The 71872-nt window shown below is 41.4% G+C and overlaps 2 protein-coding genes across 7 annotated transcripts in view; one reads left to right on the top strand and one right to left on the bottom strand.

The window, feature by feature from the left end:
• The window catches only part of Cbll1 (Cbl proto-oncogene like 1), a 12056-nt gene extending 1995 nt beyond the window's left edge, over positions 1 to 10061 (top strand). For 3 of the 6 annotated variants that reach the window (XM_051144598.1, XM_051144631.1, XM_051144640.1), the window contains exons 2-6: positions 3889 to 4056; positions 6543 to 6643; positions 6954 to 7037; positions 7902 to 7975; positions 8737 to 10061. In XM_051144598.1, coding sequence (XP_051000555.1) covers positions 3889 to 4056; positions 6543 to 6643; positions 6954 to 7037; positions 7902 to 7975; positions 8737 to 9775 — 1466 coding nt within the window. In that variant the 3' untranslated portion in view covers positions 9776 to 10061. The remainder of the gene's footprint in view (positions 1 to 3888; positions 4057 to 6542; positions 6644 to 6953; positions 7038 to 7901; positions 7976 to 8736) is intronic. The other 3 variants (XM_051144623.1, XM_051144614.1, XM_051144605.1) reach the window with 3 other exon arrangements.
• Positions 10062 to 16315: 6254 nt separating this feature from the next.
• Positions 16316 to 44027, bottom strand: Slc26a3 (solute carrier family 26 member 3). Its single transcript, XM_051144588.1, has 21 exons — positions 43913 to 44027; positions 43604 to 43822; positions 42958 to 43097; positions 40779 to 40889; positions 40377 to 40546; positions 38310 to 38474; positions 36583 to 36735; positions 35928 to 36010; positions 32634 to 32781; positions 32428 to 32541; positions 32246 to 32323; positions 29161 to 29256; positions 27618 to 27724; positions 25879 to 25948; positions 25696 to 25788; positions 24301 to 24396; positions 23640 to 23873; positions 22290 to 22344; positions 19205 to 19347; positions 19030 to 19095; positions 16316 to 16721 (listed from the first exon to the last, which is right to left on the bottom strand). The coding sequence occupies exons 2-21, from the start codon at positions 43732 to 43734 to the stop codon at positions 16698 to 16700; spliced, it is 2277 nt and encodes a 758-aa protein (XP_051000545.1). The 5' UTR covers positions 43735 to 43822; positions 43913 to 44027; the 3' UTR covers positions 16316 to 16697.
• Between the last annotated feature and the right edge of the window lie 27845 nt (positions 44028 to 71872).

Genomic DNA, 71872 nt, shown 5'->3' with positions numbered 1-71872 from the left:
AGGAGGAAGAGCTTTGCGTTTTTGTTGTTGTTTAAGAATTGCCTGAGATGCTCTCAGTTTTCAAACACTACTTAATTATGTAACTGCATGAAGATACTTGTAGGCTTGGAGATAGAATGATGGAACGGTAAACAATAGGATTGCCTCCTAGTCCTCGAGTTTGCATTCTAGCAAAGGAGGCAGCCAGGTTGATTTCTTTTCTTTTCTTTTTTCTTAAAACCGCTTACATATTGTGGTGAGTACTTTAAGAAAACAGGTGCTCATGGAATAGGAAGTTTCAGAAAATGCCCGGGAAAGGTGTTTTGGAATGGTAGGAAGACACGGAGAAGGCCAGATGTCTGTAACCTAGTTAGCCACAAGTTGAGAAGAGCAGGAAGACATACGTTTAGAACTTTGAGAATCATGGTAAAGGGTTTTGATTTTAAGTGGCTATGAAGCAACTGAACAAAAGTAGTGTAATTTAAGAAGTAATTCCAGCTCTTCTATGGAGAATGGTGTAGGAGAGGAAGAACAGGAATAATAAATAAATAATCTAAGTGGTGGTTGCAGTGCCCCACTCAGAGGAAGGCTGGCTTTAGTGAAAGTGTAGCTCAGTGGTAGAGTACTTACCTAGCTAGCACCTGTCCTGAGTTCAATCCCCAACAACCCTGTAGGGGGAAGTGGGAGCAGGGCACAGCCAATGGCAATTGCAACAAATATTTTGGTGGAGAATCCAACAGCTGCAAAGGATTAGTTTGTGGAAGTTATATGAAAGAAAGGAGAAAACTGTGAGCTTTCCATTAGAGCATCTTGATATTGCATGTGTAAAAGAGTTACCCGAGTTTCTAAGTTATTAATAAAAGGTTGCCTGGGGAAATAAAAAGTCATTCTAACATGAAAATAATCACTAATGAGCTAGCTAGATAAAAAAAAAAAAAAAAATGAGTTTCCAGACAGCTGTCCTTTATGGTTCATGTTAGCTTTTCTAGATTTTAAATCATTTATGAGGCAGTCTCCTAGTGTTTCAGTGTTAAAAGCTGCACATTTTGAGAGGCGGGGAAAACTAAGTCAAAGACTCAAACTTTCACAAAACTAAGAAATACAATTTTAAAAACTATTTGAAACACAGAACCTTTGGCAAGTCAAAAAATGCCAGTTAGCTAGTTAATTTCCTGACTGAATAGGCATCTTGAAATAATGATTTTAATGTCAAAGGATCAAGAGGTTTTGTAAATGGAAGTATTGAAATAACTTTTGCCAGAAAAAAAAAAATATTGCAGAAAATGATTGAGTTTTGTTTTGTTTTTTAAATGGCAAACACATAGTGCTTTATTTAGTGTTTCTCTGGATTCAGAAGTGTCAGCAGTGGGCTGAGTGCCCCAGAGAGTCCAGAGGGAGCTGGGCAAACCTAAGGGCCGTGGGGCAGAGAGAGGTAGCAAAAAGAGGCGAAGCCCCTGCAGCTCCTCCAAGGTGGCCCTGTACCCCTGTTCCCAGGTCACAGAGGCATCCAGACTAGTAAAGACCCTACAAACACTTGACTCATTCTTTAGTTGTTAGAGGAGTTAGTGCTTAGGTAAAAGTGACCCAAATTTTGAAATTTTTTCATTCTTTTTTGAGAGGTGGATACAGGAAACCTGAGTCCAGGGTCTTCAGTGTCTTAGGTTCTACCACTGAGTTACATACCTGCCTTCAGTTCATTTGCTCCTTTGATTCAAGGTATATTTACATTAAGTGACCGTTCTTTTTATCCTTTATGTAATATCCAGATATTTCTACGTGCTTTGTGTTTTGTTATTATATGTGTGTGTGCAGTAAATTGTATGTTACTTTCCCCCCCTTAATTTTAAAAAGGCAACAAACAAACCTCAGAATGTTGTCTCTTGAAATCTGTGAGGGAAACAGTAGCTTTAGACACAGCAGCCTTGTAAAAGGACTAAGCTGCTCTTCAGATATTGGAGACCTGGGTTGTGCAGGTAAAGCGTGCTGTTTTCATTCACAAAGGCAGCACACTAAGAATCCTTGTTGTATCTTAAGGGCAACAGTTTGGTTGTTTCAGTTCTTTGGGAAGTTGGGAATACTTTTTGTGCAAGGGGAAAAGGTTCTCTGTCACGTTTCTATGGTAGGCACTTCTGTATAGATGAGCAAATGCAATGAAGATTGCTGAAATACATGAACACACAGACATTCCATTTTAGTGCAGCCTTGAAGACTGACCAAGTTTATTAGACGTCAAGATTGGAGCTGTCCATGTCATCCCTTTCTTGTGAAAACTTTTGAGTTTGCTGTTGTAAGAGTAGAAGGCAGACAGATGTTTAATCATTGAGACCCATTTTGAATTTTATTTTATTTTCACAAAAAGATGGGTATAAATTTAATTGACTCATATCGCTTATAGTCTTGGAAGTTAGTGCTGGCAGACTCCTTCCACGTTTGTCTCTGCTGAAGGTAACGTGCACAGTTAGGCTGTCAGTCTTTTTTTTTTTTAATTTTATTAATTTATTCATATTACATCTCGATTGTTAGCCCTTCCCCTGTTTCCTCCCATTCCTCCCTCCCTCCCACTTCCCCCCTTCTCCCCTCCCCTATGTCTGTGATTGAGGGAGACCTCCTCCCCCTATATATGCTCTTAGAATATCGAGTCTCTTCTTGGTAACTTGCTATCCTTCCTCTGAGTGCCGCCATGCCTCCCCACCCAGGGGACGTGGTCAGAAAAGGGGCACCAGAGTTCGTGTGAGAGTCAGATCTCACTCTCCACTCAGTGGTGGAGAATATCCTGTTCGTCGGCTAGGTCTTGGTAGGGGTTTGAAGCTTACTGCCTATATTCTCCTTGGCTGGTTAGGCTATCAGTCTTGATTGTAATTCTTGCAGGAACTCTGTTCATTAACTTCTGTTTCAAACATTATAATTTTAACATTACATTTGTAGTTCCTATTTTTAAGCATTTTCCTTTCTGTCTTAGGGTAAAATTGAATATATTGTATTACATATTTTTATGTACTTGAAAAAGTAAAGAAAGTTATATGAGTCAGTCCTGTGAAATAATGTACCTATTAATCATGAACAAGAATTTTTCCATAGATAAGAGTTTTAAGGACTAGAAAGTGTCAGTTGTTGAGGTCTAAGCCTAAATTACAGTCTCTCATTGCAGTGCTGGCTATTAACTAAAGATATCTGTTACCTATGTCTCTAGACATGTTATAGCACAGATAGTGACGCGTCGTGAGTTCTATTAAGTGATGCATTTTTTTTGTATATCCCTGAATACCTTTTAGAAAAAATGTTATGCTTAAGGTAATAATTACCTCTACCTCTTTAAAACTAACACATAGGCCAATAAGATGGCATGACAGGTAAAGAAAGACACCTGTTACCTGCTGAGGCCTTGAGCTCACCATCTGGGGCTCATGTGGTAGGAGGGGAGAACCAACTCCTGCACTCCCCACCCCAAACATAATACACATATATCAGATTTAGTGCTGTGCTTCCAATTTGTTATGTAAATTTACTAAGCTTACTGAATGTCTACTTTGCATGTTGATAACACATGTAAAGACAATTTTTTCTTTTCTTTATTTTTAAAAATCTATAACAATTTGAGCTTTTTTGATTTTTTTTTTTTTTTTAAGGTTCGTTTCTGTAAACTACTATGGATTTGTATGGAAATTTTTATTGTTCATTTTTTTTTAGAATGAGATCAAGGTTCTAAAAGGGTCTATGTCTCAAAAAGAAGGGTAACCTCAAATAAAGAATATTAACAATTACATTTATCAGTCTAGTGTTTAAACTCAGAACCAAGATCTTTCACTTATTGTTTGATGTTTTTTTATTTTACTTTTATACATGTTATAGAACAATTTTCAAAAAGAAAAGCAAAAGCAATTCTAATTTCTCTTTTCCCCATTCATACAGACAATGAGTTACAAGGCACTAATAGTTCTGGATCCTTGGGTGGTCTTGATGTTCGCAGAAGAATTCCTATAAAACTCATCTCCAAACAAGCGAACAAAGTTAAGCCTGCACCTCGAATCCAAAGGACTATTAGCAGGATGCCTGCAAAGGCCCCACCAGGTGATGAAGGTAACGTGTTTAAAGTTAGATGTTTAGGAGTTGTGTTGTTGAGCTAGAGAAATGGCTCAGAGGACCTGGTTTCAATTCCTAGCACTCACATGGCAGCTCATAACTATACTCGAAGATCGGACACCCTCACACAGACATACATGCAGACAAAACACCAATGCACATACAATAAATTTAAAAACAGTTTTTTCTGAGTACACCAAATAATCTATTTGATTTTATTTACTTAAACCTACTTTAAAATATTAACCTTACATACTCTTTTTTTTTGTTCCTTTTTAAGTCTCCTTTCTCCTTTTCAAAGACTTAATGAGATTGCAGAGAACGTTACATTAAAAGTAAGATTTTTTTTAACAGTCCTCTCAAAGCTGTTTTCAATGTTTCTTTTAAGAGTTTTTTTTTTTTTTTTTTTTTTTTTTTTTTTTTTTTAAAGTAAGCTGGGTGGTGATGGTGCATGCCTTTGATCCCAGAACTTTCGAGGCAGAGGCAAGTGAATCTCTTGAGTTCAAGGCCAGCCTGGTCTACACAGCAAGTTGTAGGACAGTCAGGGTTACACAGAAAAATCATGTCTAGAAAAACAACAACAGCAACCACCAAAAGGTTTAGCCAGGTGTGGTGGTACACGGCTCAAATGCCAGCCCTTAGGAAACTGAGACAAGAGGGTTATTGTTAAGGCCAGACCCTGTCTCAAAGAAATGAACAGTCTTAGGTGTTTATTCTGTAAATACGGTATCATCTATTTGACTTTTTTCTAGTTGTTTTGCTGTAACTGTTGTAGTGTAAACATTAAAATTTTTACTTGGGGCATGGCAGGATTGTTTAAGAGGTGAGGGCAATTGCCACATAAGTGGGCCACTCAAGTTCCACTCCTATAACCCATGTAAAAGAGGAAGGAGAAAACTGACTTCCAGAAGTTGTCTTCTGGTCTCCACAGCGGGCCACAGAGACACACATGGAAACCCCTCCCTCCATTTCATGCCCACAACACATCAGTGACTTTTAAAAAGACTTGATCTGTACATTTTAGAATTTATCAGATCCTGCTAAATTACTCTTCAGAAAGGGTTTGTTAGTTTATGGTCATATCTATCAATATTTTGTATTATTAACTTAAGGAATTTTTTTTGAGATAGGGTCTTTGTAACCAAGTTTGTCCTTGAGCTTCAGCAAGTCTTTCTGCCTTAGCCTCTAAGCCCTGTGATCATAGGCAGGCACCACTGTGTCTCAGGGACAGCTCCTTAGTGTGTGCTCGGATGCCTTCTCACACTATTAGCCATTTCTGGTCTCAGTTGTGTTGTCTGCTCTTGATTGCTCTCTTTCTAAAGTTGGCTTTGTTAAACATCTGTCGTTCATTTATTTTTTGAATTTATAAATAAAGTATTACTGTAAAGAATTTGAAGATTCTAGGTATTCAGTTAACTAGAACTTACTATTTCAAGTTTTAACATTCTTAAAAGGCTTCTTCTGGTTTCATGACTATAAAAAGCTTTTCCTGTCTTCAGCAAGTTGGTCTTAGGTCAAATTTGGTTCCTTTTAAAAAAAAAAAAAAGTAAAGTTACTTTTACTTTAGTTGTCCATAGCTGCTTTCCCACTATCATGGCAGAATCAACTAGATTTAGATGACTCAGCAAGCCTAAGATGTGTACTGTGTGGCTTTTTATGACAACAGCTTGTTAGCGCACACTTTGGAACGTTTATGGTTATATATTTTAAAAGAAAAAAGAAAAGTGAGATCTTGCTTTTTCATTTTTTCCCCCCAAAACAGATTACCAATACCCTAAATATTGGGTAATTTGTCTTTTCCTTTCATCATGGAAATTTTGCTCTTAACATACATTCAGGTTCTAGAAGGATCTATCTTACTCCTAAAATTTGTTCTGGTAATCTTTAGGTAGTTTAGAATAAATGATGACTATACACATCTTTAGGTTTGTTCAGTAACCCTGATGGTGGTAATTGGTGAGATGGTCTGTGGAGACTGAAGAAGACACTCCTTTATAGGTCTGTCCTTGGCTCTGCCCCTCAGGTTACGGTGTTGCTGTATGCACTGCATGCTCTTATTTGTAAAGTGCTAGAGGTTCATAAAGATCACTTTCAGGTGCCATTTAAAGCTCCAGTTTAAGAATGATGTAGCAGCTAATGTCTGTGACAAATGTGGGTTGTCCTGTAAAGTCTGTTGGAGAATGGTAAGTACAATTAAGGCCTGGTTTTGTAGAGGTAGGATTCTGAAATATAATTTACGATTTTTTTATAAGCAATCTTATAATACAGTATGTACAAAAAAGCTAAGGGAAGTTTAGTAACACCATGAATTTAATGTAGTTATTTTTTACAGTTTTAGAATAGTTTCAGAAGTTTTAATTTTCATGTTCTTAGATCTTTGAATGTCATCAGAAACATTTTTTAGCAAATAGGTCTATTTTGTCATATAAATATACTTTAAAAATAAAATTTGAAGCTGGAAAATGTAACTTTCTTTCTCTCAGAAGGATTCGATTATAATGAAGAGCAGCGGTATGACTGTAAAGGGGGCGAGCTCTTTGCAAATCAGCGAAGATTTCCAGGACACCTTTTTTGGGATTTTAAGGTATAACTAAAAATGAAAAATTAAGCATTAAGTACTTTGAGTTTTTAGAATATCTGTAACTTGTAGCACATATAAATGTACTTGCTTATTTCTACTATCTTCAAGAATAATTTGAAGTAATGTTCATTAAAACCAAGGAAAATCAATAATCACTATTTAAGAAGGAAAACAAATGGAATTATACTAATCAAGTTTTATTTCTGTTTATAGTAACAACTGTTGGGAAATTCTAACCATTTTACTGTGTGAATTGATGAGTAAAGATTTTAAATTTGCCTAAAGAGGACATTTTTAATTATCATTTCAATAGATAAACATCTTAGGTGAAAAGGATGATACACCAGTTCATTTCTGTGACAAATGTGGATTGCCTATTAAAGTCTATGGGAGAATGGTAAGTACAGTTAAGGGCTAGTTTTGTAGATAAGACATTTGTATAGAGGAAGGATTCTGAAATACAATTTATGATTTTTTAGTAACTAATTTTATAAAATTGTACAAAAAAGCTAAGGGAAGTTTAGTAACACCATGAATTTAATATAGTTATTCTTTTATTGTTTTAGAATAGTTTCAGGAGAAACATGGTAAGATAAAATATGTTTAATGTTCTTTTTCAGGAGCTTTTAACTTGCAGGGACTATTTCAACATGTGTAGGTTCCCATATCTGAAAAAAGAAGCAGGTGTTGGGGAGCAGGGGAGGTGTGGTCCTGTAATCCTAGCACTCTGAAGGTTGAGGCAGAAGGATCACAAGATGAGGGCTTGCCTTGGGTACATCAGAGTTTAAGGCAACCTCAGTTTCACGTGAGATCCTGTCTCCAAAAATAAAAAGCAAAGCATTAGCAGAAGTACATGTATTTATTTATTGGGAAAAGGAGCAAATTTTTAAAAAGCTTGTGATTAAAAATTATTGCTAGGCGATGGTGGCTCATGCCTTTAATGCCAACACCAGGGAGGCAGAGGTAGGCAATCTCTGAGTTTGAGGCCAGCCTGTTCTACAAAGCAAATTCCAAGACAGTGTATAAACAGGGCTCTGTTAGACAGACCCTGTCTCGAAAAAAACGAGTGGGTGGATGGGTGGGTGGGTGGCATGGATGGATGATGATAGATGATAGATAGTTCTTAGTTGTTACTGGTATATATCTTAAGTATTTGTTTAACTAGTTTTTGTGGTCCTTCTGACTGTAGGTGACTGTACTACTATTATTGAAATATTCTAAGTTGTTCTAGGATGCTTAACTATGGTATTTTTGCCTACAGATTCCATGCAAGCATGTTTTTTGCTATGACTGTGCTATTTTACATGAAAAAAAAGGAGATAAGATGTGCCCAGGGTAAGATATGGTCATCTTTAAATTGTCTGATAGGAGTGGCTTCTAAGCAAGCTGAGCCATCTCTCCAGCCCCTCAATGTTCTAATGTTAATATTTAAAAGTGAAGTTTAGCTTTGAAGTGTGTTCTCGTATGCACCTCACTTGTATAGTCATTAGCTGTCTAGAGAGAAGTCTGTCTTAGTTAATTGTCAGACCCAGTGCAGGAAGTACAGTTAGCAACCTGAATTAGTATAAATAGTGTATAGTACTGCTTCTAGGCATCATCCAACAGAAAGACTTTGTCCTCCTGTGCATGGAAATGTTTCTCATTGTGTAGTGAATCAGATGGCAGAAAAGCTAGAAATGTACAAAATGGCCACAAGTCAGAAGCACACTAGCTCCTGCAGGGAGAATGGGAAAGGAGACCACTGGACTTTGAATTCTGTGCTTTTAAATGACAGGTCCTTTGTTTTATCATTCCTGGATGCAAATCCAGTATAGTTAGAGAAAATTAATGAGCTCTTAAGTATTGGGAAGTAGAGGTGTCTTGACATTCTGTATGGTGGGTCTGAGATAAAAATATTCTCAGGCTAGTAGAGAAGTTGATGGTTAGTGTCTGAGACAAGTGGGGAAGATTAAATAAGGTTTGTTAACTAATTAAATACTTAGTGTTAAGTTTGCAAATGTCTTACATAACATTTTTAAAGTGAGCAAACGGCTTAAAATAAGTGTACTGTTTTGTATTGTGGTTTTGGTTAATGAGTTGTTTTTCCTGGTGTTTAGCTGTAGTGATCCTGTGCAGCGGATTGAGCAGTGCACACGAGGTTCTCTCTTCATGTGCAGCATTGTGCAAGGTTGCAAGAGAACCTACCTGTCTCAGAGAGACCTGCAAGCTCATATCAACCATCGCCATATGAGAGCTGGGAAGCCTGTCACCCGACCTTCACTTGAGAATGTTCATCCTCCTCCTATTGCCCCCCCACCAGCTGAGATCCCCGATCGTTTCATAATGCCACCAGACAAGCACCATATGAGCCATATGCCTCCAAAGCAGCACATCATGATGCCACCACCTCCTTTGCAACATGTGCCACATGAGCACTATAATCAGCCACATGAGGATATCCGTGCTCCTCCAGCAGAATTATCCATGGCTCCACCTCCTCCTCGTTCGGTCAGTCAGGAAACCTTTCGTATTTCAACAAGAAAACACAGCAATTTAATAACTGTCCCTATTCAGGATGACTCAAGCTCAGGTGCTAGAGAGCCACCACCTCCTGCCCCAGCACCTGCTCACCACCATCCTGAGTATCAGGGTCAGCCAGTGGTGTCGCACCCTCACCATATTATGCCTCCACAGCAACATTATGCACCACCCCCACCTCCGCCACCACCAATAAGCCATCCAATGCCACATCCTCCCCAGGCTGCAGGTACTCCTCACTTGGTATATAGCCAAGCCCCACCTCCACCAATGACCTCTGCTCCACCACCAATAACCCCTCCCCCTGGACATATCATTGCCCAGATGCCACCTTATATGAATCATCCTCCTCCAGGACCCCCCCCACCTCAGCATGGTGGTCCACCTGTAACTGCACCCCCTCCTCACCATTACAATCCTAACTCTTTACCCCAGTTTACAGAAGATCAAGGAACTTTGAGCCCTCCATTTACACAACCAGGAGGAATGAGTCCTGGTCTGTGGCCTGCACCAAGAGGCCCACCACCACCTCCACGAATGCAGGGCCCGCCTTCTCAGACCCCACTACCTGGACCACATCATCCAGATCAAACAAGATACAGACCGTATTACCAGTGATAATAGTGCTTTGAACTGAAGATATGACAAGGAAAAAAGATTAAATTAGTTAATCAAGCTTTGGGGAAGGAGAAAATAACCTCTTTTTGAGGTGGCTATAAAACAGTCTTGTCTCTCAAAATGGTTCTGAATCTTGACCTTAGGATTGCTTTCAAGTACTATACTGTAGTGCAGATAAGTGGCCCGGTTGAGCACAACTATATCTTAACAACTGTTACTTTGGCGTGGTAAATTGACCCAGAAGTGACTATTTGTAAAAAAAAAAAAAAAAAGAAAAAAAAAAAGAAAAGAAAAGAAAAAACAAAAAAAAAGAAAAAATTTTTTGATAAATTTTCACTGTTCCACTTTGAGAAATATTGCTCTTATTTAAACCCAATGTTTAGTTTTTGTTGTGATGCATTTTGTTAACCTGTGTAAAAGGATTAAATTTCAAGATGGTTGTAAAAATGCTATTTTTATGTGAATTTAAGTGCAGCCACGTATTTTTCTTAAATCCACATGTTTTACCACTAATTTTCCTAAGTTAAGATAAAACCCTAAAAGTAAAATTCTACTAAAATTGTTACCAGGAAGACTGTTAAATGATAGGGAATTGTTTCACATCTTAGGCACTGAAATTTCAAGGTGTAGTAATTGTATAGTGCACTCACTTGGATGCCTTTCCTGTTTGGACAGCCTCAGAAGCACCAAATGCACCAGAATTCCTATAGCTAGTTGTCTGGCGCGTCTCGAGGGGTTCTAATCATTGGAAAATGACTGGCTTTGCAGGCTCCAAGCTGATGGGATGCCATTCTCACCAATGCTTTTTTTCCTGAGTGGTTAAAATCACATGATTTGTCACACTTAAAAATCATAAGTTATTTTTTAGGATTGCTTAAATGGTGTTATTTGGGTGAAATGTGTTCTGTGTTCACCTACATATTTAGGACTGGGCTTTATTTAAATCTGCATTTCTTCATAGTCATTCGATTTTGTGCTTTAGTGCATTGTTTATGGGGTTATACATGCAACTTGAATGCTATGGAGGAATCTGACTGATGGATTAGAAAACGGTGTTTTTTTTATAACAAGCTAGCATTTACTCAGGTTTTATTGCTCTGGTGAGTTTCTCCTCGAAGTTGAAAATTTAAAACTATCATTTCTTGTTTTCTTGGTAAGCAGTCTAAAGTTGGAACATTTTGGCGTGGAAACAATAGTAAAGACAACCAGATAATTTTAAATTGGACAGAAGAAAAGTACTAAGTAGATGTGGATCTCAGTGCTGTGTAAGGTGCCTTTAGAGCCAGGGTTCGCATTACGGGGCTTGTTACGGTCAGTTAAAGATGACCACTCAGTTTATACAGATTTCTTATGTATAAGTCAGCATTCTTAGGATATTGTCATATATCCTTGGAAGTGACTAAACTCTTGTGAAGTTTTCTTCCCCTTAAAATGGTGCATAATATAAACATGGCATGTAGGATGCAGATACCACTTATTAGATAGTTTGTAGTATATAAATTAGAACATTGGTTTTTGACAAAGGGTATATTGATTACTAATTCACCATTCTGTCAGGTACAGGAGAGCATTCTCATGTTGGATGATCAGAGGCAAAATCATTTCTGAACTTAGTACAGAAGAAAATAATATAAAAAGGCCATTTCAGTCTTGGCTGGCCAAAAATAACTAATGCAATTTTTTCTTGAGCAAATGATTTTTTTTTCCCTTCACATGTAGCAGTTGAGAGTCTGGTTTGTTCATGCACTATTTCTAGTGAGAAATTGTTGTTATTAGAAGCATGGACGTGAAATAGTGTGACATGATGGGGAATGTTTCTATCCTGTTACTGTAGGTGCTTGGACTGGTGCAAACTTGATTCCTTCTCAGCCCCTGTTCAGGAGCTATTAAAATCTAAATAACCCTTGTGTCATGTACTTAGAAAATAGCCAGAGTCAGGTCAGTGCTTCTTAGCTGTTTATGAGAGGCTCCTGTACTGAGATTGACTGGGGTTGGGTATGGTGAGAAACCACTTAGCCTCTATTTTGGACCAAAAAAATTAGTATCATGAGAAAAATCTTATAGGCTTTAAAAAATAATTTCAGTTAGGTTAATAAACATGCTGGGAGACAGGTCAGATGAATGTCTTGTTATAGAATTTTAATTGTTAGACTTGAATCCATCAGTTAACTGCTTGAATGAGGGTGGGTGGGTAGACAGATAACAAGATTACTGTTACGTGTTTCTGTTCTTAAGGAAAAAGATGTGAGTCCCAGCACATTTCAGGGAATCCTTTGAAGCTATCTATGATGGACGTAAAGTCTAAATGTATGTATGTTTCATTAATTGCTCTTAAGACTACTGAGGTGGCAGTTTAATTCTTAAAAACAATAAAATGGAAGCATAAATACTATTTTGCCTAGATGAATTTTTAACCTAACGATGACACATTTGGAGACTGCAGAACTTTCCATGGCTCTACAATAAAATTAAATTTACCCTTTAAACACTTAAAACCAAAATGCTGGCTGGTGCATTTCTTTGTCTTATCTGTTCAGAGTATGTGAATACTTTTTCAGTATTTGGAGAAAGATCTGTTTCTGAGATGGTAAAGAGCTGTACTCATTTTGCCTTGTAAAACTGCTTGCTCAAAATTGTGTAAACACTAGTCATTTAATGGAAATATAAGTAGAGAAGGTTGGAGAGTGTTTTTACAGTTCTTAGATAGTGACTGTTTACTGTGTGAGACAGACAGAACTGCTTAAAGAATGCCATGCAGGTTTAGAAAAGGACCTACATTTCTCTTCCAGGTAATTCAACATCGAAAGTACATGAAAATTTTACCTAAAACAGAAACATTTCTCAGATTGTTCATCAAATTATCAGCTTGATATTAAAGGAAGTTTAATACAGTCATACTCAAAAGTGCTCTATTCTGATTGAAATAGATTTATTTTTATTCACTAGTTTACAATTTTTAAAAATCTGACTAGGAAGCAAGCAGAGTTTGCTTATTATAATAGTTGCACAGTCTAATAGAGCAATGCTGGCTGTGCCAAGCTTAGGGAGGAGCACTGGATAAGCCAAGTGACCATTCTGAAGCTCCCCTAGTAAAAACCAACTTGGGTTTTAAAAGCCCTTGAGTTTTTCCTCATTGGAGAGAGCACTTAAGAAAAATGCTTAAAGTACATACTAGTTTTCAAGTTTCACTGTGTCATTCTCTTAGTTTTCAGACATCAGAATGACAGGATTGCAGCGAACATGTCACAGTTGTGTTCTCACATGGCCAGGACCTTCCTTTTGGAGAAGTAATCTTCCTAAAATGTTACATGTCCTCAACACATCTTGTTTCTACTCTAAGTAATTGTAAGCACTTTCCTTCATACTGCATTTAAGGTCATATTCTTTTATGCTGCCTTGAAAATTGTCCTTCAAGTTGAAAAGCCATGCCCTCTTATACTTCGCTATTTTCAAAACTTTAAATCATGTAGGAAAAAGTAATAGATAAAAGGTCCCTACCCCACCCCCAGCCTCCTTGGTGGCCAGCGTCCCCTGATAAGTAGTTCACTTTGACCTGCATCTAGTTTTAGTTAAAAGTCTGACAGTTAAATAGGCTCTGTGACCTAGTAAACATCCTAATCCTGGCTAAATGTATTTCTTAAGTATATCAGTAATTTTATGCTGGGCTATTGTGGGATAGAAAGGTTTATTTGTTGAAGTATTTACTCACTAGACAGTATTAAGCTCATGGGATACAGTCTTCAGAGACCAACCATAAGTATTAACATGTAGCATGTTAGATGTATGTCAGAGTCCTGTGGGAAAACCAGTTTGCAGAATTGGGTAGTTTGTAACTTAGTGGGAATGGCATTTGAGCTAAGATTCTAAGTAGGTGAAGTCATGTTGAGTGGGAGCAGAGTTTTATAAGCTGCGCTGGCAAGGAAAGGATTTAGTGCGAGATTTTGCTTGGCTCATTTTAGTAACTGGTGAGTAGAATAAATGAAGGGCAGGGTTGGCTCAGTAGAACAATTGTCTAGCGTTCACAAACTTGTAGGTTTGGCCTCCAAGACTTGACTAAGCACCCATAGTGTTAGATGGGGGTACATACAGACTTTACAGTGTTGCTATAGCCCCTGCTCTTTAGCAGCTTACATTTTAACTTCTGATTTTATAAGCATTCGTCTCCAAAGTATAGCGGTCAGAAAATGAATTTCGCCCTTAAAAATGAATTGCCAGTGTTGGAGAGGTGGCTCAGATCTCTGGCTATTCTTCCAGATGACTCAGACTTGATTCCATAACCCCAGTCCCAAAGGATCTGATGCCCTCTTCTGGCCTCTGTGTACACCAGGTACAGAGATGATGTACATGCAGCTAGGACACTGGTACACATAAAATACATCACACAGATACACACAGACACACACATACACACAGAGTTCTCTGTGTAGCCTTGGCTTTCCTGGACTCACTTTGTAGACCAGGCTGCCTACGAACTCCCAGAGATCTGGCTCTGCCTCCCTGAATGCTGGGATTACAGGTGTGTGCTACCGTGCCTGGCTTTACATAAAATATTTTCTTAAAACGATTTAACAGATTGTAAACACAAAATAACTTAAAATTACAAAATAATACAACTAATAATAGCCTTGCAGGTTGTACTTAATTGTACAATGTTAAATTAGTAACTATAGAGCAGTCTGTACCTATATTATTTCTGAATTAAGTGCTACCCATAATCAGTTTTTATACATTTTAATTTCTTTTGGGAGGTAATGTTTCCTAAAAACCAGAAGTGTGAGCTGTACCGTTGGGTTGTCTGACAATTTCTGCAACTCCAATGCTTGTTCTCTTTGAATCTTGTTTTAGTTTGCTTTCCTAAAAGTGAAGCTGGCTGGGGTGAGGGGAGGGTAGTGCATCTGGAAATGGAGGTCATCCTCAGCCACACAGCTCCAGGCCGGATGCAAGAGTCCTCATCTCAAAAGCATGCAAGTAACAGCAGAACTGGGGCGCTCAGCAGCTGAGTGTGCGACGCTCTGAACGCGGTCCCTGACCCCGAGAATCTTCACGATGTAAGGGCTATTTGAGAATTAAAGGATTGCATGTTGTGTAGATTCTAGTCAAGATTTCCTGACAGATTTTTGTTTGGTTGGTTTTTTTCCTTTGGAGCTTGAAGAGTAGAGTCATCATTCACAGAGGAGAGAAGGTGAAAAATGGGATCTGCAGGGCAATTGTAACGTGATGAAATCCATGGAACTCTCCCTGTCCCTGCTCATGTGTGATAGAGCCAGGCCCCAGCCTGACTATTTTAAGTGCTGTGCTGGTCTTGTGAAGCAACTGTTTATCAAAGCTAAATTATAAGATAATTTTGGCAGGAATTAGCTTCAGCTAATTTGAGTAATGTGTCTCTCCCCGACTCAATAGTCTCCTTTCAATGTTGCTCTGCTTTCTTAAGGCTTTGTTTTTATCTCTGCCAATACAATGTTTTAACCTCTCCCCGATTAGGGGTCGGATTTCTGTACTAGTTTAGTTTTGGCTCTGAAGCAGACAAGTCGAGGCACAGGTCCATAAAATGCCCATACCTCAAAGCATCGCTGCCTTAGAGGAGAAAAAGAACAATTGGGGACGATTTCAGTGAGTCTGTTTGGATGTTAAGGTACCAGGACTGGGAGCTGGGCCTGCTCCCTGTGATTTCTGTAGCAAGAATATAGGGGGCGCCATTGCCTGGGATGGTACTGCATTTGAAGCTTTTGCCCAACTCCATTCAACTGAGCTCCTGGGAAAATAACAGCTCTTATCCTGAGATTACAGGGACATGTACATGCATCCTAAAACAGTGCATGAGTCCTGTAAGGTAGTTGTGACTCTAAAAGCATAAACAATTTTTTCTGTTTTTCTGTGCTTTGATTTAAGTCTAATAGGCAAGCCTTTCAGGGCCGTCTCAGGAAAGGGTGAAAGCATTCTTTGACTATAAATGTTTACAGACCAGTGTTTTAAAAAAAAAAAAAAAATGGCAGCAGCTTTCTCACTCAGAGTGGTTTGATGTTTAATTGAGGGCACTGAGTTATGTGGTGGTGTTACGGTTTAATCCCCAAGTGTCACGTGAGTATGTTTGCCCCAAGAACAAGGCCAGCGAGAGACTTGCAGGTGCTGAATCTCACTCTCCAGCAAAAAGCTCAACAACTCTTCCTGCCCTGCGAGTTAAACATAAAACAAGCCTTTTCCCACCAGCTCCTCTCCCAGTGAGACCAGGAAGCTCTCTTTCCTCTTACCGTCTTGCTTTGTCATTTTATAGCCCTCATTAGCTTATATGGTTTCCACACCAGGAAAGGAAGCGGCCTTTAAAGCCGCTTATAGAATACTTTCATATATGGCATTAGGGGCACGGTTTCTGAGTCTAGATGGGTTAGAAGCCTTAAAAACTGGAGTGATAATCATAAAATCTGGTTAAAAAAAAAAAGACTTACTGGAAAGTTGTGTTAAAAGTTTCTTATTGCAGCACTCAAGAAGAGATCCACAGCAAGCACATTTCAGAAAACTAACAAATTTAATAAAATAGCATGCACCCGTACAGCTTAATTGTTTAAAATAGATATCAGCATGACCTGTATAAATTAGAGTCAGAGCAGGGGTGTAAATACACCATAAGGCATTGAGCATGAAGATAACGACTTGCATAGGAATCTCTCAATGCTACAAAAATACATATAAACAAAATACTTTTCTATCCTTGATGAGTCTACAAGGTAGAAAATTAGGAATATGTACATAATTTCATAACTAGATATGTGAAAAATATACCATGCTAGAACAATCTCGTTCCAAAGTTTGAAACATAATTCTTTCAAAAATATCATTCATACAATGTATGAACTTAGCAATAACTTTCTAGGTATAAAGTTGGTTTTGATATGACAGATGAGCATCCTTCCATACTGTATCTTGATTAGAATTTCGTTTCAATTGGTACCTGGAAGAGAGCAAAGTGTTTGTTTAAAATAATTTGTTAAGTTCCCCTTTCAGAAATTCTTTCTTAGGATCTGGAACTTACCAGTTAGCAATAGTTTTATCTTTTAAAAAGATTTAGTTGTGTGGGTGTTTTGCCTGCATGTATGTACATGTATCATGTGCATGCCTGGCACCTTCAGAGACCATTGGATCCTCTCGGACTTGAGTTGCAGGTGGTTGTGAGCTGCCCTGTGCTGGGACTTGAACCCTGGTCCCCTGGAAGAGCAACCAGTACTCTAACTGAGCCATCCTCTTTAGCTTAAAGAACCTTCAGTGACTTCCATGGCTGCTTGGTTAGCACAGGCCCATGTGTTGCCTTAAGTTGTGTATATTTCAAAGACTGTTTGTAGCTTAAGAAACATAATGAGCTGGGAACCTTTAATCACAGCACTCAGGAGGCAGAGGCAGGTGGATCTCTCTGAGTTCAAGGCCAGCCTGGTCTACAAAGAGAGTCCAGGATGGCCAGGACTATAAGAGAAACCCTTTCTCAAAAAACCAAAAAGAAAAAGAAAAGAAAAAAAAAAAAAAATAACAGTACAGTATGTTGTGGCCCTTTTGACTTTGACTCACTCAAGCTCCAAGAAGCCTTGTATGCCAGTCAGGCATCTTGTTTTTAATTTTCTCTTTGCATTTATATATTCCTTCCCTTGTTTATTGATGGGGCAAGAGGCATGCCATGGTGTCCATGTGGAGGTCAGAAGTCAGTTTAAAGGAGTTAGTTCTCCTCTTCCACCATGGTGGTTCTGGGGATTGAACTTACCGGAGCAGGCTTGACAGCAAATGTCCTTACCCACCAAGCTTATCTCTCTGCCTTCACATTCAATTTTTACCCCACAGCTAGAGGCCTATCCACAACTGTTGTTTTGTTTTTCTCTAAGTAAATCCAGGAGCTGGTGTTAAATTTTTATTTTTCCAATATGGGAAGCCAAGATACATATCATGGTACTGGCTTTATTCCGATGTCACATTTAAATGCTATTCTTAACCTTTATCCCTTAATACTTGGTGACAATTCTGAAGCCAAACTGGGTGTGCATGTCTGAATGGAAGGTGGTGCCAGTCTTTTCTGCTCTTCCCTCAGGTCTCTAACTGATGCCCTTCCACTTCACCTTTGCTCTTTATAGCACTCTTTAGTCTAGGGTGTCTGACCTGAGACCTCGATTTGTGTCTAATCTGCATTCCTCTTGATTTCTTAGGCCTTTCTTCACTTAAGGGAATATCATGGGCCACCTCCTGTACTCGGTAACAGTCGTTAGATTCTTCTCAAGGGCCCTCAAGCAGTCTAACTGAAAGATAGATGTGGTATACTGCAGTCTGCCAGGATGTAGGATTTGTCATCAGTTCTTAGTTCAGGTTCTGCTGCTGCCACCCAGTGTGTGACCTTACACAAATCAGTTAAGTTCTCTGAGCCTGACTACCAATATCCTCACTTGAGATAGAAGATACTGTCTTTGTTTGTTGTCCTAAGGATTTAAAATAATTTAATGGTCCTACCATGTCTTGGGCCTACAACAGAAATCACTTTCTTTATATTATAGACGTTGCCTTAAATGACTTAATGTTTTAGAAATGAATGCTCTAGAATGAATTGGAACTATCCAGCTACATAATTGACAGATCATTCTAGTAAGAAATGATTGAAGCTTAACTTTCATGTTGAGCTAAGCCCTGTTCTAGGGACTTGCATGCACCTGTGCATCAGAGGCTGCCTACTTCACTGATCCACCTATGGATGGACAAATAGGCCAAATGCTTCTGCTGCCTGTGAGTCATCAGAAAGTTAGAATAAGACCAGGTTTGAAAATTCTATTTCAACTCTGAAAACTGAAAGAGATGTACTCAAGGTGATTCCAAAACATTATTTCCCACTTTCATTTTCTCATCTGAGTTTATGTTCCATCAACTTTCCCATGAAATTAGGAAGCATTCCTTCAGATTCCAAGGATGTGGCTCAGAGGCCTAAGTAGGTACTGGATTTCCTACAGATGATGGCAGAAAATCTACTACTTAAAATTGTGTGTGCACGTGCATAGGTCTCCGTGTGTGTGTGTGTGTGTGTGTGTGTGTGTGTGTGTGTGTGTGTGCTTGTGCTTGTGCACAAAACATTGTGTGCATGTGAGGCCTAGTCAGTGAAAATTGGCTTTTTCCTTCCTTCATGAGGAGTTGGGGAAATGAGGTTTCGCAACAAGAACCTTTGCCTGATGAGCTAGTTTTTTCGCAAGTCCACACTGTGATGTTTGGATGGAGGTAAATCTGTTGAAGACTCATACCTGACATTCTCGGTTACGTAATCCTCCATTTGTATTTATGGTAAAGTCAAATTTCATTTCTTTTTCCTGAGAAGAAGAGTGAGAAATAGGGATCAGGGTCCAATGTTGGAATTTTAGAGGAAACACTTGAGCATAGGTGATTGGCTACAACTGTATGTCATCAAAGCACCCATACCTGGCTGGAATTAAACTTTGAAGTGCTGTAGTCCTTCTTCATCAAAATATGCAAAACAGCATCATGGATTGTTAGGAAAAATATTGAGTCTTTGACTTCTTCATCAAAGAATTCACACCTAGCAAGTTTGTCAATGAATTCATCTGAAGAAAAAGAAGACACTATATTACTTAGAAAAGAGGCTTGTTTCCTTGTGAGACTGCTAGTTGGAAAATCTATTTGTAAGTGTTCATCCCGCTGACTGTTAGATACAGTTGTTAGATAACACAAGTTAGATAACTTGTGTGTCATTTACACCTTTAATGGCCTCATGTGGAAGGGAAGACGGGAGGGCTCAGTGAGAAAGCCTCAAGTGGTTCCTAGAAAACATGGTTGCACTTTTATTTAGGCAGAAGCCTACTAAGTTTGTTTCCTTACTTAATACTTCAACAAGTCTGGCTACTATTAAAAACCTGCCTGCTCCCCAACTAGAACAGATGGGCATAGACCTGTATGTCATGACTGCAGGGTTGACGGCAGATCTGTTATCTACCAGTGACTTAACTCTAGCCCGCCTTCTCAGGCTGCTGGGTTTTATAAAACATCTTCCTTAGCATTTCACATTACTTTTCCCGTTGTCTTCACATGTAGGCACTAGCCAGCATTTGTTTGCACAGATTGCTCAACCAGAAATGACCTTACGTGCAAAGGCTCTAGCTAAGCAATAAAAAGGTAAGTGAATCTCACCCATAAAGAACATTTATACATAACTACTACTGACAGGAAAAGAAAAATCGTGAGGCAGTCTAGTTTTCCCCCCTTTATTAGTTTCTTAGTTTTAAATACAACAGCCAGCACACAGTAGGTCCTCACACTGTTTTGGTAAATTAATGAAAGCATAGGATATGCACTATGGGGATTCTGACAGCAGAGTAAGATTGTTTCCTCCTGGTGAGCATCAGGGAAAACTATAGAGCAACAACATTTTACAATGCTTGAGAGTTCCAGAGAGATGGAGAAAAAGAAGGAAAAAGGATGGATGATGGTGTGGAGGTCCATGGAAAGCTTTCAACAGACAGGTGACCCAGAAAGAGCCAGGGGAAGTGGAAAGGAAGCTGATGTCAGAATGAACGGGCTACTGGGGGCAGAGGCGGGTGCGTATGGACATCTACAGTGGTAGAGAGGGGATGAAGTTCTCCAGTAGATTAATATGTTACTGGGATGGATGGAGTATTCATAATTACAAGCAAGTAATTTAATTAGAACCAGGAAAGATGTCCGTTTCTGGGAACAGCCTATCATCTCTCCCTAAAATGTTCTCTCCTGAGATGCTGGTCCCCTCTCAAGTGTCACATTCCTTCCTTTCCTGGATTATGAAATGGCTTTCCAATGAAACTAAGATCCATGAAGTCAGGACCTTGTGTCCTCACAAGTTCCGACTTGTGTCGGATACGATAATGTCTGACGTGGTAGGTACTCTCTGAATTAAACACCTAGTTCCTGAGAACTTTGAACTAAATGCCTAGGGGCTAGGAAGATAAACAAGACCAGTGCTGCCCCTAGAGGAGGTAAGTGGGGGCACTAACAGAAAGACTTTTTTTTTTAGTTAGATATTAGAGGAGAGAATTGTAGCGGTGGATAAATATACAAGTTAGGTCTTCCTGATGGCTGAGGTAATATTGGACAAGTGTTTGGAATAGGGCTGTGGAACCTGGAGCAGACTAAAAAGAAATATTTCTAGGGCCTGGAAGCTCATGTATTGTCAAGAGAAGTGGAGAAGGAGGAATTGAAGGTGGTACTGGGGATCTACACAGGGAAACAGCGATGCTGTGACCAAGATTGGAAAAGGCAGGAAGAGAGTGAGGTCATCTATAACGGACATGCGTATCAGGTGGCTGCGGGACACCCAGCCAGTGTGCACACGGCTCTCAGCTATGACGTGGACACCCAGCCAGTGTACACACGGCTCTCAGCTATGACGTGGACACCCAGCCAGTGTACACACGGCTCTCAGCTATGACGTGGACACCCAGCCAGTGTACACACGGCTCTCAGCTATGACGTGGACACCCAGCCAGTGTACACACGGCTCTCAGCTATGACGTGGACACCCAGCCAGTGTACACACGGCTCTCAGCTATGACGTGGACACCCAGCCAGTGTACACACGGCTCTCAGCTATGACGTGGACACCCAGCCAGTGTATACACGGCTCTCAGCTATGACGTGGACACCCAGCCAGTGTACACATGGCTCTCAGCTATGATGCGGGCTGCAGGTAGAGCTTGGGAATTCATTAATGCATGGATACTTTTGACACAAGTCTGGGAGAGATTGGCTAGGAAGAGTTTAGGAAATCACAATGGTAGATTTTAAGATTGAAGCATGAGGAAAGTTAAATGCTAGGCCTGGGAGAGTAGCCAGTAGAGGAAATGGTGTTGCTATGAGAGAGGAGGGAGATATCAAAAGAACAGGCTCAGAAGTCAAGTAGGGAGAGTTTTAAGGGCAAATGCTCAAGCAGGCTTCAGATAGAGAGACCTTAAGAGCAGATCTGTAGTCCTGGTAAATTGGACATCACCCTTGGATACCTTTGGCTAGAATGGCCTTACCAGTAAAGGGAAGCCAAAACCAGGTTGTTATGGCTGAAGAATGCAAGGGAGAAAGGAGACAGCAAACAACAATGTTCCAGCAAGTTCAGAGTGAGGAGTAGTTAACACACTCGCTCATTTGCTCTATCTATGCAGTTAGGACCCAAATCATAAGATTTGTTTAATCACAAATTAACAGCAATACATAAGGCTGTGGTTTCCATGGAGATTTTTATTGGCTCAACTAGGGATTCAGTTTTTTTCTTTGTGGTCACATGACATACTTATTCTGTGGCTGGCTTGTCTAGATTGGCTGTGAGCCTGAGGTGACTGAACATTAAATACAGTTAAAAGAACCTGGGCTGGGGCTATTGCATAAGACCCTGCCTGGTTCCATCTCCATCGCTGACAGCAAAGAAAACATTGCACATGCCTATAATACCAACACTAGGGAGGCTGAGGCCAACCTGAGCCTCATAGCAAGATACTGTCTTAAAATGATAAACAGATGAACTTACCATCGGTTCCCACGATATATACATCTACCTTGATCCTAATAAATTCTTGCAAAATCTGTTAAAATAGAAGGAAGGTACATCACTTTAGGAAGAGTTTCACTTGTCACAACATAAGCTATCATAGGTCCTTATGAGTGACTATTTTCAGAACCACTTAGATATTTAAAATAAGGATGCACTAAAGTTAAAAACAAGGCTGCATGATAAGAGAAAGCAGAAGCAGGAGGGTCCTGAGTTCAAGGCTAAGTACAGTGTGCTTCATGAGACCCTGCTGCAAAGACCAGAACAAGCAACAAACAAAATCACAAAGGGAAAAACTAAGTAAAAAGAAAACTAAATTGGTTCTGTTCACCCATACGTGGCAGATCTCAGCTCAGCTTACTTAGACAGGTTTCTGTGAAAACCTAGGAGAAGCAGAATGCAGGGTAGGGTTTATTAAATCCCCCCCTTTTTTCATTTCTGTTGGAAACTAGTTGTAGAGATGCTGAGGTTACAATGAAAATGAAGCAGGCCACACTACTTGTCTTACATCTATTTTTAAATCATGTGACTTTTACTCTTTCATATGACTACTTAGTATAATTTAATACACACTTAAGTAGCCAAGTAAAATTTCATCTGTTGAGAAAAGATGATTAAAAATAAATACACTCACTTTTCTGCCACATCCCAGGCTTTTCTAGATCTCTCGTTTTTTAGGCTAATGTAAGTACAATGCCCATAAGGATCTGAGCACACCCACAATGCTAGGTTTTTGAAAAGATGTGAGTGTAGTTGCCTACCTGAAGGTTCTGCACACATTTTAAGTATGGATTTGGCCACCTTCAAAATACTTGTGTGGTCCCATCCAACACTCTCCACCCCACCTGCTTCTCACAAGCTTAACTAAGGCTAAATTCTAAGTGTGTATTGCCCAGGCTGGTAAGGTGCTTGCCAGGCACACATGAGGACCTTTGTTTGATCCTGGAACCCACAAAAATAGTCAGGCTAGGAGGTGTCATAGGTCTCTAGCTCCAGCCCTGAGGCAGATATATGTGTGCTGGGGGGTGTGTGACACAGAAAGAGGTTGCTCCCCAGAACTCAGGCCCTAATCAGAGAGTTCTAGGTTCAGTGAGAGTATCAAAACAAACAAACAAAAACACCGAAAGCATCTGAGAAAGACACTCAATGTTAATGTCTGGCGTGTGTGTGTGTGTGTGTGTGTGTGTGTGTGTGTGTGTATACTGAGCATGCATATATGGTATGCATTTGTGTGTATGATATGTGTTATGTAAAAGTGTTTTCTTCCATACACGCAACTTATGTCATTAGTAAATGATTTGTTGATTCCACCAAGAAGACACAAATTACCGATCTGAGGCCCCTCATTGAGGAGACATCAAGGAAGGACACTGCTGAAAAATCGAGGATGAGGCTGTGGAGGCTGATTTTGGGGATGGAGATGTTGAGAGGAAGATCGGCATTCCAGTCAATCTCAAAGGGCAGGTCTGTGGTGTTGATCGGCTGGTCCAGTTCTTCTATTTGGTTGTTGTCTAGTTCTTCCTCAGAGTCTTGAAGGCCATCAGAGGTGCATATGAACCCTTTCTGCAAGAGAGGCGGGCAACAGCTGTGACGGTCCTGACGTCACGGACACACAAGAGTGCCTGGAGCTTAGCTTCAAAGTTGGGTCAGCAACAGGATTTGTAGCTGTTTTGAATTATTTGCCTTTGATACTCTTCCCAGGACAAATCAAAAAAGCCATTGAGGAGATTCTCAAAGATGCCATCTAAAATATGACATTAGGGCTGGCAAGATGGCTCAGCAGGCAAGGGAGCTTGCCACAAGGCTTGATAAGTGGAAAGGAAGGAAAGAACCAACAAGCGCACACACACACACACACACACACACACACACACATGTAATAAATATGACATCAATTAACACATACCATATGCTTAGCATTTCATTTAAAGTAATGGAACCAAGACCTTGAATTATCAAAAGCACATGGAAATGTGGGTGGAAAACTTACAGGTGTCACTTGTAGCAGGCCTTGCTTCTGCAGTTTTCGGATTTTCTTCAAAGCTTTATTGCGCTTGCGTAGAATTCGAAGTGGATTAAAGCCAACCTGAAAAACCAGTTGCTGTGTCACAGGGGAGCTAAGCATCCTGCCAGTTACACAACATGGTGGCAAGGCAATGACTAGCTGAGAGGGGCTGAGGGCTCAGGGCACAGGAGTAATTGTGATTACATGTTTTAGAATAAAATTGAGTCAAAAGTTTTTAAAAAACAGTACCAGCAACAATACTGAGTCAGGGCTGTGATTTGCTTAGCCTGCATGCAATTATCAAAGTTCAGAGATGTTCATACAGTCCAGAATTTATCCATAAATGACCCATAAATGGATTTAAATTTTATCTGAATCTGTTTGCGTTTGGACCCACAAAGCTCCTAGAGGAGTTGATTTTCTTTTTGTCAGGTATAGGTGGCACCTAATAAGACTTCTTACGTTATTTTTATTCTATTAAAGCTTGTGTGACTATATTCTTTTGAAGTATATTCCAGTACAATTTTATAGTTCTGGTATTCAATCTGGGGCTCCTTTAACAAACTAATCATTATAATTAGGCACAAAGCAGGTCAAATGGCATGTTTTAAGAATGAATAAAAAAATGGATATGAAGCTTTTGTTTATTTGTTTTGTCTTTTGAGACAGGGTCTCATTATGTAGCTCTGGATGTCCTGGAACTCTCTCATTCTCTGTAGACCAGGCTACCTTCCTCACAGAGATCTGCCTGCCTCTGCTTGCTGAGTGCTGAGATTAAAGGCAACCTTTTGTTTCTTTTCTTTTTGTTTTGTTTTGTTTTGTTTTGTTTAGAGACAAGATTTCTCTGTGTAGTCTTGGCTATCCTGGACTCGCTTCGTAGACTAGGCTGGCCTCAAACTCTCAGAGATCTGCCTACCTCTTCCTCCCCGAGTACTGGGATTACAGGTGTGTGTGCGCCACCGAGCCTTGCAAAGCTTTCATTTCTTAACCTTAAAGGATTGATCCTTGCTAGATTGCTAAGTACTCATTGTCAGTGATCCAGTCACAGCTGCTCCTGTGACTCTCTGGCAACACAAACACTTCACTCTTGTTTCTGATGGTGCTACTCCAAGAACGTGCACTAGAGCCAGCCAACTACTGCCGCAAGTGACTGTTTTAGCTTCACGGCAAAATCTAAAAACAGGGATTCTATCTTAAGCCTCAGAGGAAAAGGTGTATTTTCAATGTGTATTAACAGATCCTTTTAAGGTGGTTTTACCTACCCTAGGGCATGCAGACAAAGTTCTGACACAGCTCAGGTTCAACACACAAGAACTCAGGGACCCTCCCATAAAGAGAAAAAACTTCACCCCCGATAGTCAGAAGTTTTTTGAACCTTACAGCATCAAGAAGTTTCTGCTTAAAGAAACCAATGTTTGCAAAGTAGATTGGAGATGGACATCTGAAAATTTTCACTCCTTCTGGCTCATACACCTACAAGACAGAGACGATGGTTAGGTGAGGCCCACTGCCTTCTTTTGACAATATTTTAGGAAGTCAAGGACAACAATAGGTCTTTCTTACATCAGCATAATTTTTTTTGTCCTTGTAGATGTTGCTCCTTCCGACATTAGCCAGTGTGCTGCATTTTGGACTGTAGGGGGAAAAAACATCCAGCAAATCACTCTTGCATATGTTTTGCCCAACACTGATTTTTTTTTTCTCTCTCTCTCTCTAGCTTATCAATACATGCTTACTTTTCAAAGTAGAAAGCTAGGGGAAATTTTCATCTCGTTAGAGACCCTGTGGTGCAAACGCCTTATCTTTTGTCCCAGGGCTATGTAAAGCAGTGACTCTTCTTTACTGCGTCATAATCTACAAAGCAACCCATAAGGTCATGGCATTTTAATGCTAAATACAACTGTGACTTGGTGAGGTACGGTCCTATGGACCCAGTTGTACAAACAAGGATGTACCTATGTGACCATTCAGTTTGTGTTTGATGGACCTTGGATAAGGAATCCAATTTGATAAGACTACAAGGTAGGGAAGAGGGAGAAGACGGTAGGACTTGCTTCTGTTCCAGTATGTTCCATTAGTCAAGGAAGAGTTCTAACTGTGGTAGTGACTTCGGTTCATCACACACACACACACACACACACACACACACACACACACACGCACGCACACACGCACACGCACACACCTGAATTCCCATTTCTCTTGTAATCATGTCATGTATTCTAGCTAGGCCAAGTGACCACATGGTGGTGATATTACCTGACAAAGACTTAAACATCACAAAGAAACTTGAACAGGGTGGCTTTTAGAATCAGGAAAGAACTAAGAAGCTTTCGTAGAATTTTGGGGTAGGGGAGTGGTCTTGGTGTTGGAGACGTTCACCGATCTAGCGTTCTTCAGCTGAAGAGGACAAGGGAGCTCCCCTCCCACTGTCTTAGAACTCCGCCTTCTAGGTAACTCATTCTGCACAGTCTAAAGCAACAACGTGAAGCCTGCTTAGGGCAGAACCACGCCCTGTTCACAGATGAGCAAAGCAGACTCAGAGATGTTTGCTATTTCTTTGAACCCGTATCAAAGCAGAAAGCAGGCCAGCAGCAGGTGCCCTCCTTAGACTAGGATCTGGTGCTGGACCGTTCTGTTGTCCTCCAAGCCTTTAGGTGAGGTGGCTTGAAGGGTGGTATGGTATATTGACCAATCTTTTAATTTAGATTTACTTATTTTTTTAAATTTAAGTTTATTTATTTTTTAATTTATTCACTTTACATCCCAATCGTAGCTAGTCTCCACCTGGCCCCAACCCTCGCCATCCTCCTCCCCTAGTCCTCAGAAAGGGCAAGCCCTCCTCCCTTAGACCCCACCCTTGCCAGGGGGAAGTGATCGAAGAGCAGACAACAGAGTCCATGACAGAGACCGCCCCTGCTCTCCTTACTAGGAGACCCACATGGAGACTGAGCTGCCTACAGGCTGCGTCTGAGACGTACTTATTTTTATGTATGTGTATGAGTGTTTCACCTGTATGAATGTATGTCTACTACATGCATATCTGTTGCTCTAGGAGGTTAGAAAGTGGCATTAGTTCCTCTGAAACTAGAATTGTTGTGGGTGCTGAGAATCGAACCTGGGTCCTCTGCTGGAGCAACAAATACTCCTAACCACTGGGCCATCCCTGTACCTCCGGGTCAGTCTGGATGGTTACAGATGCCAAGCAAACACACTGCTTTTAGCCACTGACAGTTGTTTTTGCTCTTCTCATTGGACAGGTCAGAGCCTTCAAGGTTGTGCAGAGCACAGTGAACACTTACAATTGGGTCCTGAACACAATAGTTAGGAGCTGAAATGCCACACTTGCTGCTAGGCCTAATCCGAGTCCCAGGACGATGGCAAAGATGAAGGTCATGACCCAAATTAACTGTAAGAAGAGAAAACATCATCAGAGTTTAAGGAAGTACAATGTTACAGATCCTGAACTAGAGAAAGCCTGAGTGTCTAGGGCCAAAGGCAGAGGTTGGACGTTGTTATCTTGGGCCAGGGAACAAAGTTCTTAGAAAGATGTGTCTCAAGAGATCATTTTATTTCTGCTGGCTCAGTGCTGGGCCACAGAAACTCAAGAAAATAAATGGAAGAGCTCTACAGACACTGTGTATTTCTACCCAATCCCGGAATAGGTTCCAGAAAGGGAGCTGAGTTGTTATAGCAAAAAATTCCAGAGCAGGTTAGGGGTTGGATACAGCAATGGCAGAGCACTGGCCTGTGTTAGGCCCTGGGTTTGAACCCCAGCACTGCAAGGAAAATAAGCAAAACCCAGCAGATTGACTGGGACAGCCTGTATTAATCTTAGCTTTGTATTGTTGATTTAATTAATGGCTATTATCTCTACAAAAACTTGAGCATGCTAAAAGTACGTTTAAAATCACACACAATGATCTGTGAGGAGCACGAGAGTACTGACTGTAGCTTATTACTTTATGCTCTTGTAATACCATAGGGTATGTCAACGAGAATTTTTATATCCCGACTTTGACCCTGATTAAATTATAAAGTTTGCTTTTCAGGCAAGTAGGAGCTTTCACAAAAGAATGAGTGTTTCCAGAAGGAATGTTCAGAATTTACACCCTCCAGTGGTTCTCTGGACACTAGCATATCATTTAACAAAGAACAGAAACAACGTGTACCCTAACATTCAGAGCACTTCGGTGGTGTTCAGTATAACCTACAAGGGCTATAATGAAAGTGCAGAGGAAGTCCCCACGTTGGTGTTTTATGAAACACTTTCTACTTTCAAGAGCCTTTCATTTATCATTTATTTATTATTTTCATTTCTCTTGTGTGCTTGTGTGTATGTGCATGCACACACTTGTGTACATGTGCACATGCACGTGTATATGTGTTCCCGTCTGTCTGACTGCCCCTGGACACCAGAAGAGCCTAATTACCTAAAGCTGATTTACAGGTGGTTGTGAGCCTCCCAACATGGGTGCTGGGAACTGAATTCAGAACTCAATGCTCTTACCACTGAGCCATCTCTTTTCAGCCTTAATTATTATTTTCGAAATAGGAGTGCACTATGAAACTCAGGCTGACCTCAAGCCAATGTGCTTCTTGCCTCAGTCTCCAGAGTTCTGAGACTATAGGCATGTGCCACCATCATTTTAAGTCAAAGAAAATCCCAGATAATGATCAGTAGAGCATGTAATTTCAAGATAGGAAATAAACTAAGGTTAATAACGCAATCAGAGAAGTAGAAGCAAAACTCCACGGCACTTAAAATAGAAATGTACATTTTGCATCAGCATTAAACGGCCATTCTGATTTTTCGTTTCCTCAAATACCATTGTATCTACTCACACAGTCATATTTATCCTTTTTCCACAGTCTGCCTATTTCAGCAAACTGCATCAGCATTCCCTTTAGGTTTCCAAGCGCCAAAGCTGCCAGGACAGACTGTGAAAGACATAAACAACAGATGTACTTTTAAGTTAATCAAATCAAGGGTATAGAAGCAAAGGTGAAGGCCACAGATAAGTCTCTCAGCAGGCCTCAAAGTATATCAGAGGACACACCCTTTTCCGAGTGCAATGCCTGATATGCCGGGGTTGGGGATCTGACAAGAGCTGAGAAGCTCTGTGACTGTGCCACATACAGGTGCTGATGGCACTTACAGTAACTTGTATATTTCGTGGGATACAGAGAGGCAGACCTTAAACACTCGAATAAGTTGTTACCAAGCAAAGCTAGCTCAACCTGTCCATTTAAACAAAGACACAGTTGTTCTTTGCCAAAACCAAAACAAAACAAAACAAAAACCCAAACAAATAAACAAAAACCCAAAACAAACCATCACCACCACCACCAACAAAATGCTTGGTGAGCTTGAGGTCTTGGACTGAGAACACAGATGTTTGCTGATGATAACTATCAAGTTGTTTTATAATAGGAAGTTAATGATCAAATAAAGATTAACAAAGACTCGAGGCAGACCCTGAGACCACCCAAAAACCACCCAAACCATATCTGCCCTGTTCCCAGGGCATACTATGGTAAATGTGTATTGGAGGGGTTTAATAATTAGTCACTGAATGAGTAGATGAGCCAGTGAGTTTATATTTCCCAATCTAGGAGTGACCACATGCCACACAGCCTCTTAGAAAACCCCAACACTAGCCGGGCATGGTGGTGCACGCCTTTAATCCCAGCACTTGGGAGACAGAGGTAGGCAGGCAGATTGCTGTGAGTTCGAGGCCAGCCTGGTCTATAAAGTGACTCCAGGACAGCCAAGGCTACACAGAGAAACTCTGTTTCGAAAAACCAAAAACAACAACAAAAAACTACCAAAAACCAAAACCAAAAAAAACAAACAAACAAGCAAACAAACCCCCCTAACCCAGAAAGTATGAACAAATGAATGCCATCTAAAAAGGAGAGAAAACAGAATAGAATGTGCGTGAAAGTGTTTTTCTATTGTCGGTGTCCTGGCTTTGTCATTGTACTAAAGGTAGGTGCTGCCCTCTGTGGTAGCTGGTGGGGGGTGTACAAGGCTATGCTGTACCGTAGGCTTCCTGTTTCTGAAGGAGTTCAGGAAAGATACAAGTGTCTGGCTAGAGGGACTGTATTTTTTATTAGGCATTTCCCCGGCATTGTTCCCTGGAAAACCAACTTGAAACAATATACAGAGATACACATCTGCAGCAGCAGTCTACTTCATGAGGAATACATGCAGAGCACAGGGAAACCCCAGCCGAGGTGGGGGCGGGGGTGGTTTTAGAATCTATGGGCACTTGGAAAACATCTGACACCTATTCGGCAGCGGCTGTTGCAACCGGCTCTTTTGACTTCATAGATGAAAAGAAGCAGGCAACGTGAAGACATTGCAGACACATTTGTACAGGGTTGACCCCTGGATTCTCTATAGAGGTCGCTTTGATGAACAGTCTAGACAAAGTCCTTGAGTCCAGAGTGGAGAGAGAGCTTTAAGTGGGCCTTGTTTCTCTGGTGTCTCTACATTGATGTGGGCAAGCAGAAGCCACATTTGTACATAAAAGAAGCCCAGGGGACTCTTTCTCTATATAGAGGAGAGTGCGCAAATGTGTTATTTTTATTGAGCTAGACACTTCAAAATGCTTTCTTTACTTGTGATGTCTTGACCCCTTCCATGACATTGGTTTTGAAGCTAAAAATGTTGGTGTGTGGAAGATGTGGTTTTAGCAAATAGTGCTCTGTGCTGCTTGGAGACAGAGCCAACCGATATGGCTCTTCAAAATGACTGAATCAGCAGTGCAGGACCCTGGAGGTGAACACACATTCCAGCTATCAGTCAATGTGGAAGAAGGCCTGGAGAACAAACAGTGGATATGGTGGGCTGGATCATATCTCTCTGTCCTTTGTAGTCAGAAGTACAATGGGATGTTTGGATAATAATATTAATGACGTCACTAATGATCTTAGTGATCTGAGTTAAGTACTCCGTGTGCCTTATATCACTTATTGTCCCAGCTACTCTGTATGGCAAATGCTACTTCCTTCCTATTTTACACGTGGAGGCCTTGAGGTTCAGAGAGCTTAGCTCATTGGCCTCAAATCACACAGATAATGAAATGGTCATAGGGCTCCTGACCCATTTATGTATTCCTTTGAAGTCCCATTAGTCCTCCAGAGAGCAATGTATTTGGGTTTTGTGTTTTGTTTTGGTTTCTTTCTTTTGTTTTTGTTGTTGTTGTTTGTTTGGTTGGTTTGGTTTGGTTTGGTTTTGGTTTTGGTTTTTGGAGACAAGGTTTCTCTGTGTAGCCTTGGCTGTCCTAGACTTACTTTGTAGAGCAATGTATTTGTATTTACCATCACCTGCTTTCATAGAGGTTGTGTGGTTTCCAGGACACTGGGGCACAAGTATTAAACGAAACCATCACAGTTACAGACAGGGAACTCGGGCAAGAGGTGAGCCCTGTGTCTGTCTGTTTACTCCCATCCTGCAAGCTGACAGTGTTGGTTTTGGAGTCAAACCAAACTCCTCAGAGCTGCAGGGTGTGTTCCTAAGGACAGGTGTGGAGCTGGTAGCACCACTCTCTGCATTAGATAGAGGGTTTGATGACCTAAACCCTTTAAGAAAACCTTCAGTTCGGTCGATCTAGATTGAAGCTGCAATGCCAGAGCACCTCCCTGCTTAAACATTAATTATGTTCTGCTCTATGCACCCACAGAGAGTAGAGTAGATAAGGCAGTTTGGGCATCTGCATTCCTGACATTCATAAAAGGCTGCCAGGAGAGGGAAGTCATCTTGGTCCGTACAGTGTTGACTCAAGCGAGTATCTGGGAGTTTGTCAAGAGCTCATTTTCCCTAGCGTAGTTTATGTTTTCAGAATTTGGGAGTTAGGTTGAACACCTCAAGGACAGAGGTGTTATTCTCCCCACCCCATCCCCCAGAGAGAAGAGACTTTACCTTTTGTAACGGCTGCAGAAGAAATCCGATGGCAACAATCACAATCAGCACAATGACAGCAGAGAGAAGCCCCGCAACCTGTGAACATGAGACAGTTGTCCTGGCGGCTGGTGCCTCCCACTTGGCTTGTGTTTCCCAGTCACTGGCACCAGGCTGGCCTTACAGCAGACATGCTAGAATACCTGTGTTTTGCCTCCTGTGCTCTCTTGAACCCCCGATCTGGAGAGGGCTGTGCTCCCTGCAAATCCTTGGAATGCTCCGGTAAATATGTTGCTCACCCCCAAGGCGATTAACTCCTGCAGAAGATGAGGGAGGAAGCTTTGCCTAAAATGGTCTCTTCTTAGAAGAATGGGATGCGTATGACCTAATTAGGCCTAGTTAGGCTTACCTGATTGCCATCAATCGGATAATCATATTTGAGGGAATAGACGCTAGCAACTGAAAAGGCCACTGCAAAGCCGACGATCGCAATACCAAAGCTGTCTCCTATGGTGTCTTGGAAAACTTCCACACTAGGCGTAATAGGGGGCTGAAATCTGAAATTGAAAGCAAGCAGAACTGTATGTAACCAAATTTGTTCAAAAACTGAAAAGGATTGTAGGGCCAACGAATGAATGTAATCTCTGCCGAATTATGTCTTTCTTAGAAGTACGGCCTAAGGAACTTGATTCCAGCTGGGCGTGGTGGCACACGCCTTTATCCCAGCACTCGAGAGGCAGAGGCAGGTGGATCTCTCTGAGTTCGAGGCCAGCCTGGTCTTCAAAGCCAGTTCAGCTAAGACGATACAGAAAACCCTTGTCTCAAAAAAAAAAAAAAAAAAAAAAAAAAAAAAAAAAAAAAATCTTGATTTCCCTTTTTACTGTTGTGAAGTAATGCTGCCTGAACTGCTAAAAATTATAATCCAGCCCGATAATAATGGTAAGACAAGAATAAGCTTGCCAGTGCACGTGAAGTGTCCTATGTCCTCATCTTCCCCTTCAGGCAAACGGGTTAGATTCTACCTGCTGTCACGGTGGGTTTCACAGCATTAATCTGTGCTCTCAGTAATAATCCATGGCTGAAGGCTCTTTGAGCAGATAGAATTCTGGAACAAGGAATGTAAAATCTTCTCCCCATTGGTAACTTTTCACTGAAAACTCTGATAGGCAGGCCTTGGGCTTCGCCCTGTGGTCGGAAGAATTGCTGTGGTCCACTATACACAGGAGAGCAGGTATTAGCTGAAAGTGGCAAGTGTGCTCCACGGAGGATACTTCTGTGTTTATGCGCATACACTTGAATAGTTTAATATAGCTGCTAGTTGGGGTTATAAAAGCTGCGTGTCTCAAACAGCATCAAACTACTAAAGTGTTCAGCCTCCATCAGCATCCGCTTCCGACCTGAGGCTTACTGGGAAGTGCATAATTGGGTCCAGCCAACTGTGCCTGAATCATTGTTTCATCTTTTATGTTTTTAGTAATAAGTACTCAGCTGTAGCCTTGAAACTGTACTATCGTGGCATGTGAACTAGAAAGCTGGATTGAAATGAATGAATTAAAGAGATGAATTAAAGATTGCATTTTATACTAAAACAAGTAGGACCTTATCTTTATTGTAGTCTTGCTTTTGTTTTGACTTCTCAGCATTATGGTATGGTATTGACAGAGTTAACTGGCCAGAGGCTCCGTTCCCTTGCTTTGCTTTCTCTGGTTCCTCATCTGTCAGATGAGGTAATCATACTGTTCTCTTGCCTCCACAGTTATGTGGGAGGTCCAGCTACAACAGCGAGTGTGAGCGCACCACACCATGAAATACAACATGGCTGCTGACCATGCCTCTAAGACACCTCTGGAAGCTAACACAGCCCCTCCATGGTGTTCATTTACCCTTTCAAGCCACGCCCCTTGGGCCATGTTATTTGCACAGATTTAGTGTGTGTATGAGACTACAGACATACACACACAAACACACACACACACACACACACACTACAAAAGTGGCATATGCATTAGTAGCAAACTAGAAAGAATCACAAATAATTACCTTGAGTAATAGTCTATTTGCAGTCTACACAACTTTAAAATGCTCACTTGATCACTGAGAAACCATTTGAGATGTATTAAGACACATCGTGGGCCTTGTATCTCACTTAGGTACTAAGCCAGCAAGTAGTAATGTTTGAACTTGAAATAGATGTTGGGGACTTATCATGCCATTTGAATAACTAATTTAATGCTTCCAGGATTTTTACCGTCTTTAGCCCCTTTCTATAACCAAGTGCATGGAAGGACCAGTTTAGTGAACTTGCCAAGGACAGGAGGTGTGTCTGAAGTCAACTCAGGGTGCTCGGGAGCTGGAGCACTGAGCATTCTCTGGAGAATTCATGGTTAATAAATATGAGTTATGTCCTTCCCCACCCCACACACCTGGTGAGATAAGTGCAGGGATAATTGATATATTTACTAAATAAGGCTTATCACTCAGTGATCTTTATCATTTATTTTCAAAACCTTCCACTTCTGACAAGATCCTCTTTGATTTTTGCGTTTGTTTATTTTCCAATGGGTTTGTGTCTCTAAGACATTTAAGTGAAGCACAGCCACTTGAAAACTGCAGGGTGGGAAGAAAACCAGAGATAGCCTTTCCTAGCTGTATTCCTCACAACTTCTTAAAATGTGATTTTTTTTATTAAGTGGAACATATGAAGATATACCAATATATGTGTGTATACATACATACGTATATATATTTGTACTAATATATGTTGCCTTAAAAGCCACACATATATCTGCTCTTAAAAGAATTCAGCTATATTAAGATATAGATATAGGAACTATGTATATAATTTCTTTAAGTATCAAATACTTGTTAAGCCTAGAGAAAAGAAAATAATCTTTTATTTTTTTTAAAGGGGAAAACAGCTTTCCTTGGTAAGTAAGCTAAAAGTAGCCAATACTGTCTGTGGCTAGCGGTCAGAGAGAGAGAGAGAGAGCATGACATAAGCCTGGGCTCTCCTCTGAGCCCACCAGATGTATGGAAATAAGCTTTGGGAGCTGCACCCAGCTTCCCACCCCTGGAGGATCCAGCCCTCTGGCTTTGCTCTGTGTGTGATCATGAGAAAGGACAGAGTGGGATGCCTGGTCTACTCAGCTGGTGTGCCTTCTGTGTGTCTCTCGGATGCTTGGAACTTGGCTCAGGTGACCCCGGAGGAAGCACTGCCTGTTGTTTACAGTCATTGATGGGTCAGGAAATTTGGTTTCAGCTGATGTCTCTTTATAAGGAGAAATGTTTTTGGTTTTTTTTTCCACTTTTACTATTTTCCCTTTTTAATTTTTTTTTAGAGAGAGATGTTCACTGAGGTCAGAAGAGGGAGTCACACACCTTGGAAGTGGTATTATAGGTGGCTGTGAGCTGCCATGTGGGTGCTGGGACCTGAACTAGATTCTCTTCAGGAGCGGCAAGTGATTTTAACTGCTGAGCAATCTTTCTAGCCCCAGTTTTTACTGTTTTGAGTCCCTGGTTGCCTGGATTTTGAGTTTTTCTACAAGGATACTCTTTCAAATTCCATGGATCCTGGCATTCTTCTCTGACTGCTTGTTCAAGAGAGAGGATGCAAGGGTTTCTTAAAAGCGTTGTATGATTCCTGTAACTACTGTTGCTTTCTGTGCCTAGTGTTCAAAGACACCAGCACTAAAGATACACTTACCCAAGACTCATGTTCCCAACTACGGCCACGCCAAACCTCTCTTCAAAGTTACAGCCATAAGATACGCCTGTTGCAATTACAGTCTGCAGAGTTTCAAATTGCCCAAATTAGAATGTGAGGTGCAACTAAAAGTCATACTTTGAAACAAAACAAAACAAAAGATGTCATTGCCCCAAACCCAAAACCTACTATCTGCCAAACTTACTATCTGAATTTGATCCCTGAGATGCAAATGGATGAAGGAGAGAACCGGCTCCTGCAAATTTTTCTCTGACCTCCTCAGATTCCCAACCCCAAATAAATAGATAAATGTAAAAAAAAAAAAAAAAAAAAAAAGTAATAACAACCGATAGCCTAGGCCCAGTTACATTTTAAAGGCCTCAGGGCAATTCTAATTTGCCTGGGCATCACAGATCAAGCTGGAAGGGTCTTCTTTTGTAAGCCTGGCTGTGAAAGTCTTGCTCTTCCTATCTTGGAAAGAGTAAACCCAGATCATGGGAAGGAACTGGTAGATTCTGAGGAAGAGAAATCCGTACTAAATGTTAAATCCAGAGACCACAGATAGTGCCGGCCTCATGGCAACCTGCTGTACAGGTGGGTTTTTCTCCACACAACTCTAGGCTGTGAATGAAAGTCTTCTGATGACAATCAATACCATGATGAGCTCGATGGGGATGGGCACTGGAAGCTTGCTTCTATAGCGCTGATTGATTTCCTTAACAACGAACACGACCACTAGAATAATCACAGATGTCACAAGGTCTGCAATGTTAGTCTTCTGAATTTGCGTGAAGACGGACTCCAGGACCTGCAGCAAGAAATACAGATGCACCCGATGTCCTGTGTGGATGTGTAATTCAAACACATTTCTCTCCAAGCAGATTAAAAAGGGCAAAAGATGGGCACATAGCTGCAGCCTTTCTGTGCTCAGCTGTGGTCGACCATGAGCCCCGAAATGGCAGGTGCTGTCATGGAGGTGTGATGAGCCAACTGCTTTGGGGATGTTTCTGCCTTGTTTTTTTGTTTGTTTGTTTTGTTTTGTTTTTGTTTTTGTTTGTTTTTTTAAAGCTCTTTAGCTAGTATCAACTTTTGTTGGGTATTTTTCATGGATCTCATCTGCCCCTAAGTCTCATAGGCTTTTTATTTGTTTTGTTTGCAGTGCTGGAGGCTGAAGTCAAATCTAAAGTCTCACACACAATAGGCAATAGTGTTTTGTCTTGTTTTTTTAATTTCATAGACTTTGCTACTGTCTGTCCAAGTAATCATTAAAAGTACATCATTTCATAATACAGACCTTCTCTGGGTCACATGGAAAATGCCTACCCTATGCAGACTCTAATTCTTGAAGGAAGCTGGGTTTTATATCCACAGGCCCAAGGCAGCTCCAGCAGACCCAAGCTGGATTTCATACACACCTATGCTTCTGGAATACTTCTGAATGGGACTGAGGGTGTTGAAGCACTGCTGTCTCAGAATTTCAAAGGCTATCCTGTGAGAAGGCCTGAGGATATCACCTGCTGATAAACTGATAAGATGCCCCTGTTGTGTACTGCCCTGCCCCACTAAGCCGGAACAGACCAGACCAAAACAAAATGGAGTCATGCTTGCTAAATACTACACAACCAAAATGATGCTTTTAGGGAGCAGATTGATTGCAAGCATAATAGTCTTTCACTCCAACAAGAGGAGAGTCTAATAAGGTAGTTGTCTCTGCTTTAAGCTGGACTGGGATGGAGTTGGGAAGGGAGAGCAGCTGAAAGTGACCGCTCACGAACCAATCAGGTTTCTAGTTTGTTCTACCCGATTCCCACCTTATCAAGCTCCCTGTTCTGCTCTATCTCAGTGGGGTTGAGACCAAATAAGGACATTTTTTGAGGGTAACATCGAGAGGTGTCAGTATCTAAAATTCTGGTAATACCTCAAAACTAAGCACTTGAGCAAAAGGGAAAAATTAAGGATGGCCAAAAGCTGTCTCCATATACATTTTAAACTTGTTTTGTGTACACAGTAACTTAATTTGATGTTTAACTGTGCAGGCATTAAACAAGGAACTTTATGTGTGTGTGTGTGTGTGTGTGCGAGAGACAGAGAGACAGAGAGACAGAGAGACAGAGAGAGATAGACAGAGACAGAGATAATGACAGATAGAGACAGATAGAGTCAGAAACACACACACACACACACACACACACACACACACACACACACAGAGAGAGAGAGAGAGAGAGAGAGAGAGAGAGAGAGAGAGAGAGAGAGAGAGAGAGTGAGCAGGCTGGCCTTGAACTTTCAGAAATCTATCCACCTCTGTCTCCCAAGTGCTGGAATTAAAGGCCACTATGCTTGCCTTTTGGTATTTTTTTTTTAAATGGCTGGAATACTTACTTTGAAAATGGAGAATGGGTCGCTGTGTGCAGGGACGGTCAGCTGTAGCATGAATTTCAGCTGAGAAACCAAAACATGAATGGCAGCAGCTGTGGTGAAGCCGCTGATGAGGGACTCAGAAAGGTATATCACCACAAACCCTATCTGCAGAACCCCCAGGAGCAACTGGAGAGAGAAGGACAAAAGCCTTGTGTCAGTACAGATCAGTAGTGTGCATCAGCAAACCACTGGCTTGCACCTGAAGTGCTTCACCATGTGAGGTCCATCAGATTGAATATTAAATGGTGTTCAGATAGTACATTAGTCCACCAGGACCCGTCAAGAAGCGCCTTCCTGCCTCCTCATTTTCTTTTTTTTACATTTTTATTAATTTATTCATATTACATCTCAATTGTTAGCCCTTCCCCTGTTTCCTCCAATTCTTCCCCCCTCCCACTTCCCCCCTTCTCCCCTCCCCTATGTCTGTGATTGAGGGAGACCTCCTCCCCCTATATATGCTCTTAGAATATTGAGTCTCTTCTTGGTAACTTGCTATCCTTCCTCTGAGTGCCGCCAGGTCTCCCCATCTAGGGGATGTGGTCAGAAAAGCCTCCTCATTTTCAAGGGCAGTATCTTTAGAAGGCTCGCCCTGAGGCCTTCATAGCAAAATCTTACCTACCATCAGCTCAGAAATGTATTGTTGTGGCGTGCATGGGTGAGTGCCCATTCATATCTCAAACGAGCCGCTTAGCTTGCTTAGGAAACATGTGACTAGGGCTGGCGAGATGGTTCAGAGGGTTAAAGTACTTGCTGCCAAGGTGGATGACCTGAGTTCAATCTCTGGGGCCCACATGGTGGAAGGAGATAGCCAGCCCCCAAGCGTTGTCCTATGAACCTATCCTCCCCACATAAGTACATAAATGTAAAAAATAAATAAATACACGGCTGCATCCTGTATGTCAGAAGCATGAGGCTTTAGCCAGGGCACAAAGGTGCTTACCCTCCCCAAAGCATCGTTGTTCACAGGGAGTGTGTCAAATGTACTCTGCTTCCCACACACACTTGACCTGTCTCCCACACTCGTGTACCCAGAAAGCAGACAGAACTTTGGGTGCACAGAATCCAAACTGGGTTCCACTTTTTCACATGCAAAGATGTGTGAGAAACAAATGGCCACATCTTTTGTTAATAGGCTGCACACTTGTGTCCTTCTATGATTGTCTTTTCCTTTCTTTTAGAAATGATTTCAAGGGGCTGAGGGATGGCTCAGTGGATAAGAGCACTGACTGTTCTTCCAGAGGACTAGGGATCAATTCCCAGCACCCACATGGCTTATAACTCCACTTCCAGGGACTCTGGCACCCTCACACAGATACGCCAATGCAGCAAAGCACCAATACACATAAAAATAAATAAATATTTAAAAAGGAAGAAATGATTTTAAGCATTGATGTCACTGGAACCTTAAGGAACCATGAGAAACCCATGACATTTTCACTGTTCATGACACTGTTGGCCCCGGAGCTTGGGAATGAAGGTGAGGTCTCACTATAATCTTTTTCAGGTGTTTTTTCCCCTAAGTCTTTTACATGGATAGTCAAGAAGGCAGAGCACCGATTTCCTCTCAACTAAATTATAGTAGCAATTAGAAAGAAAAATTTCCAAAGCTACTAGTGTCGTTATATAGTTACATTTGAAGGCAATGCCGATTCTGGGATATTTTTGTTGAATTAAGCATTTCATTCCTTACCATGGATGCCTTTATCCTCCCACTTTTATTTCTATCGAGATTGTATTTACCATTTGGTTGTGGCTAATGACTCGTCCTAAATACTTGGAGAGTCTGAGAGGATGTGGGAGGAGTTAGGGGAGAGGAGGAGAAGGGAGAGACTAAGATCAAGGTGCATTATATAAAATTCTGAAAGAATAAATAAGAACATAATTTAAAAATACTTCCTATGGCTCACCAATGGGGGCATGCAAACCAAAAGATGAGGAGGAGTCACAAGAAGAAGAAGAGACAGGAAGATAGGTACCAGTCAAGCTGAACAGATTTTCGCAGACAAATTACAGTAGAATTGGTCTCACCTGAATGATTCCAGAAAGAACGGTTACTGATGCAGCCACCATTATATTCTTCTCCTCTATCATTGAGTCATTTTCTAGTGAGCTTGAGGACTGTCCTAGAGCAGTACTGTCACTTGAGGCCACTCTTGTAACTACAACTCCCACCATCATACTCAGAACTGGAAACGGACCTAGTTAACCAAAGGTGAATAACGGTCAGTACGCACCTCCCCATGCCTGAGTTGGTGTTCAGCCACAAAACTGCATAAAATAAGCCACTGTGTACAACCAGCCTTAGCCCTAATTCTTAGAGGAAACCACGAGTCTTCCAAATGGTGCACAATTTGGGATTTACAGGAAGTCGTAATAGAATTTATGAAGAGTGAATAAAGTCAGCATGAGTCAATCCGGTAATTGACTTACCCACAGATATGTGTCTAGAAGTGCCCAGGAAAAAGTAGGTTATGACTGGGAAAAAGGCTGCATACAACCCATAGGATGGGGGGATGTTGACCAGCAGAGCAAAGGCTAAACCTGGAAAGACAAGAACCAGGTCTTTAGTTTTCATTAGGTTCTCCTAATAGTTTAGATTGGGCATTTGAAGTAAGTTACCATGTTAACTCAAAGAGTGCCAAAGGTATAAATACAAGAGCTAAAATTAACATTGTAAGAAGAGCATGTGAGTATCGGTCTTTGCAGCAGAATCTCAGAAAGGATGTGTAGATGTGTATGGCACAAGCAATCAAAGAATTGAAAATAAAAATGCTTGGGCGAGAATGTGGATCAATGAAAGAGTAACCTGCCTAACCTGTAAGATGCTCTGTGTTTAATCACAGCACGGGGGAAACAAAAGCATTCTCAAAGGACGGGTCATCAAAATGAGCTTTAACCAAAGTGTTTTGCTCTGCAACAGAGTGCTTGCCTAGCATGCAGGATGCTGTAGTTGGACTCCTCGGTACTAACCAACAGCAGTGTTCAGGGACCTGGGCTGCAGCTCAATGGTAGTATGTTTGCCCTGTGCTTAATCTGCTCTCCCCTAAACCCATTAAAAACACGAGGAATGCCATAATGGGCCATCTTTTAAGTTGGGCATGGTGGCACATGCCTGTATAGCATTTGGGATTTGGAGGAAGGATGAGCAGGAGTGTGAGGCCAGCCCAAGTTCTATAAGACTCTGTCTCAACCTCCCTTCCTCTCTCCAGTTTTAAGAACAAAAAGTGAAAGGACAAAATTGAGAATGAAAAAGCCGTCAGCAAATATATATCAGATAAAGATTTAGTGTCCGAAATACATAAATAACCCTTGCAACTCCATAATAAAAGATGATCTTATAGCCCAGGCTGGCCTGAAGCATGCTATGTAGTCAAACTTCTGACCTTCCAGCCTGCACCTCCTGGGTTCCGGGATACAGGCATGGACCAGCACACCTGAGTCATACTGAGTTGACAATGGAACCCAGGGCTTTGGGCATGTGGGACAATCACTCTACCAACTGAGGCACATCTCCAGCCCTGGCAAGCCACATTTTTCAAGCAGCTAGGAGAACTAGGGGTCTAGTTTAGTCTTAAAGTTCTTGCTTGGTATGTGTCAGGCCCCAGACTTGATCTCCAGCACCAAACCAAACCAAACCACACCAAAACAATAACAACAAAACAAAACAAAAGATGAAGGATTTCAAGGCTTATTTTTCCAAAGACCCACAGAAGGATAATTAGCAGAAGAAAAGGAAAGATACTTAATAAACATCATCAGCTATTAGAGAAATATACACCAAGGCCACAATGAGATGCCACTTCTCACCCACCAGAACAGTAAAGATAAAAAAGATAGCAAGCAGTAAGGTGTGGAGGCATCTGAAGCCACATGCACTGCTTGGAGGAATGGAAGCAATGCAGGTGTGCAGCTCTACAAGTGGCTGAGCATCGAGCTACCACAGGACAGCAACAATGCTCCTACGGGTAGATCCAGGCAACTGAGACTTATTTTTACACAGAGTTGCACAAAAATGTTCACAAAAGCTTTATTCATCATTAGCTCTGAATAGAAATGACTCAAACGCTCAACGAAGTGTGCTATAACCATACAGTAGAATGCTGTCCTTGTTATAATACAAATAAGCTGGAAAGCATTGTGCTAAGCAAGAGAGGAGAACCAGACACCAAATGCCACCAACAATTCCATCTGCATGAAATATCCAGAACAGGAAAACCCACAGACACAGAACGTGCTGTTAAGGTGACGAGTGGAGGAAGGAGTGTGAAGTGTTTATCAAAGGATAAAATATTTTGTATGTGCATGTGTGAAGGGGTGGGGTGAGGGAATGGTAGTGAAAATATGCTAGGATTAGTGATGGTAGATGCTCAAGCCGATGAATATACTAAAACTCATTTCACATATCAGAAGGGTGGCTGGGCATGTCACGTGTTGGTAGAACGCAAGCCTAGCATGTGCGAAGCCTTGCTCTAGCACACATACACATATGTACACACACAAAAGAATTATGAGAGTGAGTTTTATGATATGCAAATTATATCCCCTCCCCCCAAAAAAAAGAAAGAAAGAAAAGAAGAAGTAACAGAGAAGAAAAGAGAGAAAACGTTACCTTGCAGTACGGCCACCAGCCCTGTGCTGATGCCAGAAACGATGTCACTCAGAAGCCATTCCTTTATCTTGTACGCTGGCAACCAAGATGCTATGGGGAACAAGGACAGGGCAATTTTCTTGGCCTTCTGTGAGGAGCAGCTGAAAACATTGAAAGCCACAAGTCAGTGACTTAATATCAAATTTTAAGTTTAGTTCCTGAGGGTAGGTAGAAAATTGGCAAAGGTGGCGTTACTTTACAGATGAAACTGGTCATTTCGCTGTCGCTAACAAATGCCCCTTTACCCCTGCCAAGAGCTTTCTGGTCACTACCAAAGAAACTTTTCTCTTTTTAAAAAGGAAAATGCCAGCTTTTCTTCAGCTATAATAATTTATGTGTCATCCTGAGTTGAACTGTGCAGCCTTTCGATTGAGAATCTGCCTGTGTCCATCAGTTAGGCTCAGAAGGGCTGTGTTTGTGCCGCTGGCAGCGCTGGTCTATTCCTTTTGCTGTTCCAGCTCAGGAAGGGAGTAAGAGGTCTGGAAGGCAAAGACTGACGGACTCCCAGAGCTGTGGACTACAGCCAGAAAGGAAAGCCTGAAAGCTAGAAAATTTAGGAGAAACTGCTTCGCTTCTTCCTCATTCCAGTACCTCAAGAGTCTCTTACCTACAGCACCTTTTGAGATGATCCAGGAATGTCTTGTGATGTCTTTGTGTCTTCTTGAACTCCTCTCCGAAAGTGTTTGTGGAGTACACCGGTCTGGCCACTACGTACTGGTTCCCTATGGCTTCGATCATGTTGCTTTCCCTGGTGACAGTGGCAAGTAGGAAGACCTTTGAAACTATGTGGTGGACGCTTCTTCTTGCCGTTAGCAGGTTAAAATGCCTGAAACCAAACAGAGCTTGCTTCTTAAATAACTCAGAGATAATGTGATGCAATTTACAGATGAGTGAGCTCCGAACTGAATGTTACCACCTTTTGAGATCAAAAGAGGCAGGATTAAGGGACCCGGGTCGCGTTTTGCCACAGCAGTACCCTTTTTCCTTCAATGAGCCAACACAACTCCTTTGTGTTAAGTAAGCGGGGATTTCTTATTCTTTTATTTTTATTTTAGAGACAAGAGCTCACTATGTAATCTTGGCTGGCTTGGAACTTGGTTCGTAGACCAGGCTCACCTGGAACTCACAGAGATCTACCTATTTCTGCCTCCCACATGCTCAGCTTAAAGGTGTACAGCCAAAAAGCAGTAAGTTGGCTCGGTTTACTTACTAAACAGTTCTTGAGAGTCCATCTCAACTTTTTTTTTTCTAGCGATGTTTCCAGAGATATGGTACTGGAACAGTGGGACAGATCAAAGCATATTCATTTCTCTTTAACTCTAACCAAGGTTGTCCTAATTTATACATCAGAGTTGTTGTTTTTTTTTTTAATAAGACCTCAAAAATGGTTTCACTTTTTGAAAATCAAATATATTATGCATTTATATTCCTGTGGCTCCTGGGAGTCAAAGGAAACTATGTGGAGACAAAGTATGACTTTGTCTATTTAGCTTATGAATGACAAATTCCTTTCTAAGGAAAGACGGAGGGCAACTGGCTTATGCTGTTCAGGCCGCTGATGACTCCCCTATTCCAAGGTGGCTGTGGAGGCTGACAACTTCCAGTGATGTATCAGACAGGATCAAGGTGCTCTGCACTGGGTGGATACTACTTAGCATTTTCTGGGGCTGAGGATACAGCTCAGTGTAAGACACTGGCATATATGAGGCCGTAGGTTCAATCCCTACTACCCCAAAATAAACACATGAGTACATTAAGTCAATCAACAAGAAAATAACAGTTTCTACATAAGGCAGTGGTTCTCGACCTGTGGGTCATGATCCCTTTGGCAACCTTTATCTCCAAAAAATATTTACATCACCATGTATAGCTAGCAAAATTACAGCTATGAAGTAGCAATGAGATAATTTTTTGGTTGGGGGTCAGCACAACACGAGGAACCATATTAAAGGGTCACAGCATTGGGAAGGATGGGGACTGCTGGTATGAGGTATCTAAATTTGTATTCATGTCTCTATTTTGTTTTTATGATATTAGAAGATCAGTTTATAAAATCTTTTGTGTACGTTATCAGCTTAGTACTCACACTTCTTTGAGACATTAACTATTATTATCATCCTCATCCTACAAATGAGAAAATAATTACACACACTCTCATTCACCACAGTCTAAGTGTCTTTTGTTCATACAACAACTAACCACGTCAAAAATGGGACCTCCATTTTCCGACTTTTCTGTTTCTCTTATGACGTGCCGTTCATTTTCCAACATGAACATAACTAAAGCACATTCTGCTAGGATTTCCCTCTCCTGATCTTGGTTTTGCGTACCTACCCAGGAGGCTCAGTTTTGTTCTCTGACTTAAATCACAGTGAGTAACAGTTATCTCGTGCCGATTGTGTATTGTCACGTTGCGCTCTCTCCCACCAGCCTTTTCCTGCATGTGTGCAGCCTTCACATTTACAACAGGAACTAGAGTCTGCCTTCAATTCTTGGCCTCACCTGATCTCTCTCCGACCACCCACTTTCTTTCACAGGACAGTGTCCTAATACCTTCTAACTTTCCCCATGAGTCAGCCTCTGACAGTGCGTTGCTCCTTCCTTTAGCCCTATTGAATCTTGAACTTTACTGTGACTTTTAACTTCTTTCTCAGTCTCTCCCTCAGCCTGCTGTCACTTGTCTGTGTCCCCTCTTCCGTTTTCCTCCTCACTTCCAAGTCTCTCCCCTTACTGGCTGTAAAGTACTTCTTCACACCAGAACTTGGTCATGAAGCGGATATGGCTTGCTCTTTGCACTAAACAGCATGTTTTGTTTGTTTGTTTGCTTTTGGCTCTTTGGCCAGTTGCCAACACTGTGGCTGGGACATTAGAACCTAAAACCTGTCTACAGTCAGTGACTTCTGATGCCGTGAAGGCTGTCTGGCAAAGGCTGTCTAGAGTGAGGGCTCCGAAATAGTCAGCCTTAAGATGAGGGGGACTCAAGGCGGTCATGCTCCTGTCATACGTGGCTGTGGATGCCCCAGGGGAAGATTTCAGTTTGATTGTCTTACTCACGTTTCCTACTGAGGGGTTCACAGAAACTTGTTAGTTCAGACTGTATATCTTTTCTTCTTTTGCCTATTATATTGTCTTTCTGCAAATCCATGATTTTATTTATCTCTTCATTAATTAATTAATTAACTAATTAATTAATTCACTCATTCATACATATGATTTTGTCAGTGACAGAGAGACAGGAGTAACTTCTTATCTGGCCCCTTCCTGAGACTATCACAGCGGGCTCTTTAACACCCCTCCTACTTGCGGACAGATCAGGAGCCTGAACTCTGGCCCTCTTGCTGCACAGTGGAGGCAGCTTCCTCCTCACAGAGAGTGTGGTAGCAGGGTGTGCAAGACTCAGGGAAGTTGAGAAATCTGTCCAGACCTATGAGAGCTTGAGAACCAGACTCTTTCCCCCCTGCTTGCCTGACAGAATGCTGCTGTCTCACATCCGACAGGTAACAAACAACCAGGAGCCCATAGAGCCAGTCATGCAGGTGCACTGCAGCTGACTGGGCCCCAGACAGTCATGAGTGCATGCCATTCATCATGTCTGTGCTTCTTGGGAGAAACTTACTTCAGAATCCAAGTGATTTTATCAATTTGTTTTTCACTCACAGGGTGTACTTTTCTTTCCCGAAATTCTTGGGTAAAAATTGTTTGGTCCCTGGAACCTGCAATTCCAGTTTCAAATATTACACCAACATTTATAGATTTTTCATGCTTTGTTTTATCTTTGTGGTTCAATTCTCTGTGGCCTCCTTAAAGTGTCAGTGACTTTAGGTAACTGGAATTCATTCATGGAGCACTTGGCTCCCGGTAATCTTGGAACTTTTCTATTTATTTGTAAATGTTTCCATTTTCATTTACTTTCCCAAGTTGTATGCTTTAAAATTTATTTGGCCTTTATGGTATCTATTAACGTGCGCGCACGCGCATGTACACACACATACATGTATGTAGATCTACATGCCTTGGTGCCAAATCACCCACATCTATCATTCTCTGCTTTAAAAAAACATTTTAGCAGAAATTTAATCCTAGAGCAATCTTTGAGCTCTTCTTATGAATTAGTTAACATTTTGACAACCCCAGGAATTAAACATTAGGTGTTCCTTACCCACCCCTCTGAGGTCCACCTGATTATGACCAGCTTCATCTCTGGTCGCCTGGGAGCCGCCATTGTGCCTGCCCCGCTCTGCAGAGGGGTGCCTTGTGGCCCTGCTTTTTCCAGCTCAGCATTTAACTAGTGTTCTGGCCGCAGAACTGTATCCTTTCCCCTGGGAAGCAAGGCATTTGAACCAGCAGTTCTTCCAGCAATGTTAGTAACTGTGTTTAATTGGACGGGGGTGGGGGTTGGGGGGGTTGGGGGAATGGGAGGGTGGGGAAGAGTGGTGGGGGGCGGGGCATGCGCTTTCCCTCTTACACAAGGGAACCCTCGGTGACACCATCTCTCAAAAGCTACTCGACCTAAGGAGCGTCTTTGAGGATACACCCCCTAAAAGGATACACTCTTCCTGGCATAAGGTGAAAGCCCTCCTCTTCTTCGTGGACCTCAAAACAGCCCGGTGCTAGCCAGGGGAGAACCAGAGGGAAGCCTGTTCTATGCCACGGAATAGTCGCTACGAAAGAGGATCACACAGTGTTTTGAAATTTGTAATTGGAAAGTGTGTAAGGGAAGGGAGAGCAAGCGGAACACTTGCTTCAGGGGACACCACAGCCAATGAGGGTCCCAGTTAGCTGCTAGACAGGATCGGGATGGAATCAGGGAATGATGACGTCAGTATCAGAGAGGCCAAAAAGTCATGAGTAGCTGGGAGGGAGGGGGAAGGCTAAGCAGAGGTGTTAGCAAAGGAAGTTGGAAGGGATCATAGTCGGCAGGCAATGCTTAACCCCTAAAAGCCATGATTCTCTTGGCTTTCTTCAGCTTCTGAAGCACAGCAGGACAGCCATCGACAGAGACCTAAATACATGACCACTATTATGTAAAACATGGAGAAGATTTTGTTTTCCCCGCTGCCCTTCTATGATGATTGCTTGAAGGCCATTTACATCCCACAAACACTTCCAAGGCTGGTTAAAAGCCGGACCACTTCATGGAAACAGGGTTTATAGGCTGACATGGAAGGCCTTTAAAGGTAATTGGGCAGGGGTGAGGAACCTGAGGGTGTAGAGGCAGTTTTTCCATGTGTCCAAGACAAGACTTTGAAAGGACATGTTTCGGGGTGTGTGTGTGTGTGTGTGTGTGTGTGTGTGTGTGTGTGTGTGCGTGTGTGTGCGCGCGCGCGCATGTGCGTGTTTCTGCTTTGGTCATGTCTATGTGGCTAACTCACATTTCTCAGTTCAGTGTCCACAGTGGGTAAGAACATACATAACACAGGTCTTGCACTGCTAGTTTAATAGGTCTGTTGACATATTGTGGTCTTCACCTTTGTAAAACTCAGCTCAGTTTTAGCTTGATTTTAGTTTAGACTCTGAACTGTCTGTTTACCATCAATTCCATCATGATACTGTCCACATAATGAAGGGGGTGGTGGGGAAGTCAAGCCTATCTGAAAACTTTTAGAAAAGAGGGAAACATGTCAGCCATGTGGTACGTAGCAGTCATTCTGTCACTTAGGAGGCACAGGAAAGAGGATCAAGACTTTGAGGCCAGCTTGACTCAAATAAAACAGACCAAAAAATTTGGTAGGCAAGCATGCCTGGCTTCAGGGCTTTGCTATGGCAAATGATTCCAGCCTTAGTTTTCTTTTTTCTTTTCTTTTCTTTTCTTTTTTTTTTTTTTAAGCATTGGTTTTCTTAATTCTAGAAGGAAGAAACTATTTATCTTTCTAATAGGGCTGTTTTATGAGGTTGGCTGAGGCACAGAGACTTCTTAGACTTGATTTTTTTTTTTTTATATAACAGCTTCAAGACCAAGTTTTCTATGAACAGTGTAGACCTGATTTGCAACTGTGTCCATGCAGCGAAACTAACCAAGACCTGGTGGGCACATGTTACGGTAGTTTGAAAGAGAACAGCCCCAACAGGCTCATAGGGAATGGCACTATTATGGCCTTGTTGGAGTAGGCGTGGCATTCATTGTTAGAGGAAATGTGTCACTGGGGGCAGGCTTTGAGGTCTCAGATGCTCAAGCCAGATCCAGTGTGTCTCTGTTTCTTCCTGCTGCCTGTCCATTCAGACGTACAACTCCTAGCTACTTCTCTAGCACCGTGTCTGCTATATACCCCCAGAACCATAATGGACTAAACTCCTGAAACTGTATGCCAGCAAGAGTTGCTGTGGTCATTGTTATCTTCACAGCGATAGAAACCTTAATGGAAACACATAGTAATGCTGTCAACTTTTCTATGACTTTCATATTCACTCTGAGCTTATCTCAAAAAAAAAAAAAAAAAAAAAAAGGAGCAGTTTTCTAATCTCACCGAAGGTTAAACCCATTTTTGAAGAATCTACCAATTTAAACTTCTCAGCGTGGACTGGGAGACCCTTTGTATTTGGGCTCTGGCTTTTTCACAAGTACAGTAGTAAGTTCCTAAAACACCCTTGCCCTGCCTTGTTTTCTTTATCTGTGATGTTTTCTGACACCTGCTAAATTCCTAGTTACTCTTAAAAATATCCAGTTGGCCCCACTATTAGCTCTCTTCTTCACTCCTTTAACAGGCATTGCTTGACCTAAAGTGTGTCAGGAACTCAGTGGTCCATGATAAAGAGATGCTGAGAAGCTTCCTGCAATCTCTCAGCTGGGCTTAGCCATGCTCTTCTTGAAAGTGCCCTAGACACATTCCTATCCCACACCATAAGGTATTATCACTATTGTGCGTGGCTTTCTCCCCATGTACAACTGAGTTTCCTAAAAGCAAAGCTTAAATCTTAGGGCTTTGTTTTGTCCTGCGTTCCTTTTGTGAAAGTCCTGTAATGTAGTAAGAATGCAAGAAGATTTTTCTGTAATGACGCAAAATATGGAATGAAATATTTTACACATACATGATGCAGCCCTACCACTCAAGTTTACATATGTAAAATGATTGGGACAGTTAATAGCTTGAGAGAATTATTATGGGTATGGGTTGGAACTGGGAGACATTTCATGCAGATCTGTGTCATGAGTTTGACCTTAGAAACATCACCCCATTTTTTGCAAGGGTAATGAGAAAGAAGCGTGAACTTAGCAGAGATAGTAAGGCTGTGGGGTTGGCATGGGGCTTTCATACTATTGCTGGATGCAAAGCAGTGCAGCAATTATGGAAATCAGTATTGGGCTTCTTAAAACAATTAAACATATAACAGCATTTTATCTACCTAAACCACTCCTAGGTTTATACATTAATGAACCTAAGTCAGCACAGAGTGGAAATACCTGCACACCTATGTTTATTACAGCACTATTTCAGTCACTGAGTGAGCAATCGGTCTGGGTATCCAACAACAGACAAATTGATAATGAGAATGGGATATATATTCATACATATGAGTTTTATTTGGCCATAAAGAAGAACAAAATTATGCAGTTTTCAGGGAAATGAGTGACATCAGATGTCATGAAGGAAATAAGCCAGACTCATTAAGATGGCTTGTTTTTATTCATACTGTCTCAAATGAACATAGAAGGGGGATGTTTGGGAGGAAGGAGGGAGCCAGGGAGAGGTGGGCATGATGGGGGTGAACACAAGTGTGAAACTGCCATAATGAACCCCATTATGCTGTACAATGAATATGTGCGTTAGAACAAGTGGGCAGTAAGAGATTAAAAAAAAAAAAAAACTGCAAAGGAGACTTTGTTGTCCAAAAGGAGAAATCAGTAGAGATGTACTGAAAGGCGCTATAACAAGTTTCAGACCAGAAGGCTCAGAGGAGAGCACAGAGAGCCCCTAGTCATTCCCGTAAGGCCTTGTGGTTTTCTAAGTACTTTGGTTTCCTACACGCAAACAAGGTAGTATCATTATCGTCAGTTCACAGGCGCGCACTGAGATGAGAGACAGTAAATGGCTTTCCTTACTCTTGATAGTAAGCGATGGAACCAGGGACACAAAGCCAGGTTTTGTGATGACAGACTCACTGTGCGCACTGCACGTTTTTCTCTGTGACTTAATGTGGGAAAATACAAATCCTCTCTATTCTGGAGAGAGAAGACACAACCCAAGAGTGAAAGGCTGCAGGAAAGCAGCACTCCTGTCCTTGAACATAGAATCTCTGCCTCTAATGTCACACACACAAAGTTGAGTCAGGGCAGCCTAAGACTCCATCTGGTTTGTCCCAATCTTTGGGCCTTAGCAGAATGAAAACAAGGTAGGGGAAACCTCTCCTTTCAAAAATCTGTTTGGAGAAACACAACCTTTTTGGTAGACAAATGCTAGACTACGTTATTGCTAATTTATTCTAGTAACTTTAAAATGTCCATTATTATCAGATATGGCGTATGCCTTTAATCCCAACATTTGGGAGGCGGAGGCAGTTGGATTTCTTTGTGAGTTCAAGGCCAGTCTGCTCTACAGATTGAGTTCTAGGATGCCAAGGCTACATAGTGAGACTCTGTCTCAACAACCCAGCAACAACAAAATAAGCATTATTAATCAGGATGTGGTGGTCACTCCTGCAATCCCAGCACTCACTTCCTGGGGCAGGATGATAGCCATGCATTTGAGGCCAGCGTAGGCAATATCATGAGTTCCAGGCTAGCTTGGGCTGCAGAGTAAAACCCTGTCTCAAAAAACCAGATAACTACAGCAACAAATCCATGCCCCGTTTGTGAATTGTTTCCTTGGTAGAATAACAAGCTATTTAATAGATATTTCTGTATTTGCTCCCCACACTATTTCTCCAAATGACTAATTTGTTTTGGAAAAAAGAATTTAGTCTAATGTTCTAATGGATCGTTTATTTATACATATAAAAACATTATTAAGTTGGGTACAATGGCTTGTGGCTATAATTTCAACACCCAGAAGGTTAAGGCACAAAGATATCTGTGAATTCAAGACCAGCCTAGGGAATTTGAAATCAGTCTGGGTTAGGTGGTGAGACCCTATCTCAAATAAACCAACCAGCCAATATGAATATGGTAAAATAAATTTTCCCAGAACCTAAAAGAGTAAAATCGAATCTAGTTAGCACTGATCAATGATAGCATAGGTACCTGAATGATCTTCCATTGGTTGTGGCATTGGGTACTGAACTGCTGTCAGTGGCAACCCACCCCCCTGCCCACCCCCAGTCTCTCTGCTTTCACTCTCTGTGCTTGCTGCTGTTGCTTTTCCTCTTTTCTCCTTTGCTCTACTGCTGGACTCGAGTGTTTGGAAGATAAAGCCCTCACAACTGGGATGGGCGGCCTTTCTAAATCTCTTCTCAGCTTTTCCTAAAAGCCTTCTGTGTTTCTTAGCTCTTCAGAGCCAGATAACCTACCTATAAGACCCAGTTTAGGTGGAGAGTTAGTGGAATTATCTGAATACAGAGAACCCTGCTACTGTCTCTGAAAAGGCTATTTAAGTCTTCACAAGGCACACGACCACTTACTTGATAACATAAAGCTCCTCAAATGCTGAACTCACATTGCTCGTGTTCCAGACACATGGTTAGCCTATTAGTGAAGTCATTCAAACTATCCATGCTTATAAAGTCAAGATTATCACAGTAACTTCTAAGTACACTGTGTTAAGCAAAAAAAAAAATTTGAGAAATAGCAAATCAATTTGATTACAGTGATCGTCAAGTTCAGTTCCTACCTGGATATAATCAGTGAGGAGCCAGAGCAACACTGGTAAATGTTTGAGACAAAGCAGTTCTGTTCCAGAAGACAGTAGTATATGCATCTAGTTAGGTCTATAGACTCTGCATGCAACCATATGCATTATGGATGTCTTTATATAGGTTATATAAAGTGGTGGGCAAATTACCTTTCTGTCAGCTTTAATAATTAACTTTCATTAACTTTTACAACAATGGAAAGGCTCCAATATGGTCTTGACCTTTGAGACGCTGATCAGCAGAAGTGATGATGACAACAGCTTCCTTGAGTTCCTGGTGAGATTAAACCACCCACTGCATTTGTGCGTGTGTGTGTTTGTGTTTGTGTGTGTGTCTGTGGTGTATGGTGTGGTGTGTGTGTGTGTGTGTGTGTGTGTGTGTGTGTGTTTGTGTATGTCAGAGAGACTTCATTGGTTTGCAGAGATTTGCACTACCACATTAAAAAAAAAAGTCTTCACAAGTGTTATCTTTCTGACATTTCACCTAGCAGCTTAGATGGGAGTTCAGAGGTATTTCTTGGCTGGATGACTCCACAAAACTTAGTAGCTGCAAAAGACGGTGTACAAGTTACCTCCTGGTACAATAAAGGGCCCCACTAGACACACTCTTTCAATTCCAGACAACAGTCCTGTGTTTTCAGTCTGACTTATGGTCCCACCACTGCTCTAGCGAACAGCAGTCATTCCTCTGTTTTCAAAGTCAATAAATATTCCGGCCCTCTTCTTGTTTAACCTTGTAGCCTTTGACCTTGCTGCTGGCCTCTTCACAGTCTCCTCCTGTTAAAAGGTTCGTGTGTGTTTCTTTCCAGCGTTTTTCCCACCTTACATTTCATTGCCAACCACTTGTCTACCCTGTCTCTTCTTCAGTGTTCCCAAAGTTCTGTCCTGGGCTCTGTTCTCTTTCTCTCTCTTTCTCCATAAACAAAAGTTCCATTGTCCCCGGTGGCCCCCAGATTGCTAGCTCCAGCCAAACTTGCTCAGGATCTCTGCAGAACCACCCCGATGGAATCTAGACCTGACATACCCCGAGTCTGAGCCCTTGGTTTTCCTCTGAAATCTGCCCCAGCTGTGTTCCATTTCAGAAAAACACTCCTGCCTGCTCATGTCAGAGAGCCCGAGACCATTTCCTCTTGCAGTCTCTCCACCTCCAGTCACCCATCACCTGCTCAGTCTCTCCCCCTCCAATACAAAGCCACCATTATTAACCCCAACACTGCCTAAGCTGTGAACATCTTTGGCTGGAGCCCCTTGCTGCCTTTCCTGCTTCCTTTTAACAAGCTTTTCATGGCTTTCTCTACTAGTATCTTAAGAGAGGCACATCATAATGTAGATATCCACACTTACATAGACTTGTGTTAAGTTTGACTCCTTCGTCAGAATGGCAGCTGCGAGCACAGAAGGGCCCTTGGCTTTATCCTGAGTAAACTGCTGCATCTCCAGCACCCATGATGAATCATTTGCAGATTAAGCGATAGTGACTGAATGAATTATAATTCATATATACAGGTCTACAAGAATGAGAAGGTAGCTGAAGCTTGTTCTAAGTTAACCTAACCCATGTTTAAAATCTGTCTCATACGTGTGCTTACTAAGAGTTGAATTAGCTACAGTACCATTTATCTCTTTATTTTATTTCAGTTTACCATGAGACAGAGTCTCACTGTATGGCTCTGACTTGCTTGGGCATGGCTGTTTAGACCATGGCACTTTCAACTTCACAGAGATCTGTCTGCCTCTGCCTCCCAATTGCTGGGATTAAAATTTGCCACCATGCTCAGCTAGCTCATGATTTTAATAATAGCTAACATTAATTTAGCTCTTCCTATGGGGCCAAAATAGTGTATACTTTATTGGATTTGTCTCATTTAATTCTAACAAGAATCACACACAACACAGTATTTGAATTCATATTCCAGGTACAAAGTAATCTATTGAGATTTGGTGCAGGTGGTGGAGGCAGTCAGCACCAGGCGACTTAGCTCTATTATTTCCATAACAACTATATAAAACCACTTTTGACTATTTTAACAAATGTATGGCTTATTTGATCAGAGCAATGTGCCTTAATCAAATTGCATGCTTAGGTTTGGGTGCTGAGAGAACTGGAAAATTTTGTGCCTAGAAATAGTCTCAGCTGTGTGTGGTGGTGTATGCCTTTAATCCCAGCACTCGGGGAGGAAGAGGAAGACAGACATCTACAAGTTCAAGGCCAGCCTGGTCTACAAAGCAAGTCCAGAACAGCCAAGGCTACACAGAGAAACCCTGACTTGAAAACAAACAAACAAACAGACAGACAGACAAAGTCTCAGAAGTATTGATCAGAACTAAAATAATTTATTTTAAAACAAATAGGAGAGCTTATGGGTGGTGAATGCAAGCTGGGCAAAGATAAATGAATGACATTTCTATTTACTCATGATAGCCAACTAGAGAAATTAATAGAAAGATTATATTGGGACTTGTAACAAAAGCTACAAAAATTAGTGTGGTTAAACTTTATTTATAGACACACGAAATCTACAGAGGATATTACAGACTGTCTTTAAGGACAAAAGAAGTGAGGAAAAATATAAAGCTGCATATTTTCATGGATGTGAAGGCTCAATATCATAAAGAGATTTATTTAAATTAGATGCTATTGTAATCACCACCATCATCAAAAAGCCTACAAACCAAATAAACAGCCCTAAAATCTGTATAGTAGACACAAAAGGCCAAGAAAAGCCAAGGCAAGCTTGAAGTAGAAAAACAAATGTTGAGAGACTTAATTTTCAGGACACACATTTTTAAGTGCTAATTGATGCGGGGGGGGGGGTGGGGAGGGAGAGCAGGAGCGGGGCTTAGCTTACTGAGGACTCTGTGGTCCTGAGCCCAGAGACAGAGCTGTAAGTAGTGTTTATCGATGTTAGAAACATACATTGAAGCTGTTTATGATAGAGGGAGGGTGATGTGATGTAAACAAAGGTGCTGAGACAACTGGCTACCCAGATGGAAAAATTCCAGTTCAGGTCTCCTGGTGATCTGGAATTAGAGGCCTGCCTGAGTAACACAGCATGAGCCTGTGCCAAAATTATTTTCTTTGTAGATCTCAATTCTGCATCTACTTACAAAATATTGAGATAACTAAAAAATCCAAATATAAAAAGTAGGAAAATTAACCTTTAAACGAGGAAAATAATATGCCATTATGTCAGTCTAAAAATATTTCTTAAGCAACTTATAAAAATATGCATAGTTCTCTCTTTTTCTTTTGTTTTATGAGACAGTATCTCTTTCTTCTGCCTTCTTTCCTTCTTTCCTTCTTTCCTTTCTTCTTTCTTTTTTTCTTTTTCTTTTTCTTATTTTTTTTTTCTTTTTTTTTTTGGAGACAGAGTTTCTCAGTATATACATGGCTTCGTGGAACTCGCTCTGTAGACCAGGCTAGCCTGAATTCAGTGATCCACCTGCCTCTGTCTCTGAGTGCTGGTGAGCCAACACTGTCCAGCTGAAATATGCATATCTTAATGAAAAAATAGTTAAATCCAACATCATTAATATTAAATCATGAAAGCAATATAGTAACAGTGAAGAGAGGTTCCAGACTGGAGAAGTAATTGGCTCCACTTGAATCTTTTTTCTTTCTTTTCTTTTCTTTTTTTTTTTTTTTTTTTGGTTTTTCCAGACAGGGTCTCTCTGTGTTAGCCTTGGCTGTCCTAGACTCGCTTTGTAGACCAGGCTGGCCTCGAACTCACAGTGACCCACCTGCCTCTGTCTCCCGAGTGCTGGGATTTAAGGCATGTGGCACCATGCCCGGCTCCACTTGAATCTTTTAAAAAGATGATGATGGTGGTGGTGGTGATGAGTGCATGTTGGGATATTTTGTCTGCACATGTCTATGCACCACATGTGTGCTTAGTGCCCAGTGAGTCCAGAAGAGGGCAGCATGTCCCTGTAACTGGAGTTACAGATGGTTGTGAGCTACCGTGTGTGGTTGAGGAATCAAATGCAGGTCCTCTGCAAGAGTGAAAAGTGCTCTTAACTACTGAGCCATCCCTGTAGCCACTTCAATTGAATTTTAAAGTGACTGATACCAATAGAGAAGAACATTTAAAAATCAGTAAGACAAAAGGCAGAATTCACAGACAATGCAATTACACTGAAAGTTAAAGAAATATAAATTAAAACCACAATGAAAAACATTTTACACTCAGAAGCAATAGCAGCAAGGCTTTCTCTCTATTTGAGTAGGGCAGGAAGAAAAAGAAAAGCATAATTATAATACAAAATTTGCTATAGGGCCTTTAAGCAGATCCTTGCAAATCACTGAAGAGTTCTTAAACTTAGTCTTTATTTGTTTTGTGCTGTATTTGCTTTTGCTTGTCAGACACTAAGAGCAAAATGCTTGTCTAGGGTGTATCTTGGTGGCAGAACATGTGCTTAGAGGCCCTGCTTTCAAGTCCTCAAAGCCAAATAAAATAACAAGACAAACAAAATCAAAATCAAAACCCAAATGGCTGAGCATGTTGTCAGGAGTTTGGAGTTAAAACAGATCTCACATTACCATATGAGTGACATACAGCCATCATTTCTCTGAACAGTTTCAAGCTGTCTTATCCAGCTGAAGGTTCACATCTCTAAGACTTAGGAAGTTTCACTCTCAAGTGTATACCTTTCCAACTACATGTCTTTCAGAATGCTCATGGCTGCGTAGCAAAAGAGCAACAAAGGAAATAACCTAGTCATCATAAGTTGTACAATGAATAAAGGAACCATGTTTTTAAGAAAACAACAAAGCAAAATGCTTTGTTCCCAAGATGATATTCTGCACAACCGCTGGCTCAGACATACAAAAGCCATGTAATAAAATGAGTATGTCTTGAAGCTCTAATATACAGTGTCACGGCTAGTGTTAGCAATAACACTTAAAATCTGCCAAGAGAGAAGTAGATCTTGAATGCGCTCTCCCTCTCCTCCCCTCCCCTTCCATTCCTTCCCTCCCTACCTCTACCCCCCCCCACACACACACACAAAGAGACAGAGAGATGGAGACAGATAGACAGAGACAGGAACAGAGTAACAGGAAAGCTGGACATAAAGATGCATGCCTATCGTGGTGATGCACACCTGTAACCCCAGCACTCAGGGAGGCAGAGGCAAGTGGACCTCTGTGAGTTCAAGGTTAGCCTGGTTTACAAAGTGAGTCCAGGACAGCCAGGGCCACACAGAGAAACCCTGTCTTGAAAAACAAAACCAGCCAAACAAAAAAGATTTATACCTATAATACCAGGACTTGGGAGGCTTAGGCTGGAGGATTGAGGGTTCGGGGAGGATAGTCTGGGCTACATAATAAGAAACTTTCAGAGAGACAGAAACAGAGGGGCATTAAGAAGAAAAAAATGCTTAGGACTCATAGATACGTAACAGGTATATATAAATAAACAAAGAGAATATAAAAGCACTTTCTCAGAAAATTGGGAATAGGGCTACCTCAAGATTCAGCTATACCATTCCTTGGAATATACCCAAAAGATGCTCCACCACACAACAAGGACATTTGGGCCTATTCAGACCTAGCCAATGGAAAGAGCATTCTCCACAGTGTGTGTCAGAGCTAGCACTGCCTCTGACATGAAGTCTGGTGCCCCCTATTTGACCATTTCCCCTTGGTGGGGAGGCCTGGTGGCACTCAGAGGAAGGGCAAGCAGGCTACCAGGATGAGACCTGATAGGCTGTGATCATATGGTGGGGGAGGAGATCCCCTTCTGTCACAGGTCTAGAGGAGGGGACTAGGGTGAAAGAGAGAGGGGATGGAGGGGAGAACAGAAAGATACAAGTGAGGAGATAACAATTAGGATGTAATCTGAATAAATTATTTAAAAAATAAAATGAGAAACACACACACACACACACACACACACAAAGCAGGATTGTGATTGTCTTTGGGAGGATGAATAGGACTAGGAAGTGGGCTTCAAGTTTTTTCCTACTGAAGAGTTGTTCAAATAATAATAATAATAATAATAATAATAATAATAATAATAATAATAATAATAATAATAATAATAATTTTCTAGGGCTGCCAGTACAAAGTACTATGAAACATACCTGTAAAAACTAATTAAAAAAAGGCTTTCCCCCTCACTTCCGAGGGCCAAAGATTCAAAATCAAGGTGTCAGCAGAGCCATGTTGCAACCAGACACTGGCCAGAGTGCGTCCCTGCCTCCTCCTCCTCCCTTCCAGTGATGTCTTCCGTCTCTCGCACCCTTGCCAGGCGGTATCACTCCAGCCTCTCTCTGCCCGTCCTCATATGCCATTCTCACTGGGCATCTCCATCTTCTCCCTTTATGACAAGATGTAACTTAGAAGCAGCGAAACAGGCCGTTTTTGAACATACATTTGCGTGGGCTTTAGCAAATGATTATATCCACACGTATTCGCTATTAAGGGTCCTATGGCAAATTGCTGCACACTTGATGTGAAGCAACACAGACTTCTAGCCTTACTCTTTGGCAGGTCAGAAGTCTTCCGTGAGTCCTACTAGACGAAAGTTCATTGCTGACAGCCCTGGGGAAGACTCTTACCTTGCCTTTTCTCATCTAAAGACCACCCGCATTCCTTGGCTCCTGACTTTTCCATTTTCAAAGCTGGCAGCATTTTATCTCTTTGCTCTTGCTTCTGATGTCAATCCTCTGCCTTATAGTTGTAAGAGTCTCTCTCAGATAATCTCCTCATCCTGAGGTCTTTATCCTTTAACTACGTTCAAAAAGTTATTTCTGTCATATAAAGTGACATATTCACAGGTTTGGTGTAATCGGACATGGTCAACTTGGGAAGCCACTATTCTGCCCAGCACCTTGGGGAACATCCACCCCATCTGAGTGGAGGACGTTTCCGTCCCTCCAGGAAATGAGATCACTTCCTTTCGCAGCCAGTCCCAGTCAACTCCCAGAGGCAGCCTCCATCCTGACTTCACTGTAAGTTTGATGAGTGACTCATTCGTGATCTTCATATAAACAGGAGATACAGTGTGTTCTTTCGTGCTATCTTGTTTCTGTCTCACAGCTTAATATTTTTGCAGCTTGTCTATATTGTTGCCCATTGGTTTTTTTTATTGCTGTGTAATACTCTGTTGTATAAATGTGATAAGTTTTGCTCATAATTCTCTTGTTGGTGAGTTTGTAGGCTGTTTCTAGCTTAAGACTCTTATGAACATTCTTATACAATGTTTGGTGAACAAGTTTTTAATTTCTCTACAGTGCTGTGAGAATTTCTAGGCTACAATATGTGTAATTGTGTAAAACTATGGAGTAGTTTATTAATTATGATTCTCATCATCATTGCTGGAAAATATCATTTGTTCTTTATCTTGCTAACAGTTCATATTATCAATGTTCAGCTCCAGCTGTTATAATGAGTACTTATTTTAAAAAATTTTTAAAATTTGAAATCCCCTTAAACTAATAACAGTTCACCTTTACTGGTAATTCACCCAAATGTCTTAGGAAATAAAGTATTTTTTCTCCTGTCAAATTTTATCCTTGGAATTGCATGATGCCTTAAATAGCCCTCTTGGCTTCCTGCCACTCTATTTCTTGAAGATGGTCAGTGTGTGTGCATGTGTGTGTGTGTGTATGTGTGCATATGTGTATGGTGTATGTATGTATATGTATATGGTATGTGTACGTGTGTATGTGGTTTGTGTGTATGTGTGCATGGATTGTATGTGTGTGTGTGTATGCCATGTGCGCATGCAGGTGTGTGTGCGTGCATGTGTATGGTATGTGTGTATGTATGTGTGTGCATATATGCATGTGTGTATATGTACAGTGTGTGTTATGTGTGTATAGTATGTGTAAGTGTGTGCATACTATGTGCATGTGTCTGTGTGTATATGCATGTGCTTGTGAGGGGATGTGCATGTGTGTGTATGTGGGGGGATGTGTATGTGTGTGTATGTATGTGTGTATGTAGGTATGTGTGTGATAGGGGTCCTTTTTCATGTTTAAGACAGAAGTTGACATTAGGCATCTTCCTCAATCATTCCTCCACCTTACTGTTTACGTAGGTTTCTCACTGAACCCAGAGCTCACCATTTTGTGATGTCAACCCACTAGTGAGTCCCTGGGATCTGCCTGTCTTCATCCACCTCTGTCTTCCCACAAACTTGTAGTGCTGGAGCTACACACATGCCCCTTTGTACCTGGCTTTTAAATGAGTGAATGCTGGCCAGCCTCGTGCCTGTGCAGTAAGCACTTGGTCCACTAAACCATCTCCTAGCCCACATCTTCATCTTTTTCTCCTAGCCTATATCTTTATCTTTCTATCCCAAGTGCCTCGCACGGGGCTGAACATGTGGCCAGTGCTCAGACTGATCTCCCTCTCAATAGAAAAACCACACTTTCAAGGTTGGGCTGAAATCTCAATTCTATTCCATTTACAAATTTGGATTGAGATTAAAAATCCACTATTATTTTGTTCTTTATTAATGGCAGAACATTGGCTCAATTTAAGAAAACCATGGCTGTGTTCTCACAAGCCATCAAGTTTTGTATCCACAGGGCCGTTCAGAAGGACTCTCAATCAATCCAGGACTTAGAGCACAGCTGAGAGGCAAGCTTTCATATTTAGTAACCCAGCACTGTCCTATTCTCCGACCCTAAAAGGCATGGCCTCTCACACTGACTCTCCCTACGAGCAGAGACTTCTGGATAAAGTTTCCAGAACTTGAGTTCCAGCTCTGCAGCCCAGAACCTCCTTTGTGTGGGATCCCCTGGGTAAGTGTAGCTCCCACCCTCTCATCATATAAGGCCCTCTTCACAGCAAATGGAGACCATCACAGAGGACAACAGTGCAGAGATCGACAGGTGACAGTGAGCGCAGCCAAGACAGAGATGCTAACATCACAGCCCCTACATCTGTGGCTCGGGGGACATTGCGGAAGAGGGGGTGGGAAGACTGTGTGAGCCGGAACACCAGGAAGCTGGCTGTGAGTTTGCATGCCTTAGAAATGGCTGCATAAGCAAGACTGGAACAACGGCGATATCAGTGGTCATGCTAATGTCAAAGGAGGAAGATCCCACAGGGTCCTACCCCCTAACCTAATGGTAACTAGCGACTGACTGTTGGAAGGAAAATTAATCTCTCCCAGGGATCAGTCCCCTTACTGCTTGTTCAATGCAGAGTGGCCAGCCTTGAAGCTATATACACACAAACAGTAAAAATGAACTCAGCAAATTGCATGTATGTGTGTGCACACATGTGTATAACAATAGCAATAAAAGAGAAAGAGGCTACCAACTTGAGACTGGGGATGTAGGACATGTGAGACATTGAACAGGGGCTACATGGGAGGGCTGGAGGAAAAAAAGGAAGGAGTGAAAATGATGTGATTCTATTTTAATTAAAAATGTATGTCAAAGACGGACATGGTGGCGCACGCCTTTAATCCCAACACTTGGGAGGCAAAGGCAGACAGATCTCTGTGAGTTCAAGGACAGCCTGATCTACAAAAGCAAGTCCAGGATAGCCAGGGCTGCACAGAGAAACCCTGTCTCAAAAAACATACATACATACATACACACATAAACACACACACACACACACACACACACACACACACACACACAGGTGTTTCAAACGGTGTCTAAAATTTAAATTCAGTTTAAATGTAATTGGGTACCTGAGGGATTTAGTGGTCAGAATTCAGGGGTTTTATTGCAGCGTGACAAAAATTCATATGAGGGGCTGGAGAGATAGCTCAGCAGTTAAAGAGCACTGACTGTTCTTCCAGGAGACTAGGGTCTGTCGGTTCCTACCACTCACATGGCAGCTCACAACCATCTGTAACTGCACTTCTAGGGGATCTAATGCCTTTTTTTTTTTTTTTTTTTTTTTGCTTTAGCAGATACTATGCATGCATGTGGTACATAGACATACGTGCAGGTGAAACACCCATGAACATAAAAAAGTAAAATAATAATTCAAAAATTGCTTTTAAAAGTGTATGTGGCTCTCTTACCCTCTACTCCCTTTCTCTCTCTCTCTTCTTCTTCTGTCTCTGTCTCTGTGTCTCTGTCTCCCCCGCCCCTCCCCTCTGTCTCTGGTGTACCCCTCCTTACCCCTTTCCTTCTCTCCCTATGCTGATTTAATAAACCTCATATAATGTTTTTAAAAGTGCATTGTGCATTGGTAAGCATGAATATTTCAAAGGAAGCATTCCATATCTTCTAGCAGATTCTCAAAGGCTAGAAACTGTGAGACATTATACGGAGGGTTTACAGGGTTAGGATTGTGACACAGCTGATCAACCATGAGTTTTATTTAAAACAATAATAGAGCCATTTAAAATAACTGACTCGACGGATCCCTGCCCTCCCTGGGTTGATTAAATAGCAATGGGTTAGCGAACAGATGAAACCATTTACTGGCTTGATGCAGGTGTATTTCCAGATATCATTGTGAAATGGAAAGAAATTTAACTGGGGAGGAAATGTCTTAGAAACAAAGAGGAAGAGTCCCATTCCCTTACATGTCACATCATACAGGCTGCCCTCTCTGTGCTCATACAACTTATCTATTTTTTTTTTCAATGCTTGGAAATTAGACAGTTTTACTTAGGGTCTTCCTAAAGACTAGCCTCCAAAGAAGTCAAATCCATTAAAGAAAATAATTCCTCAACTTAATATAAATGTTTATTAATCCCTCCTAGTATCAAGATAAGTCTAGAGACAACAGATCGTAAGGCATAGTTCTGAACATCAAGGAAAAGAGTCCAGGTAGCCAGTAGCCAACCAGAACCAAACTTTCTAGTGTTGCACTTTTGTCAAGATGAAGACTTGAGAATATAAGAAGACATCAAAACTCAGTCTTGTAGAATATGCCTTTAAAGATTGTCTTTTCCTTTGGAAGACTTTGGGTAGGGCAACAGAGTCATCCCTGTGTTGGGAGAGGCTGGCTGTAGATGGTCTGGCAGGATGCTGAGACTTTGCAGGAAGTTCTCACTGCACAGACTTGACAAGTCACCTGGGGCTCATGACTCTCATTTCATGCATGTCATATTTTTTTTATTGCTTCTTATTTCCATTTGCTTTATTGTGTGTAGGAGTATTGGACTTCTTACAGCAATATTGGAATGAAGGATTAAATTTTATAAGTTTAAATACAACATTATGACTTTCTGTCCTCATCATGTCAGACCTCCCTCCCATTCCTCGAGCCTTCATTTTAAAGGTAGGCCACCTGTAAAAGAATGAGTGTGCAGAGTGGGTGTGGGACAGCTCGATTTGTCATTTTGAAACTGCTGTACACTTTATTACATTATTTAACATTTTGGAGGTGAGCCAGTATCACCTTGGAGGTGGCAGGGCTTTACGCCAGTCAGTCCACTGTGTGATATTTTCTACTAAATGACCACGGGCTTCGAACACAGACTTTGTCTACATGAGCCCCAACCTCCGAAGCCCAATTAGCCCTTTCCAAGCCTCAGCCAAATCCAGTGACTCTCTGTGACTGTTTCCCTAAATCTTGATACTAGTTGCTTGGTTCCTCTTTTTCTTCTTAGTCTCGACTTCCCTCTGACTTTCCTGTCTCCGGTCTGTCTACCTCCAGCTGGTTCACATCTTAGTTTTCTTCTCGTTCTTACATTCATTAGCTTAAAGAATTTCAGCCTTATGATCATGACTTTAAAAACAGGACTGCGATCTTCCCCGGGGGCACGCGCGGGATTGTTATGTTTTGGCCTCTTACAAGAATGTGCCCCTTTCTAAGTGACCCCTGCACCAACTGAAAACAGTAACATGACACTATCCCTGTGCTGGCCTGGCAGGAAGCAAAGGGTTACTTCTGAGCATGCACGTATCCATTCCTCAGTAGTGTTATGTATTTGGAAATATTTATCAATATCTTTAGAACATTTGTTAAGACTCGAACGATAGAATTATATTTCTAAGAAACTATCTTGTGATGTATGTTTATAAATAAGTTTTAAAAATTGGACCTAAGGGTTTGCCTCATAGTAGAATTTTCACAGTTGTAAGCAGTGATTGTGGACAAACAGTAGCCTGGCAGGAATCATCTTGAATATAGCCACAATAGTTACCGGTGTAGAACTGGTTAAACACATGAAGTGCATCCGCATGATGCCACACACTACAAGTTCTTCTCCTGGATCCCCTGATTCCTTCCACATCACTCTTCCTGGTGGCTCATGGAGCTGTCATCAGTTCTTTTTGCTTCTGGCTTTCTGTCAACCCCTTCCCTCTCCTTCAGTGTCCGCTGGCTTGGCTTCTCTGGTCACCGCAGCTTTCTAGTCTTGACCTGTGACCGGACTTACAGTTACAGATGGAGGAGCCACTTCCAACCCTTTGTTCCCTCACATGTAAGATGAGAGCAACAGCCCTAACACAGAACAATGGTACCTATTTTTGAATTAAATTAAGTAGGAAAATTCAGCTTCCAGCGCATAGAATGATCATTAAGCAATATTTTCAGCCTTCTCTATGGAGCATCGTCCTCTAAACCATACTGTGTGCTGATGTCAAGATGAGTTTTTGAAAATACTCTTTTCATCCATGAACCCCTTTGTCAACTCCCTTTTGTCTTACAAGCATACTTTGGAATCAGAGACTGAACAAATAGCATCATGACAGCTAGTGCGGCTCCAGGATAAGTTTTGGAGAAAGACTTTCAACTGCTCTCAGGCCACAGCTGGACCGGCACAGTTAGGAGCCATATTGGTTGAAGCCCTTCATTGCATACCCTTGAGATGCTCTGGATGTTGCCCTCAGCAGGGCAGGAACCACGGGTAAGCAGCCAGAGCCCACTTCTCCATCTATGCTCAAGACCCCACACTTGTTACATTTTCTTTCCTGCTTCTTATTTACGACCCAAGCCAGCCATTTGTTTCCTGTCCATTTCATGCTCATTTATGCAATGGAAAATTTAAAAACTTGCTTGCCCATTATAAAGATAAATGTAATGGAAATATACAGAGGGTAAAAAGGAAGGTCAATTTCCATCATGCCGTTTTACCTGTCAACAAAGTTAATGCAGAGTCTGCCCAGATAATACACTGGGTTGCAACAATACACTTGTTGCAACAATACACTTCGATGAAGAAAGCTACAGTCACCTTTTGTGTATCTTAAAAGCAGCAATCTTTTCTTTTTAAATAATTTTGGTGGATTTGAAGCAAAAAAACCCATCCTCTGGATGTACTCAAAGCCTTAGAGGCACTTTCATTTCTATTGCTGAGCAGAGGAGCTGGAAGCAAAGAGCAGCTGAGCAGAGCAGAGAAGCTTCCAGAGATGTCAGAATCCATCAAAGCTTGGAATAGGAGGCCTTCCCGGGAAGGTGGGCTGCTAGGCGATTTGGCCCTCTTCTCATTGCATGATGGACCACTTCCCTGTGCTCTCAACCCATCTGTGAAGCAGGACTCTGGGATTAGCTTCTTTCCACAACCCTGACCTTTCAGGGATTCTTTTTCTTCCATACATGTATCTTTTCCCAGCAACTCTTCTGCCTCCTAAGCCCCTTTACAGTCATCTCCCAGGGTAACCCGCTGTCCCTCCAGAGCCTCAGTGCGCATCTCTCTGGCCGCTGTCCTCCATAGGTTGTCTTCCTGGAGTGCAGGCTCATACTTCTCCCACTGGATATACTTGCCATTTGACTTGTGTGTATATTACAGATGTATTAGCTGATAAATGGGCGATTTTTAAAGAAAGTGTGGAGTGTAACATTGTTAGGAGAATTACCTTGCTCTTGGAGCATTGCTCCACGAGAAAAGCAGCTCTGATTTGTAGTCTTTGACCTATTAGACCCTTTGTATAATACAACTCACTGCAGGTTTAAGTCCTGCTTGTTGGGCACTGCAACTTATAGATGCTGGATGTTTTGTTGCATTCAGTATGAAGTAACTAAATAGGCAAGTTGTTCCATCTGTAATGTATTCTTTATGATGAAGTTAGGAATTTAGAAACACTGTGAGGAGTACATAAATTATGAGTGGGAGTGAAAAATAACTCCTTTTGTTGAAAAGAAAGCTTTCTTGACAAAACTTAATACTGATTTTTTAAAAACCTGTTTTTACTTTCAGTGCTGAGCCCTTCCTCATGCTCGCAAGTCCTCCACCACTGCACCCACCTGCCAGCCCAGTAATTGATCAGGACTGTATTGCTCTATTTTTAAAAATAGGACATGGGATTCCCGCTGGACTTTTCTTTTCTCTTATTATAGTGTTTTCCTCTAGAATCTAGATCCAGGCTAACCCAGCATAGAAGCTAGTCACCACTTTAGAAGAAGGACTGGTGTGAACTTCGTATTCCCTTTACACAAAGAGCAATTAGTAGAAATTTATTTTCTAAATTCATGCTAACTCCAATTTTTATCTTATACCTCTCTGCCTATCCAAAGAAGCCTGAAAAGCCCCATAAACTAATCCAGTTACATCAATTTGTCCTTTCGCTATCTGAAACAATGTTGTCGCAGAGAAAGGTTCAAATACTTAGCAGCCAACTAGCATGTTTACTGTGTCATTTCTTGTACAGTATGTCTCCAATTCATTTAACCAATTATCCAGTTTAACAAACGTGTCTCCTCTTGTGGCATCATAAACTAATATAACTCCCTGTGTACCTCTGTAATAGCGGGGAGTTAATGTTCTGAACCTTTCTTGACCAGCTGGGTCCCATATTGCAAGTTTAGCCTTATTTCTTTCCACTGAAATAGTTTTCACCTTAAAGCACCTATTGTTGCTGCACATTCTGGATTGAAGGTGTCATCTGGGAACCTCAGGAGCAGGCTGGACTTGCCCACCTCACTCTCGCCAATGATGAGGATAAGTAAAATGTACTTAGGCTGGTCACTGTATTACCCCTTATAAATCTTTGCAGTTTATTCTCTGTGTACAATGGTAAACGGTAAACATTTTGTGTACCTTTGCAATATATGTGTTAATGGGTTTACTTCAGACTGGCTTTTTTTCTGAGCAGGGTGTCTTCACATATGGAAACCTCACATTACTTAATTTATACTTGGTAGTCTACATGTGATTAGAGCTTTTATACATTCTGTATATTTTTATTAACTGTAAGACTTTTGCTTCTATAATGTTAGAAGAAGGTATCTCACACATGCACTTCTAATTTGGTCATGTTACATTGAATTTTAGATTTATGCATGTTTTGAGTCTGTCATAACAAGACTTCTGCTTATTCTTGAAAAGAAAAAAAAAAAAAAAAAAAAAACTTAGCAGCCTGCCCCAGAGCATGGTGCATAGCACTAAGTGGATTGAGGAAGGAAGGTTTGGTAATTCTTTACTGGTGGCTAATGTTTCTTTTTCTTCCTATCGTTTCTTTGTTGTGGACCGGAAAGAATTAATTTTTTTCCTTCTCTAGTTCTTGAGATTTTTCTTTGCATCTCTAAAGGAAATGATTCTGACAGCAGGAATGAGAGTGAGACTATTTGTATCCATTGGGAATCTCCTGACTGCCCGCTGTAAGATCTCTGGCTCACAAGGCTGACGTCAGCACTGGTCAGACAATTCTTCGTCCTTTTTTGTTTTGGTTTCTTTTGCACATGCATTGTGCACGTGGATATGCATTGTTTGAACACGTTTGGGCACATGTGTATGGGTGTGTGCTCAGGTGCGTGTGTGCATGTGTATGTGGAGGCCTGAAGTTGATGTCAGGTGTCTTCTTTGATCACTCCTGACTCTCTGGAATTTGTCAGTTCTGGCTAATTTGGCTATGCAACTTGCCATGGGAAATTCCCAATTTACTTCCTGAGTGCAGGTATTTCAGGTGCTGTGTCACCTCTGGGCTTTACCCACTGAGCCATTGCCCCAGCTTCTGCCATGTTTTAAAACAAACAAATAAGCAACAAAAACAAACCAACAACAACAAAATCCAAACAAAACAAAACCACCAAAACAACACAACCATCATCCCTTTTTCTGACCCAAATTAATTTTCTAAAATGTCCCTTCACCTCAACACTTCCAAATTCCTGTGATTCTGTATTTTGTTTTACTTATTCAATGGCTATAAGGGGGAAAAATACCATTTTAAGATTCAAATATATTAGGCAAATGGTTATACTTATCCATATCCTTTTTTTTATAAAGAAAATTAGTAACACATAATTTCCTTCAACAGGAACCAGGCCTGGCGAGATGGCTCAGCAATGCCATTAGGTTTGATTCTTCGGATAGTGGAAGGAAAGAAGTCTTTTGACCTGCATGGTTTCACCCTGGTTCTCATGCCTGCCCATCATAAATAAATGTAATAATGGTTTTACTTAGAAAAAAAAATTCGTGCCTTACAGGGTGCTGAAAAGTGGTTTTCTTCTCCTTTCCCCTTCTGCTGAGATACCAGGAGGTAGTGAGAAGCTACTTTAGGTCATGGGTACATGGGTGCATAGTGTTAGGGACATGTTATATAGCAGCTGGCATCCCTGAGCCTGGTAGGAGGTCTGTGCCATTCCAATCATGTGCTCTTGGTTTTGTGTTGCATGACAGCACAGTAACAGTCTATTTATAATCTTACAGGGTGTCCAAATAAAGAAGTTAGACTCACTAATCCATGATGTTCAAGGCATCTCAAAGAATCATGGTTGAATTTTTGGCAAGTAAAGAGCCTCAATCGATTAAAACTAGTGACCCTTTTTGTCCTGCAAGAATTCTGGGTGGTCCAATCATGTGCTTCGCTGTTCGTGCAGTGCATATGAATGTATAAGACCCCATGCTTCCTCCTTGTAGTTTGGCTACAAATAACTGAAACTCCAAGTCACAGAGAGTAGCTCAGGCAGTTGAGAAGTTCCAAGACAGTCTTTGGCAAAGGCTCGGTTGTGGACACTGACTGAGTTTGGAGACGTGTCTTTGAGAATGTCTTGGATCAACTGTCCCTTTTAGTTTCAATTCTCAGCTTGGGTTTGCCTGATAAGCACTGAGATAGAGACTCATAATTGATTATAGTAGAAATCTTAGCTTGAACCATGGTTGGCCAGTAAAATAAAACTACCTTCCAGGGTCTCTGGATGTCGGGAATGACCACATGTCCAGATGGCATACTAAAGGGAGGGAAAAGGCCCTTCCTCCTACCATTTTTCTCCTTTTTATTCTATATAATTGAGATATGATAATGACTAACCTTGAATCACACAGATGGTGATAAAGAAAGACAAAATCATCTGAGTCCTAGAGACTAAGGCAGAACATGAAGAAAGCGCTCTGTGTCTTGACTCTCCATAACTTCCACGGAGCCTTGAGTGGTGTATGCTGTAAATGAGAAAGAAACACTCATTTTGTGAAAGCCAATATTAATTTTATTCTCTGTAGATCAGTCATTTGGACCTCTGGAGTCACGAAGATTCTTTTGACTCTTGGAGGCCCAGATTTTGTGTGTGTGTGTGTGTGTGTGTGTGTGTGTGTGTGTGTGTGTGTGTGTGTTTGTAGGCTGAAGGTCAAGGTCAAGTGTCTTCCTCAAGTACTCTCCATCTTAGTGTTTGAAACTCAATTCATCACTTCAGCTAGGTTGGTGGGCCAATGAGCCCTTGGGGGGCCTGACTGTATATAGTACCCCTGCAACTGGGCTTATGAATGCATTCCACCAAGCCTGGCTTTTACATGATACTAGGAATCTGAACTCAAGTCTCCATGCTCGTGTGGCAGGCACTGTGCCGATAATGCTGTGGTAATTTGATTATTGACCTCGGAAGATAGCCATGTCCTATTTCCTGGAACTAGTAAATATGTTACTTTATATGGCAAAAGGGACTTTGCAAATGTGAGTAAGTTGAGATGGGCAGAATGGCTTATGTGAGTTGTTCCCATAAAACCACAGTGTCCTTATAAAAGATAGACAACGGAGTAAGGGAAGAAATTATGATGGCACTATATTACAGGCTTCCAAGATGGAGGAGGGGCCGAGGCCCAGCAACATGGGAAGCTTCCAGAAGTTGAGAGAGGCAAGGAATTGGAGTTTGTCCTAAAGGAGTATGCCTTCTGACGCCTTGTTTTAGTCTGCCTTTGGACTTTTGACCTCCAGTAGTGTTAAATAATAAATTTATATTGTTTTAAGCTACTGAGTTTGTGGAACTTTCCTATAACCCATGTAGGAGACCAGTTAATTATGTAACTGTTCTTTAAGTTCTCAGTTTCTTCCCAGCATAGATCGGAGTTTTCCAAACAGTATATGACATATTGTAACAATAGACTAACTGCATCAAATATGAGAATCCAGTTGTCCTCCATTAAAACCGTACAAAACATCCAAAAATAAAATAACACCATTTTCATCATTTTTTAAATTTAAAACTAGATTGCTTATGTTGCCCTATAAGAGGTTTATTACCTTTACTTTGGAAAAAAAATAGCAATCTAAAAAGTCTTATTATTAACTTAGGATACAGTAGACACTGTACCTCTGAAGCACAGAAATGAAGTATCTTTGTGGTCATTAAAAATTTTTGAGGGAATTAAAATTATCCTCAAACAAGCAAGCAAACAAACAAACAAAAACTTGAGAATGGCTGTTTCAGCTTAAGTGACACAGTAACTGGTAACAGCAATTCTGGATCACATTGTTATTTGCCACGTCACCCAGAGACAGAAATTTCCCCTCCCCCAAAAAAAATCAAGTAGAAGTGCCAGCTTTAACTGTGATTGCACCCATTTAAGGTCTGTGCCCCATGTGTGCCAGTCTCCCTGACACTAAAACACTTAGTCCGCAGACCCACGAGGGGAAACTCAGTGCTTCTTAGACCCGAGTTTTCTGGAATCTGCTGTGGAGAAGGAGATAACGAACTCAAGAGAGTACAGTTGTTCTTTGACCCCCACGTGCACCCTATGGCATGTGCATGTCTGTACTTCTTCTTCTTTTTTTCTTTCTCTAGGCAGGGTTTCTCTGTGTATCCTTGGCTGTCATGGACTGACTTTGTAGAGCAGGCTGGCCTCGAACTCACAGTGATCCGCCTGCCTCTACCTCCCAAGTGCTGGGATTTAAAGGGATGTGCCGCCAAGCCCGGCCTGTGTCTGCACTCTTACACACATTGTACACGCACATACACAACGATAATAGTAAAACTTAACACGGCCCTGGGATCAGACCCACTTGCTCCC

The sequence above is a fragment of the Acomys russatus genome, chromosome 1 (genome assembly GCF_903995435.1).
Source record: "Acomys russatus chromosome 1, mAcoRus1.1, whole genome shotgun sequence".
NCBI lineage: Eukaryota > Metazoa > Chordata > Mammalia > Rodentia > Muridae > Acomys > Acomys russatus.
Note: the sequence above shows the minus strand (reverse complement) of the source record. Positions and strands in the feature narration are given on the sequence as shown.

What these genes read in the sequence shown, in the direction of transcription:
- Slc26a3 (XM_051144588.1), bottom strand. Translation starts at nt 43,734, where the DNA reads ATGATCGAAGCCATAGGGAACCAGTACGTAGTGGCCAGACCGGTGTAC. An exon ending in TTCTTTCTGGAATCATTCAG is followed by an intron (nt 38,475 to 40,376) that starts GTGAGACCAATT and finishes TTCTCTCTCCAG; the next exon opens with TTGCTCCTGGGGGTTCTGCA. An exon ending in TACGTAACCGAGAATGTCAG is followed by an intron (nt 16,722 to 19,029) that starts GTATGAGTCTTC and finishes GCTCTCTTCCAG; the next exon opens with GTACCAATTGAAACGAAATT.